General features: G+C 35.5%; 3 protein-coding genes and 1 pseudogene across 3 annotated transcripts; 2 read left to right on the forward strand and 2 right to left on the reverse strand.

Annotated features, from left to right (window-relative positions):
- Window positions 1-14,635: 14,635 nt before the first annotated feature.
- LOC126688823 (calmodulin-binding transcription activator 2-like) lies at window positions 14,636-25,550 on the forward strand (annotated as a pseudogene).
- A 274-nt stretch (window positions 25,551-25,824) lies between these two features.
- Window positions 25,825-42,599, reverse strand: LOC126688822 (kinesin-like protein KIN-12C). Its single transcript, XM_050383687.1, has 36 exons — window positions 41,852-42,599; window positions 41,598-41,753; window positions 40,594-40,677; window positions 40,386-40,505; window positions 40,160-40,273; window positions 39,983-40,075; window positions 39,729-39,889; window positions 39,582-39,656; window positions 39,068-39,155; window positions 38,902-38,960; window positions 38,755-38,818; window positions 38,594-38,659; window positions 38,340-38,507; window positions 38,136-38,240; window positions 37,605-37,840; window positions 37,454-37,523; window positions 37,293-37,346; window positions 37,162-37,220; window positions 35,301-35,367; window positions 35,148-35,207; window positions 32,255-34,220; window positions 32,091-32,161; window positions 30,618-31,925; window positions 30,389-30,496; window positions 29,723-29,886; window positions 29,543-29,615; window positions 29,350-29,424; window positions 28,836-29,075; window positions 28,515-28,613; window positions 28,357-28,431; window positions 28,221-28,279; window positions 27,296-27,407; window positions 27,061-27,174; window positions 26,766-26,840; window positions 26,499-26,628; window positions 25,825-26,137 (listed from the first exon to the last, which is right to left on the reverse strand). The coding sequence occupies exons 1-35, from the start codon at window positions 42,434-42,436 to the stop codon at window positions 26,566-26,568; spliced, it is 7,086 nt and encodes a 2,361-aa protein (XP_050239644.1). The 5' UTR covers window positions 42,437-42,599; the 3' UTR covers window positions 25,825-26,137; window positions 26,499-26,565.
- Window positions 42,600-47,665: 5,066 nt separating this feature from the next.
- Window positions 47,666-50,483, reverse strand: LOC126688824 (uncharacterized). Its single transcript, XM_050383688.1, has 2 exons — window positions 49,560-50,483; window positions 47,666-48,067 (listed from the first exon to the last, which is right to left on the reverse strand). Exons 1-2 carry the CDS (start codon window positions 50,347-50,349, stop codon window positions 47,967-47,969), a joined length of 891 nt encoding a protein of 296 aa, XP_050239645.1. The 5' UTR covers window positions 50,350-50,483; the 3' UTR covers window positions 47,666-47,966.
- Window positions 50,484-58,334: 7,851 nt separating this feature from the next.
- On the forward strand, window positions 58,335-61,141 carry LOC126690209 (uncharacterized). The gene is made up of 6 exons (XM_050385333.1): window positions 58,335-58,538; window positions 58,651-58,744; window positions 58,874-59,049; window positions 60,161-60,262; window positions 60,354-60,900; window positions 60,990-61,141. Exons 1-6 carry the CDS (start codon window positions 58,335-58,337, stop codon window positions 61,007-61,009), a joined length of 1,143 nt encoding a protein of 380 aa, XP_050241290.1. The 3' UTR covers window positions 61,010-61,141.
- The last annotated feature ends 10,948 nt before the right edge of the window (window positions 61,142-72,089 follow it).

Consider the following 72,089-nt stretch of genomic DNA (forward strand, 5'->3'; position numbering starts at 1 on the left):
TCCCTTCTATCTCTTCCTTCACTTTGGTTGAACTTGCTTTCTCTCTTTGCTCTTCTTACTCTTTCCAATGTTGGATCTATGGATATTTGCAAGTGGATTTTAGAATGGTGACAATAATGTTTTGGGTGATTTGGAATAAGGAGTCACAGGAAACTTATACATGTTTTCCTTCATTTGCTAGTTCCCTTTGGAGTCTATTTGTCATTTACCATTGTAAAGTTGTGATTTACAACTAATTTGTGTTGGCTTTAATTTTGTGCCAAATTTTATTGTAATTTTGTACCCTGTATTTTATGTGGGATTTCATTGTAAGGGTTATGTGTGAGAGAGAGTGTGAAGACTCAAGACTCTTTGAAGATCCAAGATGTTTTCGCGGGTAACTCGCGAGAAGCCTTCCCGCGAAGTGAAGTATGTGCCCAACATATGACTGGAATGCGAAGAGTCATGACAGATGGTGACAGCTGGTTTTCGCGAGTGTCTAGCAGGTAAGGCCTTTCAGCAAGATACCTGCGAAACATTCTGTTTTGCCAATTTGTCATATCTAATACACTTAGTCTCTACCCACACTATATATACCCACATTACCCACATATTGAAAGGATTGCTTTTCAGAAAGAAAACCCTAGTCATTACCCTTGAGAGTGAGAGATTATCATACCCACAATTCTCTACACAATCCATTGTGGTTTTTCTTAACTCCTACCTCTCCATATCCAAATCCTTGAGAGGTTGATAGCCCAAACACTTACCACACCCATCCTAAGTGTAAAGTGAGGTTTTGATGCTGTTGGGAAGTATTGGAAGAAGCCATTTGTTTGGTGGATGAAATCGGGTTGAATTGTGTGATCTGGAGAGCTAGAGAAGACAAGGCTTCATTAAGTCAGTTGATAGCAGGAGCTTGAAGGGCTCAAGTACATGAGGTAGATTAGGCTTGGAAGGTCTTTTGTTATTCGTGTACTCCAACTCATTCTCTAGTGGATCAATTTACCGCTTAGAGGGCGGTGGAGAGGTTTTTCGCTGAGTTCTTCGGTTTCCTCTTCAATAACACATCGGCGTATTATCTTGTGTTTGCATTCTTCTTCCCTACTCTTTTAGCTTTCATTTTGCTACTATGATTTGATGAATATGGCTTAGAGTAGTTATATTGTTTATCCACTCACATTTACTCTATTTTGCACTTAGTTTAAGTTAGAGTAAAATCAACCGAGCCATAATTTTAATTTGGGGGTCTAAATAGCTTTTGTGTTTTCACACAAATTCAAGCTTTCAACCACAATACTTTAAGGCTAAATTATAAGTTGCTCCCTCTAATTTTGACCAAAATTCAATTCAATGATGTATCTTCAATTTCATTCAATTCAGTTCTTTAACTTTTAATTTTATTCAATTCAGTCACTCCATCTACTTTCATCAGAGGAGTTGCCATTAAAAGTGTCCTGAAACCGTTTTGGTATTTTTGAATATTTAAAATTCAAAAAACTTTTTCTGAATTTTTTTTTTCAAAATTAAAAAAAAATGTAGAAAATGAAAGAAAAAAAAGAGTAAATTCTCAAAGATCTTTCCCATCGAGTTTTTCTTGAGATTATATATAAATTCTAGTCGAGTCTATTTGATTTTTTTTAATTTACCTTTTGGTTTCAAAACTCCATAAAATTTTAGGGTTTCGAACTAAAACTCTATACATAAAACATTGAATTGTCCTAAACTATCTACCAATGGCCACCTCTTACACCTTGAACTGTAACACCACCACCCAATTATCTGCAACCCACCACACCTTCTCTACAACCAGCACCAACAAAGCCACACATCAACAACAAAGCCATAAGTTCTTGGGCCTAGGGCCTTCATCAGTAGTTGTTGGCACTCCAAGGACCACTTATGCAATGCCATAAGTCACTAACCACAGTTGTACATGTCTTGTTGGATCTCAAAGGACAAAACTTAGGTACAGTACCTTAAGTGTTGTTCCTTAGGTTCTTTTCTTAAGATTCAGCCATGTGACTACTTAACAAAAAAAATACACTTACATCCCATAAGAAAAAATTCACATGACGAAATCTTAAAATGGAAACCTAAGAAACAACACCTAAATACTATACCTAAGTCTTGCTCGATCTCAAAAATTAGCCACTCATTTTCCCTAAGGTCATTGTCATACGCCACAAAACTTTCTACCATTAGTGGGAGAAGTAGAAGCTTAATTAAATGGACAGAGCTTTTTGTTAAGACGGGTAAAACAAAGACATTTTTGCAACTACTTTTAATGTTAATCTCGTTCATGTAGGGCTTGACACACTGACGATGGAACAAGAAGTAGTTTTCTTCTTGCTCCTTATTGCTGGATCAATCCATGACATTTAGATCTATCATGAATACACTAGGCTCTATTTGTTTCCATGCATCAGAGATTGTTTTATGTGGTTTTGTGAGCTATTTGGTCATGTTCTAGTGTTTTGTATACTTGATTCGGCATGGGATACTTCGGTGCAAGTTTTTTTTTTTTTTGTTGATTTTTTGGGTTGTAATCTCTTGTTCTTATTAGATTTGGTTTGCATCGAAAGAAAAAGGAAATGAAAGAATAAAAAGGTCCAAGAAAGGTTGATGCTGATGGAGGAGGAGGCTATGAAAACCATTTTTGAGAGAGGCAAAGGGATTTGGAAAAGAAAACTACAAATCCATCTTCCTCCATTTGCTTGAAACTTTCTCGTGCCTCTTTATTCTTTCATTTCCTTTTCCTTTCGAGGCAAATAGACCGAATCTAATAAGAGAGAGATTACCATACAAAAATCCTTAAAAACAAAGAAATGTTCTAAATTATCCTATATCCGATCAAGTACATTAAACACCGGAACATGACCAAAAATCTCACAAAGCCACATAAAGCAATCTCCGACTCCCAAGAGCAAATAGAGCTAAAATGGTACTAATTCGTGACCAACCCGAATGCCATAGACTTATCCAACAACGAGGAGTAAGTAGAAAACTATGCTTCTTTCACCATTAGCGCGTGAAGCACTACGTGAATAAGATCAACATGGAAACTAGTTGCAAACATCATTTCAAATCCCATAAAATGATCTATCGCGAAGTCCTTCGCCAGTCCTTATAAAAAGTTTCATCCACTTAATAAAGCTTCTACTTCTCCCACCAACAAAAAAAGTTTTATGGCGTAAGACAATGACCTTGGGAAAGTGGACATTTGAGATTTGACATCTAGCAAGCCGTGTATAGGGTTGGGAACTTACAACATTGCAAAAGAGATTCTCAAAGTGCCACTAGCTACTGGTGAAGGCGTAGGCCCAAGAACTTGTGGCTTAGTTGGTGATGCATGGTTTCGGTGGTAAAGAAGGTGCGGAGGGTGACCATTGGGGTAGAGGGTTTGGGGCAATTTGGGGTTTTTTGTGCATAGAGTTTGGGTTTAAGAATCTAAAAATCTATGGAGTTTTCAACACAAAAGCTAAATAAAAAATAAAAAATAAAAAAATTAAATACAACCAAAATTTAGGAAAAATTATTGGGTGCCTGCAAACACCTCATTTTGTACCCGGTTAATAAACTTTAGTCTCCAATCCCAATGATGAGCTTGACATGTCTACAAAAGGTAATTGAAGTTATTTTGATATTTTGGAAGTAATCACAACTCAAAAGTGTTCAAATTGCTTTGAAAATGATGCTGAAAAATGACATTTGCTCATTATTTTGACCATAACTTTTGATCCACAAAGAATTTTTGAGTGAGATTTATTTCATAGGAAAGTAGACATCCTGAGATTCAATTTGAACACAAATTTTACCTAATTTGGACTTAAATTGAGTGAGTTATGAGCTTTTGAAGTCGGACCATCAGAGTTGTTAGAATTAGGGTTTCTAGGATCTCAGAACTTTAGTTATTAGGGGCCAAAGCCTCCCTCTTTGATGGGACCGGACTCATAGATCCTTTGGAACGTCCAAAACCCTCTAAATGAGCCTGAAAATCCTAGTTTAAACATATAAATACAACCTTATGCCTCCAAACTCAGATCCTAGCAAGAGAGAGTTGATTTTTCACCTAAAATCTTCCAAAACTCTTTTCTAAATCTGATTTTCTAGACACATAGCCACCAAGCACCTTTTTTGGTTTTTCAAAACCTCTTTCTATTATTCATTAAGATAGAAACTATTGATCTCATTCCAAGAAACGTTTTTCAAACATTTTTTCTAAAGCTTTTTCAAGAATATCTTTTTATATTTTTGAGTTGTGATTACTAATGGACCATTGAAGACTTTGAATCCCTTGATTATCTCATTGAATCTTGTTGTGTAGGCACCGAGAGGCCGGTTAAATATCAATTAAGTTGTATTCCATAAGTAAGGTGAGTCTCTTTTTATGGCTTTTCCATGATTTAGATTATTTTTGTGTTCTTGTTGTTCTTAATTTTATTTATGTGTTATATATTATTAGAAATATGATTTGATTTGTTTGGGTTCGATTTGTTGTGTCTCATTATGTTTTGATTAATGAATTGAAAGATTGAATATATTGATGAACATGTTTTGATGTGTTAAATGTTATTCTTATTTCTTATTTGTTGTTAGATCCAATGTATATTTAGGAATAAATTTTCTTTTGTTTATCTTTAGTTTTTATTTATTTATTATCTTTGTTGCTAGTTTAGGTTGTTTGGTTATATATTAGAACCATGCTAGGTTTTGTTTGATTGTTGTTTGTTGCTTGCTTTAAAATTGTGTTTCTAGGTGGTATGCATGCGCATACTTATGTATGCGTATGCATTCTCGTGCCCAAAAATGCATATTTAGGGTTCTTGATTTTTTTTATTTGTTTTGTTTTTTTTTAATCATATGTTTAGGCCTTGTTGAATCTAGTTTTCACATGTTTAACGTTAGGGTTAGTAGAATAACATGTTTCACATGCTTTGATTGTTGAATTGATGATTAGGATTTATAACTTTGATGAACCACATGAACATGTATTGATGCATTGGTACCGAGGTGTTATGGTGCAGTGAAGTAAGTGAAGGTACGTCATGCATATGAATATGAACATGCATCTTTGAATATGATGATTGGTCTCCTTGATTGATGAATACCATGATACTAGGTTTGAATGATTGAATATGCTTAATTAAATGCCTTGTTGATGCTACTACCTTGTGATGTGTTTGTTGCCTTTGGATATATATTGCTAGATGAATATTTGGGTTTTATGCTATGGATGAGTGTGGGATAGATGCCATGTTGATTGCTAGATGTATGTTAGTGTGTGTGTGTGTGAGTATAGAATGCAATTTTGAATGTGCATTTAACGAAATTAAGACATAAGACTTAATGAGTGGAAGCCAACACATGGGTCGGGCGGTTTTGGGTGCCTAACACCTTCCCAAAATTGTATCTAAACTCCGAACCCATACTCTGGTAGTAAGATCAGTCCTACCATGTAAGGGCACTATATACATGGTTTCTAAACCATAAAACTAAGTAGTGACTCCTTTTATCCGCCCTGGTCCACTCAGCCAAGGCGTACTCCCCAAGGCCAACCACGCGTTGCGCCCACAATGCCCTTGGAGCAAAGTGACTTGGTACCTCTATGAATCCAGATCCTCTTTATTTCTATTTGAAATTAAGAGTGTCCTGTTAAGGGACAAGATCTTTTTAAAATAAATCTATGGTAAAAAGCATGATAGCTCATAACTTAACCCAATATCAATCTTAACTGTAGTTAAACACTTAAACTAGAGCACTCTTTAACTCAACCAGACAAAGCCTACTGAAAAACAAAAAGAAAGAAGAGAGAGAGTCATAGTTGTTTTAGGAGGGAAAAGTGAAAACCAAAGAGTCAATGTTTGATTATTTGAAGAGAACACATTCAAAGGTTTAGATTTTTTATTATTTTGGAGGGACATATTTCAAAGGTTGTTTTCCTTTTGTACAACAAAGCACGTCTCTGTTTCTATCTTGCTAAAACAAAGGTATAACAATAAAAGTTGTTTATGGTTATCTTATTTGATATATGATCATTTTTCTACGTTTATATTGTTGTCTTGGTGGTTGGATGCCAGTTGGAGTCTATCTGAACTTTTATTTTTAATTTTTTGAGATAAAGATTGAATCTTTATAATGGCTGGATAATTCTTGGAGTTTATCTATATTTTTTTTGAGATAAAAATTGAATCTTTATTAAACGCAAATGTGGGTTGGTGAGTGATGCTTGTGTTTATTAGTCATTATTAATATATGACATATAACATATTAGAGGACATGTTTATTGCTCACATATTGTTCAAAATGATGCAATGTAGCTTTATTTTCGGTTTTTAAAATTTTAGTGAAACCCATATTTTGTTTAAAAAAAAAAATACAATATCATGTTTGTTCAACTGGATTTTTTTAACATCATCTCTGTTTTGAAAACTAAAATGATAGAAGAAATTTATAATAAATTTATGGTCATTTTTTTTCTAGGGATGATGATGGATGTTTTAATGGGAGTACATGTTCCTTCTAATGTGCCCATGGAATTTATCCCATTTAAAGGGATGGAGTTTGAAGCAGATAGGATTTCATATGATTTTTATAATGAATATGGCAGAAAAGCAGGTTTTAGTATTAAAAAAGAGTATCTAAATAAATGTAAAAAGATTGGAGTGATTACTTCAAGGAGATTTGTATACGCGAAGGAGGGAGTTTGAGGCAAAGACAAACGAGATCAGAATATAAAGAAGCCATGAGCAAAAACAAGATGTGGTTGCAAAACACGTTTGATTATTGTACTTAATCGAGATAATAAAAAATATGTGAAAAAATTTATTACTGGACATAACCACTATCTCCACCTCCCATCAACTATACCCATGATGCAATCACAACGGAAAATGGCTGCAACTCATGCTATTGAAATTGATTTGGCATATGAATGAGGATTAAGATTAAAGAAATCTTATGAGCTTCTTAGTAAGCAAGTTAGTGCATATGATAATCTTGGTTTTACCAAGCAAGATCGTAAAAACTATTTATGCACTAGGCGACAAAGAGACATGAAGCATGAGGAAACTGCTAGCTTGGGAAGATATTTTAGTCAATAACTTAAGGAAAATCATTCATATTATTTCGCTACTCAATTGGATTATGAAGAGTTGATTACTAATATCTTTTGGGCTGATGCAAGAATGATTATTGACTATAGTCACTTTGGTGATGTAAAAACGTTTGATACAACATATAATAGAAATAGAGATGCAAGACCACTTGGAGTATTTTTAGGACTCAATCACCATAGAGAAACTGTTGTATTTGGAGGTGCACTTGTATATGATGAAACAATTGAATCTTTTGTACGGTTATTTGAGACATTCTTTGAAACAATGTCTGAAAAGAAACCAATTACTATTTTCATAGATTAAGATGCAGCAATGTCAGTTGTAATAAAAGTAGTCATGCCTAAGACATATCATGCATTGTGTAGTTGGCATATGTGACAGAATGTTGAGAGGCATTTGGGTCATTTACTTAAAAATTAGTCTCAATTTAATGATGATATCTTAGCATATATCTATAAGTATGATAGTGAAGATGAGTTTCTTATAGCTTGGAATGAAATGTTGGATAAGTACGATGTTTATGAAAATAAATGGCTAGTTAATCTATTTAAATTGAAGGAAAAATGGGCCCAAGCATATGTTAAGAGAACTTTGACTACAGGAATGAAGACAACCCAACTTAATGAGAGTTTCAATGCTGACTTGAAGGATTGGTTGTGTACTGATCTCAATATAGTAGATTTTTTCACTCATTTTGAAAGAGTTGTCAATCAAAAATGATATAAGGAGTTAGATGCAAAATACAACTCTAAACATAAATTTCCAAGATTGAAGCTCAAAAGCTCTACTATGCTTAACCGAGTAGCAACAATGTACACGCCTACGTTGTTTGATTTATTTTAGACAGAAGTTGAAGAGGTAATGACACTTTCCATCCTAGAATGCAATGTGAGTCAAATACATAGTTATATGGTTGGAATTTTCAATCGATATGCAAAATATGAAGTCATGTGGAATCCATTAGATGAGACTCTATCTCGTAATTGCAAAAAGTTTGAGACATTTGGTATTTTATGTAGGCATGGTTTGAAAGTTCTTGATGTATTGGATATCAAGTTGATTCCTAATAGGTATATCATGAAGAGATGGAGAAGAGATGTAAAAGATGGAAGTGAAAAAGATTGCACTAGGCATAATAGTTAGTCGGATACTTGACTTGAATATGTAGATTAGTATCAAGATTTATGTCCAAAACATATTCAATTGGTGAATGAGGCATGTGAAACTAAAGAAGGCCATAATATTCTAAGCTTAGCAATTGTTGATTTGAAAAAAAAAAAAAAAAAAAAACCTTTATAACCTCAGGAATTGCAAAGCTAATGTAGAAGAAAACATCATTAGGCCTTCCACCGATTTTGTAGACAAAGAAGATCAATCATGTGCTTCGATTACGATTGTACCAAAACAGATAAAGAAAATAGAGATTTATCGTAATAAAAAGTATAAGACAAAATCATAGATAGAGAAGATGCCGAAACCAAAAGAAGACACATCAAAGAAGCAAACAAAGAAAAGAAAAGTGCAAGAGGTAATCTTCTAAATTATCCTTATTTTCATCATTCTATTATATTTTTGCACATTAATATAATATACTATTATTGTTGATAAACAAGTACAATTTTTACAAGAAATATATGCACATGACATCATGACATAAACGAAAACTAAGGATATCACTTCTGGAAATATTACTAGTTTTACATAACTTTTAATGGTAAAGATATTTAAAATTATATATTTTACCTTGATATTAATAATAATTTAGATGCATGATTTGATAATTTTAATGCTAAGTTTGTGATATGTGTAGTGTGTAATTGGTTTTTTATTTTTTATTTTTTATTTGTAGTCAGCTTCTACAAGTTATACATCACATCAAGAAGGCTCACCAGCAAGTATTGCTTTTGCATCACACCTAGAGAGTATATCAAGTGATGTAGGCTCCAACGACAAAATTGATAGTGCGGGAGGTCTCTTGACTCAAGGAAGTGTTGCAAGTGGAGGTCCTTTGACTGAAGGAAGTGTTGCAAGTGGATCGAATGAGATGGTTCATAAAGTTGAGCCATTTTTCTAGTTTAGGATTATGTTTTAGGGATAATTACAGTAAACCCACCTGAGGTTAGGCCCGTTTACACTAAACCTACCCGTGGTTCAAAACTTATCACTTTGCCCACCTGAGGTGCCTTCCGTTAGGGATCTGTTACCCACCTCTCCGTTTGCCGTTAGAAAAACACATTTTTAAAGAAACATAACAAAGATAAAAAAGTTAGGACTTTTTATTACTTAAGAACTTGTTTGAGAACAAAACACAGGAATAGCACAGATCAAATGCTATTCCTGATTAAAAGTGATATCATTGAGCATTTGTTTTTTTATTCTTGTTTTTTTTTTTTTTTTTATAGATCTCTCCAACTTTTATTCAAACCAAACCAAACCCAAAAAAAAAAAAATTCCAAATCCTAGAAAACACAAGCCTCAAATCCAGAAAAAAATCATATCTCACCGGCGCGATCTCGCGAAGGCGATCAACGTCGCGATCTCGCCTTCGCGAGATCGCGCCGGCGAGATATCTCGCGACGTCGATTGCGATCTCGATCCGGCGCGATCTCGCGAAGGCGAGATCGCGATCAACGTCGCGATCTCGCAACGGCGCGATCTCGCATTCGCGAGATCGCGCCGTCGATCGTGATCTCGATCCGGCGCGAAGGCGAGATCGCGATCGACGGCGCGATCTTGCGAAGCGTCGCGAGATCGCGATCAACGGCGCGATCTCGCGAAGGCGAGATATGATTTTTTTTCTGGATTTGTGGCTTGTGTTTTCTGGGATTTGGAATTTTTTTTTTGGGTTTGGTTTGGTTTGAATAAAAGTTGGAGAGATCTATAAAAAAAAAACAAGAATAAAAAAACAAATGCTCAATGATATCACTTTTAATCAGGAATAGCATTTGATCTGTGCTATTCCTGTGTTTTGTTCTCAAACAAGTTCTTAAGCAATAAAAAGTCCTAACTTTTTGATCTTTGTTATGTTTGTTTTTCTTTAAAAATGTGTTTTTCTAACGACAAACGGAGAGGTGGGTAACAGATCCCTAACGGAAGGCACCTCAGGTGGGTAAAGTGATAAGTTTTGAACCACGGGTAGGCTTAGTGTAAACGGGCCTAACCTCAGGTGGGTTTACTGTAATTATCCCTATGTTTTATAATCTGACACATGTTGAGATTAAGTGCTTTTGTTTTGTAATTTTTCTTGTATAGGATTGAAATTTTCTAGTTTATTACAAAGGAGCACATCTTTGTTTATATCTAGCCAAAACAAGGGTACAAGTTGTGACTAAGCATTCTAGTTTTGTAATTTTCTTACTTTTAAGATTGAAGTTACGATGATCCATAAATTTAAAGCTTATTTTCAATGGATCATAATTTGCATAAATTTGGATTAATGACAACTTAAGGATCATAATTTGCATAAATTGCACAAGCTGTAGAAAATTTTATTAAAAACAAAATTGCTCATGATAACATCACTCAGGAAACACTAGTACAAGCTACAAACCAATTGGCATATAAAGTATATACAACCATTCGAGCACTTAGTCACAACAGGTCCCAAAGATTACAAAACACAATCCTAAACTAGAAAAAATTGCTCAAAACTATGAACAACTATTTATCTCTGCTTGCAACACTTCCTTGAGTTAAGGGATGTCTTGCATCATCAATTTTTGTGGCTGGAGCTTAAAACACTTGTAAATAAATCTTTTTGACCTGATGTAGCACTAGTACAGGACATCTACAAGAAAAGAATTACACATTACACAAAAGAACAACATCAAGTACTTATCATATTTTTCTTATGACTCATCAAGAAATCTAAAAAAGAAATGTAAAGCATCAGTAAAAAATACCGAGGCAAAATTCATAGTCTCTAACTCTATTATCTATATTTCAACATGCAACTAATGTTCTGTTGAAAGTGTATATATCTAGTATAAGGCATCATTAACAATAAACTAATTGTTTCAAGTTGAACAATTTGATGTTGCATTACAATCAAATTTTGATCCCAGAGAGAAGAAGTAGACAAGAAAGAAAATTGATCCAAAAAAGAACAAAATTTTATTAAAATGTGCATTTTGATTACTAGGCTACATACTAACAAGTGTTCTAAATAAAGAGTTTGATTACAAACAAGGTTTTGAGTACAAGGTCATCATAACATGATCGTTCCACACTAGGGTGTGTCTCTTGCTTCTTGACTTTACATCCCTTCCACAGTCTGAAAGTTTCAGTCTTTGCTTGATCACTTTAACTTGTCTCATGATATACAGCTTGTCCCACACTGCCCTGTTTGATGTCTATTCATTATGTAAATTCTTTTGTTATCAAAGCTCTAGAATCCCAGGTTCACAAAATATTAAGCCATTGTTTGAGAAAAGGGAATGGAAATGAATGAAAAAAATAATTTTAGAATATTATTCCTTTCCCTTGTTTGGGAATTTAATGGAGGGAATGGAAAGTCCATTCCCTTATTTGAGAGTTTAATTGAAAGGGAATGGAATGGGTAGGAGGGAACACTCATTCCTCTCTATTCCCTTAAAACCTTAAATTTTTATTCCCCCCCAAATTGGAAGAAATGGGAGGGAATGAAATTAAATTTAATGAATTTTTTACTAAAACTCCCAAAATACCCTTATATATTCATCATTTTATTTTAAAATAGGGGTCTAATTGTAATATTGTCATAACATGATTTAATTCCATTCCTTTTATATTATTCCCAAACAAGATTACTTACATTTCATTCATTTTCATTTCTTTCCATTCCTTTATTTTAAAACATCCAATTAAGGTTACTTAATTCCATTCATTTCCTTTGCTTAAATACATTCCTTTCCTTTCCATCCCCTTATGACCATTCCATTTCATCCTAGTCTCAAGAAACTTGTATAAAAACAACCCATAAATCACATATTTTCCATCTAGTTTCAAGAAACTTGTATAAAAACAACCCATAAATCACATAGCTTTTGGAATAGATTTAAATCAAAACAACCCATAAATCCCACAAAGCTGAAACACCTACCAGTTGATTTCAATCAATCTCGAAGCTCAAAACAAACAACAACAACAACACACACACACACACACACACACACACACACACACAAAAGAAACCAAATTCAGCACCAATAAATCAAAAATAAAATAAAATAGCGGTATTATAATTTATTTTCCTTCGTTTTCCCAGCAACCAAACAGAGCTTATCAAAAAAAAATCGGAGAGAGAAAATGTACCGGGTAGTGGTTGTGCCAACGACACAATTCAGATGGTTATGGCGCAGTAGTGATGGCAAGAAAAAGACTTGAGAGAACGAAGCATAGCATTGAGAGATATTTTGAAATAATGATATCAGATGGATTTGTTGAGTTAACTGAGTGTTTAACCACAATTGAGTTTGTTGAGTTAAGTGTTTTAATTTTTAATTGAGGTGGCAAGTCTTGGACCCTTGATTTATTTTGAATGCATCTTGTCAGTAAAATGGACACGCTCCATTTCAAAGAGAAATGAAGACAATCCAAATCCTTCTTCTCACATTTATGTGAATTTCACTATGAATTTAATTAATGGGCTCCAACAAAAATGTGAAAAGAGGAAGCACCACATCATTGTACTCCAGAAACATTAATAATTACTCAAAATTAAGACTATGAACAAAAATTCATATGGAAAAGATCTTTGAAAAACTCATATGAAAAGGAACGGTGAAGTTACAACTCGATTTGAGGTTGTAAGTCTAGAATGAACGCAATTAAGCTAACGAGTAAACTAAACATAATATTAGTAAACATGTGACATTAGAAGTATAAGGGACAATCAAAGAGCTTTTTAGGTCAATTGATATCTTCTATTATTTTTATCAGAGACTTTATGGTTCAAATCCCCCTCTCCAAACTATTGAATTCTTGGAAAAAAATAAAAGAAAAAGAAGAAGTACAGAGAACAAACCACTAGTAAAATGAAAATGAGGTAAGCTCATAACCTCTTCATCTTCAGAGTATTGTTTACTTTGACATTTTTTTTTTTATTAACGGTATTTACAAACTTACCTTTTTTTGGAAGAAGAATAAAAATTCTCAAAGATCCATTTCTTATCAATACCGAGGGATTTCAACATGATCGGGTAAATTAATGAGGTAAAAGTTGATGATTATCTCTAAGTACTTAATATGGCCTAATTATTTATTTTTTTGAGAAGTTAATATGGCCCTAATGATTGTGACTATTACATGGAGGCTATCACATCTTATGTGTTGTGAAAGGTGAAAACAAATTTAGCTTATCATATCCGAGTGAATTACTATTATTATTTTTGGAGTTGAAATGGTAGTTTTATTGAACTTTAACAGAAATTAATGAAGTACAACAAAAACAAGCCATCCAAATAGAGCAACGGGCAGCAGAAAGGAGGGTCATTTCTCCATCCAAATGGTCATATCATGTTTTGTGGTCATATCATGTTTTGATAAAGTATAAAAAGAAGAGCAATATTTTACGCACATTCTAAAAATATAACTAAAATCGTAATTTCAAGTCATAGTTTCTAACTTGGAAAAAGAATTTTTTGCTACTTTGTTGATTATTGATGAACACCGGTCAACTTTCTAGTCCTCAATAATGTCAGGTTAATATCCAAACACATAAAATCATAAATATTGGTATAAATACAAATAAGAGGAAGTTTTATGTTATTTTATTTTATTAAAAGATAGAAAAATAAGAAGAAGTTTATCAATATGGCGATTAAAACACCATGTTTTAGTCTATTAATAGTTTTAGGATCACAAATTATTCCATAATTGTTTTATCATAATTTTGACGTGATAGATTGTAAGTGGTTAATTATTATTTATCATTTTTTCTTTATTAATCACACTCTACCATTACAGTTGTAGCAAAAAGTTAGAAAAAAATTCGTGATCCTAGACATTTCTATATAATAAGCCGAGTAATTTTTAAGAGAAATGATATGTCTACTATATTTTTACAACAAATCATAAGTGGCAAGTTGTTACTAGTTGTTATTATTGGGGTAAAAAAGTAATCTTAGCGTTCATTTGAAATTTGAACCAATAACAATTAAGTACCTATGATTTGTTGTAAAAATATTGTAAACATAGCATCTCTCAATTTCTAATTATTCCCGAAACACACAGGATAATAACTTTCCTCTCACGTTCGTAATAAAGTTTACTCCTTCCATTCATGATAAAATCCACGTAAGAGGGGGGAAGCACATTATTATTGATTGTAATCTCTAAGAATTTTTCCAATCACCCGGCCCAATCCTATAGCTTACGGCTTGGTCCGAAAGAAAGCGACTTCTTTTTGTTTTTTTTTTTAATGAACGAAAGAAAGCGACATCTGCCACGTCAGACATAATCTGAATCCAGTGTAAACACGAACCAATCTTCATTGACTTAAATCTCTCTCTCTTTCTTTTTCTCTTTATTAACTTTTTTTTTTTTTTTTTTCCCTTCCCTTTAGTGCCTTTCACACGCTTCTCTCTCACAGTTTTTATTTATATTTCTTTCTATACGGTTCGTTTCTTCGAACCCACAAACACCTCCATATCTCTCCCTCGCATTTCTCTCATTTTCACCATTGCTGTTAGGGTTTTCTATCTTCTCCAACCTTCCTAAATCTTTGCCTGTAATTTCTATTTTGCTCATTTCTTTAATTCTTGCGGATTTACTTTTCTTCTTCGTTCTTTAAGCTCTGGTTCTTGATCCTTCTTTTGAGATTTTTGGATTCGTTTGCAGGCTCAGAATCGGTTTTGTGGTTTCGCAATTTGGAGCTTCGCTCATGAAAGCTAGGGTTTATGGCTGAGAGTAAAAGATACGTTCCAAATCAACCATTAGGTATGATTTCTTTTCCCTCTTATTCTCATTTTTGTATGCGTTCTTGAGGTTCAGAAATTTGATATTTCAAATGTGATTTTTGGTTAGAGAATGGTAAATGGTTCAAGGATATGAATCTTTGTTTTCTTGATGGATTTGGTCTCATTTTGGTTCTGTGCGAATGTCATGCTCTAATTTTTGTGTCTCTGTGTGTGTAATGGCGGAATGCTACTCTGTTTGATTTCTTGCATGCATGCACGCTTGTTAAGAACTTCATTGTACATGTTGATGTTGATTCTTTAAAAGAATAAATATACATCATATGCCTTATGCGCTACAAGCGCGAAGAGTTTCGTGGTTATGGCTTTGGTATCAAACAGGTTAGATGTGTACAATGCAGCATACTTGTTATAAAGGTGATTGTTACCTAATTTGGATTTGGGAGTGTTGATCTAGTAGCTTTTCTTTTACTATATTTCAGCTATTGTGTGGTTTGTGATTTTGACATTTTGGTTATACTGCATGTTTTCCATACAAGTAGAATGGCTTTTAATAATGTAGTATTTAACCATCTCCTCCTGGATGTTGGCAGACCTTGACAGGATAGTGACAGAAGCTCAACACCGTTGGCTTCGGCCAAATGAAATCTGTGAAATACTTCGCAACCATCAAAGGTTTCAGCTACGGTCAGATCCACCTGTTAGGCCTCCAGGTTGTAACCAGCATGCTTCTCTGTATCTTATTTCAATTGTTTGTTGGACATTTGGGTGTAATAAACAGATGCATTTACATTTTCTTGTATGAATTTGTATTTACTTTAATATTTTTCCATCTTCTTTTAGTTAGGCTGTGAATTCTTACTAATTTTATTACTTTCCTAAGAATCAGCTTTTGTGCCCACTCCGTTGTGTTCCATCTGCTCAATTTTAAGAGAATACTCCAATTGTAGGCCTGCACAAGTCACACCTCACACCTTGATCTGTTGTGATTTCTTTTCTTTGCACTTTCACCTCAGTACTAGGAAAAGGTGTTTGTAACACATAATACTCATGTTTATCATTTATGAAGAATCTAGTAATCCTTTTCTACTACAGGAGTAAATATGTGGGGATAAGGATTGGCATATGGTATAGTTGATTTTGTTTAAGCCTATTTATAAGATCAGATATTGGAACTTAGGCTTAGTTGAGTTAATTCATGGAAGATTATGTGTTACATTTAGAAGTAGACTAGTCGTTAGTAATGTGCATGATGAAGTGGTTAGTGGTAACTACTTAGAAACAATCAGAGCTTTTGGTCCCAACAAGCTTACATCAGGAGTTGGCAATTTGCCTACTAGTTTTGGGCTTTATACATTTGATATGCATTCAATAGAGGTCTGATGCATGACGTTAGATATATTTTTCCTTGATAAATCTAGTGTGGGAATTAAACTCCATATTTAGATCTGGGCTTAAATGGGTTGCTTTTAGTGCCAATAGGATTGCAGATGACTGAATTACAAAAAAAAAAAAGAAAAAAAAGAAAAAGAAAAAGATGTCTAGAAGATACCTAAAGTGATTCTTTTATCGTTTGGGATAAATTATTTGTAGTTCTATTTTGAGTACAACTTGATGGGGTAGTGTTGGAAAAGATTTCTGGTCAAGAAATATTTATCTAGTTATAGGGAATTAATAATGTGGAAAATATGGTTTGTAATGTTTTATGGCACAAATGTGGGCTGAACTTTGCCACAATAAGAATGCCAAATGTGTGACTTTTAGTATTCAAAATAAGTAAATATTCAAGAGCTAGAGGTCAATGATTTTCATTTTGCGCCTTTCTCTCAATAACCAAATTTTGATGTGGTTATGTGCAATATAGTCTAAAAAGAGTCGTACTAATATGAGGTAGTACCGGGAAGCCAAAGAAAATGTGATTTGAGTTTCCGAGTTGCTGTGTGGCTGTGTGCTACTGTGCTCTTGTTTTAGTAAAAGATTGTTCTTTTCGAGGTTCTTCCTTGTTGTCTGACAGTGTTTTGTAGGCTGTGAACTTTATGTCCGGCTCAGCATGTAGCAATTGGTTTTGCTTATTTGGAGGGTCCATAGTGGGTGTTTTTGGCTCTATGATGCACAGAGTCTCTTTTGTTATTAAAATCTTTAAATGCTTTTAACTGAAGGGTATTTCTAAAATCCTGATAATAACAGTAATATTTGAATAGCCTCTCTTGTTGCTACTTTGTGAGGGTTTTTTTTTTTTTTTAGTTTGTAAGTTTTGGCCCCTGGGCCCTGGGGATATGATATTATAAATGTGCATGTGTGTTTGCATACGTATGTATAAAAAATGTGTATATTTTTTTATTTAGAAAAGTACCATTTCCCTCTTGCTCCTTTCTCTGTGCAGAATCATCCAACACTATTTTGTTTACCAGTGCATGTACTATTGTCTGTTCAAACATCACAAGCTACTCTTCTTATAGAGATGGAATGTTTTCATTCTTTGTTAGCATTCAAATAGCAACTAAATATTTTTATTTTTCAGCTGGTTCTCTGTTTCTGTTTGATCGAAAAGTTATTCGGTATTTTCGTAAAGATGGTTACCGGTGGAGGAAGAAGAAAGATGGGAAAACTGTTAAAGAAGCTCATGAAAAGTTGAAGGTGTGCTGTTCAATTTATTATTTGTAAGTTCACTATTTTTTTTTTTTTGTTTTGGGTGGGGGGTAGGGTTGGTAGTAATTTTTTTATGACGAGGAGCCCCCTTAAGGTATGGTCCAGGGGGACCACCCCTGAAGGGAAAAACCTCAGATGCCTACACACCCCCACTGAGCAGGCATTGGGTAAATCACAAAATGCCTCAGCTAAGAGTCAAACTAGAGACTTCTGGTTTACAGTTAGTCAGGCACTCTCCCTTTGCCTGGGCATTACCTTCTGTAGCTAGACATTCTTTCTCTGGATGATAGTTCTTGCCAGGCAACACCAAATAATAGATCAATAGGGCTCCTTTGTATTTGAATCAATTTGTTCTTTGTCTAAATGGATCTATTATTTGTAAGCACTCGCACCTATAAAAAAAAAATTTATAAGCACTCACAATGGAACAATTAAGATATTTACTACACTTTTTACTAGTGGGTGTGTGTCTAGCATCAACCCCAGGAAAGAAATTTTGGGTCTTATGATTCACTACTAATTTCTAAATACAATTTAAAACATCTAATACAACAGCCACCACAAAGCCTTAGTCTCAATTTTTTTGGGGTCAGCTATGGCCTATGGATCCTCAACAAATTTAAGACATCTAATGCTATCCACCCAAAAAAATATTAAAAAAAAAAAAAAATCCATTTGCATGTCTCTTAGTTGGGATCATTAGGCCTTGTTTGTGCTTTATCCATTGTATAGGATGGAACTCATGTATAACATCATTTTTATCCACACTAGCAGCTGATGAATGTCTAAGACATGTATCCCTTAACATGTTTCATTGCATGTGTAATATTGGTAGTTTCAACAAGTATTTAGTATTTACTAATACTGCTACTTCACATTTTTTGATAATTTTATTAATACATTAAGCTTGGTGATTAAATGTATTTTGTTTGTGTTCATGCTTTTTTAATGAAGCTAGGCTTTGTCTAGGGAGGCCAATCATTGTTACTATTGTTTTAGTTAAGTTATTTACTTTTCCAAATGTCAATGTAAATCTCTTCACTTTGGATTATAGTTGATTGCATTGGTATTGAGCTTTGGGCTGCTTAATTAATTAGTTTCACTGGTTTTTGTGTAGGCTAACAGTGTGGATGTTCTCCATTGTTATTATGCCCATGGTGAGGAAAATGAGAACTTCCAGCGAAGAAGCTATTGGATGCTTGACGCGTAAGTGTTGCTTAGATTAAAATTTTTAAAGCCTTTCAAGTTTCAAATTTTGTTTTCAGTGTACTGTGTTTGAACGCTATGTAAAAATTATTAAATGAATTCTATGTAAAAATTATCCATTCATCAAAAAGGTTCTCTACCTTAGAAAGGATAGGTGGTGGAGGTTAAAGGTTTTGGCCATTGGGGCAAAGTTACACAAATTAAAAACCACTTAGCACAAACTCGTAAGGATTTTAAACCATGCTTGAAGGTGCCAGATGATATTATTTTGCCAAAATTTTGGAAAAATTAAAAAAATAAACAAGGAGCTCTGTAACTTGATAATGATTTTGATGTTGAATGTCTTCAAGAAGAAGATTTACAGAATGTTTCAAGTTTATAATAAATATACCATTATTCCATTAATATATTTATATCAATAATTTTTTCATCAATTTTATAAAGTATTTATGCATTACAATACACAATATGATACGATACATGATACATAAAAATTAAAAAAATGATTCATGATACGATTCAGGTTTTGACAACTGTAGTTACCCTTTCTATATAAGGAATAAATAGTAAGAGGACTGAGATCAAGAATTTTTGGCTCTTCTGTATTCTGTGCAATATCATTTTTCATTTCATCAACAATTATTTTAGTACATGTATTTTGTTCTCATTTTTTACTTATATTTTCCTTCTCTTCAGGTGCTTAGAACACATTGTTCTTGTTCATTACAGAGAAGTAAAAGAGGTCTGCTCTGCTTTTATGCTCATCTATGGCCTTTAATTTAATTCTGTAGTTTTTTTTTTTAAATGAGTTTTTCAAATATTGCTGTTAAAATTTTAAAAGCTCCCTAATGGGTAAATTGGTGTATTTAAAATGCTTTTGTGAAAATTAGTGTTTTGTTATTGGTAATTTACACAGATCCCCAATGGGTTTTAAATGAACTCGTCCTCTATCCTATTCTTATGGGGGGGAGGAGGTGGCATTTGAGCTTGAGCTTAGTGGCTCGTGTAATTGAGTTTGTTGGTCATGTGAAGACTTGCTATCACTGATTAAAATTGAATGTAGATTAGTTGATTTTACTGGAATTCTTATATTTTACTTTCCTTTCCTTTATGTGGCTTAGGTGTTCTGTTATACTTTGTGATGCTATGTAGGGGTACAAGTCAGGTATCTCTCGCTTGATGGCAGATCCGGGATCACAGGCTGGAAGCCCTCAAAGTTGTTCTGTACCATGCCCTGCAAACTCACCTGCCTCAACAGTTCAGACCTCTTATCCATCAAGTCCAAACAGATTTGACAGAAATGGACGAAGATTATCATCAGAATTTGAGGATGTGGATTCAGGGCGTGGTCCTCGAGCATCTTCGCTTGCTCAACCTATTTTTGGTTCTACATCGCACAGCACTTCTATGCTTGCACATGAAGTTGCAGGTAAATTGTGTTACAAACTTACAATGAATTCATGCTTGACTTTTACTAATATGGTTGAATTGTATTATATTAAGAATTAGGTTTTTATCTTTTCTCCTTCTGCTATGGCTTTTGAATTTACTTAGAGAATCTTTTCTTTTTGATGAGTATAAACCATGAGAAACTTTTAATTTCTAAGATAATGTTAATATGTTATTATTTTTTTCTGACCTTGTGAAGTATCACTACAATTGGTTATAGTCGGTACAATTATTTGATCTGGTCAAACATATTTTGCTGGAAACTGTCACTTAATAGCAATTCCCGCATTGTGAATTGTTCCCTTTACTCGTTATTAGACACTTATTCTTGGCTACATTTTATGTAAACTGTCATTTTAATTTTTGGGAAAAATACACAATACCCCCCCCCCCCCCCCCCCTTGGGGTTTTTAATGTAAAACTTAACCCCTTTGTGGTATTGTTTTATGTGGGAACCGTTAATTATGTAACATTTAGCCTCCCCTGGGATTTTTTGAGTGTAACACAAAACCCCCTGTGGTATTGTTTTATGTGAAAATGCAGCTCTAAATATAAACACGTGTTATCACAGGAGCAACTCACTGTTTATTTTAATGGATATTTAATGGCTTACAAATAAAACAAAAAAATACCACATAGTAGTTAAGTGTTACATCCAAAACTTCAGGGGGGTTCTGTATTTTACGGAGAAATTACAGCAGGTTGTGTACTTATCCCTTAATTTTTTATTTTAAAATTTTTGATAATATGTTTTGGGAATTTACTAGATGTGATCAGGTTGTTGTGCTGCTTTCAGGGTTTCCAGAATTAACAAGGAATTCCCCCGATATATGGTTTTCTGGATCTAAATATCATGGTTCCGAATCAACCACCTGGGCTGAAATTAACAGCTTGAACGTCACAGATGGTGTGCATGGCCAGAAATTTTTTAAACATCCTACTGGAGCTGACTTTATAACCCGTAGGTTAACGGATGCTAGATTGGATACTGATAGCTCTGTTCAAGATGTTGTAACTTGTGGAAATAGATTGATCACAGACAAAGACAACCAGACATTGATGGCTGCTTCTCAGGGAGTAGTTCAGGTTTGTTTCGTGCAGTCAACAGCCTTTACATATCTTCTATTTATTCCTATTTGATTTCTTACTTGACTACAACTGAGTATAAAATTTATTAAAAAGGTGTCAAGCCACACATGCATGTAAAATATGTCATGGTTCAATTCTGTACAAGTGCAGTAGTTGTATTTACCTATTAAAAAAGAAGAAAACAATAAGAGAAATAGTGACAGAGAGTACTCTGCAACAGTGTTGATGTATGATGTTTCATGCATTTTAATGTTTATATATCATGTGATTTTAATTGTACTGATCTGCGTGTTCCTACTGGTTTCTCTGTTAAAAATGTAATATCAAATTGAATGTTAATTTTCCTGTCAGTTATTTGTCTGTCGCAATTTCTTTTCATGGATTTTAGATGAATGCTTGCCTTGGTAGAATTTCCCCAAGTGAGACTTTCACCTTGTTCCAGGTGCCGCAAGAGCGTGGTTCCAATTTAGTTCGTCCTCAGGTTCAGAATTGTTCAGATCCTCATGTGGTAGTAACTTCAACCATTCATGTCGAAAAGAAATCTGAAGATGGTGGCAAAGATAATAATGAAACTGTTGGGCTGAAGAAACTTGACAGCTTTGGGAGATGGATGGATAAAGAAATTGGTGGGGATTGTGATGATTCCTTGATGGGTTCGGACTCTGGCAATTATTGGAATACGAATACACTTGATGCTGAAAACGACGAGAAGGAAGTATCCAGTTTATCACACCATATGCAGCTGGAGATCAATTCTTTGGGCCCTTCTCTTTCCCAACAACAGGTGTTTACAATTCATGATTTTGCACCAGATTGGACCTATTCTGGGGATACAACAGAGGATACAACAAAGGATAGAACAAAGGTGCGTATACTTCAGTTAGAGGCTATTTTTCCTGCATATTTTAAAAATCATGGGGAAATCAGGACATGCTTATTTCCTTTAGTTGTTGATGCTAGAGGATGTAATATATTAAATTATGCCTTTTTTTTCTTCCCCATTCTTTGTCTCAGGTTTTAATTGTTGGTAATTTTTTGGTAAGCAAGGAGCTATCTAGCAAGATTAAGTGGGGATGTATGTTTGGTGAGGTTGAGGTTTCTGCTGAAGTTCTGTCTGATACTGTCATCAGATGCCAAACTCCTAAACATGCTCCTGGACGTGTTCCATTTTATGTCACCTGCAGCAATAGGTTAGCCTGCAGTGAGGTGAGGGAGTTTGAATATCGTGAAAAACCTTCAGGAAATGTGTTTCCTATGGCTATTAAAAATGCACCAGAAGATGAAGCGCGCATTCAAATGCGCCTAGCAAAACTTTTAAATTTGGCCCAGGTGAGGAAATGGCTGGACTGTTCTATTCAGGATTGTGATAAATGTAAGCTTAAAAGTACCATATATTCAATGAGATGTGACAGTGGGAAAGATTGGGGAAGGGTTGATGAGACTTCTTTGGCCTTCAATAGTGATCACATGAACCCTAGAGATAGATTGATTCAAAGTTTGTTTAAGGATAGACTTTATGAGTGGCTAATCTGTAAAGTTCATGAAGGAGGTAGAGGAACACATGTTTTGGACAATGAAGGCCAAGGTGTTATACATTTGGCAGCTGCTCTTGGTTATGAGTGGGCCATGCGCCCCATAGTTGCTGCTGGTGTCGGTCCCAATTTCAGAGATGCACATGGAAGAACTGGGCTTCACTGGGCATCATATTTTGGGAGGTCAGATTGCTTTCTTAGATTCTATTCCAAGTATTTTGTCGCCTTCTGATGTATACTTGGGGAATTAAGTAATGGTTTCAAATGCTTTCATATGGCTTATTTCCTTTCATCTGGCTGTCTGGTATATCAATTTGAACTATTCATGTATTACTGAATTACCAATGTCAAATGTGAAGTATAAAAATTATCAATCAAGTTATCTATCTTTATCAAATGCCTCAGTTTTAGTTTTTAAAAGAATGAAATCAAACTGAGAACAATGTGGATAAAATGTTTATTAGGGACATAAACTCCCTTATCATTTTACCCTTCCTATACATTAGCCAGATCTTGAGTTTCTTTTAGCATGAAAAGAAGAACATTTATGCCCCTATTAAATATTTTATGCACTACTCATGAATCTGTATATTGATACAATTCATTATAATTCTTTTTCTTCTTTCTGTAGAGAGGAAACAGTCATTACCCTACTTAGATTGGGTGCTGCTCCGGGTGCTGTTGAGGACCCAACATCAACATCTCCAGGAGGAAAAACAGCTGCTGATCTAGCATCAAGTAGAGGACATAAAGGGATTGCTGGATATTTGGCAGAAGCAGATCTAACCACTCACCTTTCTTCACTGACTTTCAATGAAAATGTAATGGACAGTGTTGCTGCAACTATTGCAGCTGAAAAGGCTATTGAGACTGCAGCACAAATTGTTCCATCAGACATGTTAACAAATGAGGATCCTTCTTTGAAAGGATCTCTTGATGCTGTTAGGAAATCAGCTCATGCAGCTGCTCTGATACATGCTGAATTCCGGCTTCGATCATTCAATCACAGACAATTAACTAAAAGCAACAATGATATTTCTGAAGCTTCTTCACTTGACCTAGTTGCACTTGGTTCTTTGACCAAGGTCCGAAAATTTAGCAACTATGAGGATTATTTGCATACTGCTGCAGCTATAAAGATCCAACAAAGATATCGTGGTTGGAAGGGAAGAAAAGAGTTTCTGAAGATACGCAATCGTATTGTGAAAATTCAGGTACTCCCATATTTATGGCATTTTCTAGTGTTTTATGCATAAAGTTAACATGTTTGCTTACCAGATAACTTTCTGGACAATCGAAAGTTACCATAAGTTGTTCTGTCTTCTATTCACAGCCACAGAGTTTTAGCTTCGATTATTATGTCCCTCCGAAGTAGATATATCCTGGTCCATTACTGTTTTTTTCACTAGTTGGAGTATTTTCTTTCAAATAAACTGTCCCTGAAGCACCAGGTTTGGTTTTTCATTTTTGGCTGATGCTAAATTTCCTTTTATTCTGCTTATTGATCTCAGGCTCATGTTAGGGGACATCAAGTTCGGAAGCAGTATAAAAAGGTTGTTTGGTCTGTTAGTATTGTGGAAAAGGCAATACTGCGCTGGAGGCGGAAACGGTCTGGTTTGCGAGGATTCCGAGTGGAAAAGGCAAAGATTGAGAAAACTGATGAGTATGAATTCTTACGAATTGGCCGGAAACAGAAATTTGCCGGAGTTGAGAAAGCTCTTGCTAGAGTCAGGTCCATGGTTCGTTATCCAGAAGCACGTGATCAGTATATGAGGCTATCTACCAAGTTTGAGAATCTAAAGGTCAGTTAGTATTTTATTGTTTCATCAAATATTAACTTTCATAATTTTTGTGTTTATTGAATTATCTTATCAACCAGCTTACGGTTTGAGTTGTCGCAATCATGTACAATTTTGTAAATTGAAAGATGAAGAGGTCATAGTATGATAGTGAATAGCAGCAACAAATAAGTGTTACTTGTGTGTTACTTCTCACAAGAAGGTTCTTAGTTACTGAAAACAGTTTTCAATCTAATGTATTATTGTTATGATTCCTTCTGATTGTTGTATTCTACATATTTGCAACTCAACAGATGGGTGATGGAGGGAGTGGTGCAATACCACAAGGTGAAATTTCACAAAAGGGCAGTACAGTGGAAGATTTGGCTGTGCATTCTCAAAGGAACTTGCATTTACAGCAGATTGGTGATTGAAGTTGTCAGGGCATTTGATTTGTCCACTGGTCGTCCTTTTTTTTACCTGTAAGTAATGTCTAACACGTTTTACTCGGAGGTTTTGTTGGAGAAAGAGTGTTGGGGAAGTTGTATATGCCCTTTTCTTTTCTTTTCTTTCCTTTTCCCTCTCTCCTTTTCTTTTTCTCCGCATGTAAACAGTATTTAGTTACCTGGAATATGGTTAAGGAAGCAGGCAGCTTTTAACTGTAATATGGGATATGCAAAATGGCAACATTGACAAGTATTGATTACTGAATACTGATTATGATTTTTACAAAACACCTATTAGAAGTTGAAAATGGTGTTGGTGATTTTTATTCAGCACATGGTAGGTGCATATGTAGTTAAACCTTTGACACAATATCAACTTTGATTTAATATATTCTTTAATAGTGTGATACTCTTTGCCTGAATGATGGATACGTTTGCTTTTGACTAATTCTTACAGGGATTTTTGTGTCTGACTTAACATTGTCAGTTTTTGCTCATTAGTTTGAACTTATGCAGCCTGGAAGCTGTTGGCGTTTGTTGAGCTAAATGCATTCATAATCTGCATTTGTTGTTTTTTGAAAGGGTGAAGGCTTGAGAAAGATAATCTGGTTGCTTGCTGCCAACTCGCTTAATCTTCTAATTCAGAAATTTGAATCCTCTATCACACACAACATTACAGGTCATTTGCAGGTGGTAAACAGTTGAAACTTTGTTGCCAGGCTTTAAATATTCAAATACAAAGATTATAATATTTACATTCAATGGCGTGTATAGTAGAAAATCAAGAGTTTCAATTGAAGAGCACATGCTTTCCCCCCGTCCTAGTTAGGATAATCAACAATGAACTCGCAAATCACACTTATGATGAAAAGAACCACCAAATTAATCCAATTCACTCATCCAAAAATTAAATTAAAAAGAGGAAATAACATTTACAACTTAAACGTTGAGAGCCTGCCTTCTAGTTCGCATGGAAATGTACCGCTCACTGATTATCTGCACAGAAATGGAACTCTTAAAGGAAGATATATGTTTTGTAACCTGCTCAGCGTGCAGTGTTGATATTTTATTCCGGTTATCTTGAGAATGGATTTTCATTTTACATCAGATAAATTATGAAATTTTACAGATAAAAAGCAACGGAGCATCCAGTCCAAGGTTGGATCGATTGGATTCTTTCATTTTATTTTATTTTTTTCTTTTTTAATTTGTAAACCTAACTTGCAGGGATGGTGAATTTTATATACCAAAGAACAAAAAACCAAAGTTATCAAATGAAGAAGTGTGTAATGATCAAAGATAATTAGGGGTAGTAAGCTGCTTCCGTGAAGATTATGCATTATCGTACAGTTATTACCTTTCAATCAATCAAACCGGGCCAGGTCTTAGATACCACCTTCCTTTGGTAGACAATGTATATCAGTCTACGCACCTGTTCTATGGCCGTCCACACAAGCCCTGTGCGTCCTGGTCAACATCATGAGTTCCTGAGATTGATAGAATGTACCGAAGGAAGATAAAAAGACGTAATTACATTAGCAACTGGGGTTATATGAATCGCCTATCTTTTGTTTCTAATTCCATGTCCACTGGACCGGCGATACTGAGCAATTTCATCATTTACATGAGAAAGAAGCTTTTCAGAATGAGCCAGCCTTTTAGTGAAATCACCATCACCCGGTTTCAATGAGCTGTTGTCCTGTAAGATTTAAAAAAAAAAACTTCAATGCATTAGTTGTTAGTCCGTTATGGTGAAAATGGTCGGAAAGATGGCCAGGAGTTTAACAACTTTAATGTATTAACCAGTCTCCTCTACAAGGAAAACCAAAGTTCAAATCTCCATTTTCTCAGATGTTGTAACAATTGAATTATCAAAAAAATAAACAAATAAACAAACCGTCATTAACAGATAATCTTACACGGTGGCTCTTTGAGGACAGTTGAGTTTGCTGTTGCATACTAGGTGCTTCAAGAAGTGATTTTACCATCTCATCCAGTTCTGCTACCCTCCTCTTAAGATTGTTCTTGTCCATCTACAAAATAAAGTAGCAGAAAGAATGGGATAATCATAAACTTCATCTACAGAAACTAAACTATCAGCTAAATCTATCAATTCAAGGTTACAAGTTAAGTGGTTTACAGTAATTATCCTACCTTTAACATCTCATTCTGTGCAGAGAGCAATTGATCCCGCTCTTGGAGTTGCTCTACATTCAGCTGGAAAGTAAATATATCTGCTTCTTTCTTATTTATCTCCGATATGCAACTACAGCAACAAGACATACATTGAAACCAACTAAGAAGATGGTGCAAGATAATGAAATCATTAGACTTTCTACTGAAAAGAAAAATGTCAGCTTTGGTGTCACGTAGGAAGTCTAAAATGATAAGAGCAACAATTGTAAACCCTAGGGACTATTAACATCAGTTGTGTTTCATTGACACCTCAAAGGAGTCAAGTAACACAATTGTGCCAAACACAGGTGTCACTATGATATGTGTCCAGAGAGGTGTCAGTATGAAATGCACCCTTAGCTTCGTCTTTACTCATGTCTGACAGGCAATGCTCCATGGAAATATCTTACTCTTCGGTAATTGGTAGCATATATAAGCGTGCCTTTGACGACAAGAGTAATCTATTGCCTAGAAACATGTCTACCAAGTTCCTGTAACATATACCAAGTATATAACACGAAGGGAAAGACCTAGTAAAACAACGATTTAGAAATGGGCAAAAGATAATTAAAGCTAAACATTGCACTGGCCATTATATGACATGACTAGATCATTTATATCGCCCTTCATAAAAACATGGGAGATTCCAGTTGATAGTCACAGACCCGGCACGGTTTCCTTTGACAATTAATTCAAAACTTTAACCAACAAAAAAGGGTGCACTAGTAAGTGACAAGGTTTTCTAAATATGGAGTTAGATCAAACATAATTCCTTGTCATTGACCTTTTTTTTTCTCTAAGATGAACTTTGAGTTATTAGATAATCTGCTTCTGGATTCCCATTTTGATATTATAGGCAGCATATGTAATACAATTATATACGAGTGGACTTTCAGAGTCTAACCTCTCTCTTTCCTCAAGTAGATCATTAATCTGCTTTCTCAAATTGAGATTTTCTTGCTCCTAACACAGCGAGCACATATATTAGGACTACGACTAAACCAAATGAGTGATAAATCAAAGGTTTTTCCTATAACCACCTTTGCCAGGAATTCTTCTGTTTGCTGATGAGCCTCCTCCACTAACTTTTGAACCTGACACTGGTCTATTAAGTTCTACAATGCACCAAACAGAAAGCAAACAAATGAGAAATGCAGCTATTAACATTCACACTTCAAAATACAAGACTAAAACTTACTGCATAGTTAGTCATGTCCAATTTCACACCAAGTAAATCCCGAATGACATCATGTGTCATGCTTTCTGCTGCAGCCAGCCTTGTATTCAGCATGCATATCTGCTTCCAGCATAGATATAATTAACACTCTTTTAAAGGGAACATATATAAATGCATGATATGGTTAAGTGCACTACAGGGGTGAGAGTGTGAGAGAGGATCTTTGTTATAAGGATGAATTGCTAAATAGAATAAAACCACCTAAGAAAATGGCCCTGCCAATACCAGCAGGTTATTGCGGTGGTGTTAACAAATCTATAGAAAGGAGAAAGATTATCAAACCTCTTTCTGCCGACTTGCCACCAATGCCTCTAACTCCTCTATACGAAGCCTGGCCACTGACAATTCCTGATCCTTTTCCAAATTCATCTGCTGAACCAAATTTGAAATGCATCTGAATGGTGAGCTGGAGCCCCTTGTCCTAGTTGTGTTTCTCTCACTTTTATCTATTGTTGCAGCAATTGATGTTGAACATGACATATCAGTTTTTACTTCATGAACCATGGCCTCCAGAGTCTTGTACTGTAGAATTTGTGCATAGAGATAGTCAGTCAAGATAAACATGTAAAACATTCATTTACAATGAACAGATTATTGAAAGTCAACATCTAATTTAAACACTAAGATATATGCTCAAGGATGTCAGTAATTGGAAAATGGCTGTTTTCTGACTAACAAGTATACGAGATATTGGCACAGGGCGATTAACTTTGGAATCCTAAGATATATACCCAAGGATATAAATCAAACCGATTCCATGCTATTTTAAATTTAGTGCGAGTGTCCAGTATAGTACCTTTTGTTGGTACTGGGATGCCTGGGCTTCAGCATGCAATACAAGTTCAGCGATGTACTCTTTGTATTGTTTGATCTTCACAATAGTCAAAATCTCAGTGTTAGAGCAGAGAAAGCAGATGATGTAATATAGTGTTCTACAATTCAAAAGACTTCTAGTGACAATTAAAAATACTAGCAAGTTAGAAAAGCACCTCTTTGTCCCGTTCTCCTTTTTCCTCTTCAAGAAGTTTTATCCTTTTCTGTGCCTCATGAATTTCTAGTAACCTACAATACAGCTGTCTACATCAGAATATTTTCTTTCTTTCAATCCAAGGGAAAGTAAACGCAAATAAGAAATATTCCAAATCAAGGAAGAAAGCAGCATTACTGACCTAGATATATGCTCTTCAGTGTGTTCAACATTACTGTTTCCTGAATCCACATTCTCGGTGAAGTTCTCAACAGATGCCAATCTCTGTCTCAAAGCTTGGAGTTCCAGTTCCAGCGAATCTCTGATCAATCGATGCCTTTCCACCTCCTCATCCATTTCATATACCTAAGGGGGGAAACATTCCACACCAGTTGCATAAGAAAATTTTACTAGAAATCAGTAGCCAAGACAGCCAAAAGTGAGCACACACACATATATCGTAAGTGACGTACACAACTGAGACTATGCCAGTTTGCATGCAGCCAAATGTACTTCTAATACAACTTTTAATAGCTGTTCATCAAAGCTCTGGGATAGATAATAAGACTTTTTTTTTTTTTTTTTTAATAAAGAAAATGGACGAACCTGAGTACATGGGAAGTAAACAATGCAACAAATTAAGAGTAAAAACACAAATATTTAGGAACTCTAAAAATGAAGAACAACAATCCCCAATATCCCTCAACCGCTCAAACAAAGATCTAAAAAAGAAGAGTTTCAAATGAAGCTAAGATGCTTAAATCCCATCAAACTATCTAGCATGGATTCCCTCCAAATAGACCACATTAAACATAGAGGAATAGCATTTACACATTAGATGAAAAGAAAATAATGCATTGGAACAAACCTTTTTCTCCAATACATTTATGGTACACTCGAGCTCCTCAACAGAATGTTCTAAAATCTTAACTTCCTCTTCCTTTTGTTCAGCATATACTTTACTTGCCTCTGACTCCTACAAAATTAAATTCCAGATCAACCCAAGAGAAAATCCACATGCATATTCTTAATAAATAAATTTTAAAAAGAGTGTGTGTGTGAGAGAGAGAGAGAGAGAGAAGTCCCTAAACACAAACCTGGCGAGCTTCAACAGCAATAGCTTCCTTTTCATCAGCAAATGCATAAGCCATCTCAAGCTTATCATTCAACGATTGGACTTCTTCATAAAGTTGGTCTCTTTCACTAATAACCCTCCTCAAATCATCTTCAATGCCTTTAACCAAAGAGATTGATTTTTGTTCAGCTGAAGAAGTTAAATGAAGAATTTCTTTTTCCAAACCTTTGACCACCTGCTTTTGTTCATCCAATAGCTCTTCGGTTTCAGATTTTTTCAAATAGAAATCTTTTAAAAGCACCTTCAACTCAGCATTTTGATCTGAATAACTGCCTATCATTTCTTTAGCCTGCTCAAGATCAGAATTTGATATAAACAAAGCCTTTTCAGTATCAGCTAGATGACCTTCAAGTTTCCTATATTCAACCAGCAACTCATCAAGCTGACTAGTTTTCATCTCTAGCTCATGTCGAACTTGACTTAAAGAAAATATTAGCTTTTCAGTTTCATCTTTGATATCCATTGTAGTGGAGGCTGATTCCTGCAACAATGTAAAATCAAAAAGCAAACCTTCTAATAAAACTTTTTTCCGTTTCAATTCTTCTTTTAGTGCCAAGTTCTCATAAATGAGATTGTCATCAGATAATCCCAGTTCTTCCTCTTCCAACTTCCTGACTATTTCACTTCCATCTCTTTGATCCATGATTCTCTCACTGGCAATGTCATCCTTATCACTAGAGCAAATAGTTTGCAGATTTCTTGCTGGACAGCATTCTTGATGTTTGAATGGATACAAACCACGATGTGCATTAAAATGTGGGAGTTTGCTGACAAAGTCCCCTACATGGCACTGGTACAGCACAAACAAAGTTAGTTCTTTCTCCATTATCTTAGTGCAAATATCTTCTAGCGATGAACTGGAGTTTCTAACTAAGTACAGCATCTCCTGTCCCATAGATAAGGCATCAGAATACATCATGTTGAACCTCTCATCCACAGTCTTTTGCATTTGCGAAAGACACTCTTCAAGCAAAGAAAATGAGTTTGTCATCTCTGCCAAACCATAACTGATTTGATCCTTCAGTAATTCGTTCTCTCCTTCTTTCAAACGTATTGATGACTTAAGTTGTGCAACTTCTTCAATCAAGCTTGCTCTCTCTACCATCAGCTCCTCACCAGCTTGCTTCCACATGCCAGCCAATTGGTTTGCACTCTCATTTGCCTTCAGCAAAGCATTTAACATCAAATCAGCTTCTCTCATTGTAGCACGGGCTTCCTCAAATTTGGTTAAGAAGCTACTAGAATTGTTAATTTTCTCATCAGCAACTACCTGCACGTCAAGAAACATTGCACCGAGTAAGAGGTCAATGATCTTACCAATGAAAGTTTGATGAATTTGAGTAACAAAAATTTTGTTATTGGCCCTTGAAACATCTACTTTGATCTTATTTATGCAAATAATTTCATAAAGTAGCAGTTAGAAATTGATCTGTACCTCCCTTGTATTATAGCGACCTGCTTCAGCTTTCTCCATTCCCAACTTAATATATGGAACATGTATCAACTCTGCCATCCATCAGGAGTTTAATTAAGTCCCTTCCAAAATGTTTATTTCTAATAAAATATGTACAAATTCAAGTGGTTCAAGGAAAAATGTACCTTGTCGGATAGAACAATCTCCAACATCTGACTCACTGAGTAGTGTGGCTAACTGAACGTATAGTTTACTAAAAGCACAGAATGCCAACTCTAATTCCTTTCTCAGGCAGAATCGTGTTGCGTCATTCTGAACATTTGAAGACTTTGGTAGCTTCTTTGACTTTTCAGATTCTTGATCATCATACTGAACCACTGAGCCTCTGTCAACACTCAGGTCTGTCATATTTATCCCTGCAGGAACCCTAGAGTGGCAGGTGTATAAGATGTCATCCAATTGGATTCCTGAAGCAACACTTTCAGTTGAAAACTCTGAGCCAGAGACAGAACAATCAGCACTCCATGCTTCTGCTTCTATCAAATCTTCATCCACTGAGATACACTCAAACACATTTTCTTTTTTTTTGACGCAATCTTTAATAAGGTTCAGTACATCATTTGTTTCAGTAAGTTTATCCCTTATCTGATTCAGCATGTCATCCTGTTTCTCAAACTTCAGATATTTATCTGGTTTCATTGAGAGTGATTCAACTCTGCAAAACTGAGAATTTTTATGATTCTCTCTCAATTCCATATATATCTTCCTCATCTCATGAATCTCTTTCACCAAGTCTTGAACTGACTCGCTGTATGCAGTAGAAACTTCACAGACATCAATTTGAAGGGTAGCTATATGCATTTCTAGATCAGTATAAAATTCACAAATAGCATTCTCAGACTCCAATACTCCTAATCTGGCCAACTTCAGTTGATCCTTAACCTCCTCCAGTGCTAAAACATTAGTGTCAACCTTCATCCCTGAAAGCTTATGATTGCCCACATCAGTGGGATTAGCCAAATTTGATATTGTAATATCTTTCTCAATGTCATTTCTCTGACCATGAAGCAAAGCAGCACTAGCAGATTTTTCTGCTTCAGTAACATGATCCTTCTTGATTTTGTACTTTCTTTCTTGCATCTCTACCATGCTGGTGTTCTTATTTAACAGAATGCTTGAATGGATTTCCTGTTCAGTGCTCTCATCAGTATCCAGTTGCTGGAATTCATTTAAAGCCATTGTTGCTTCCTTCAAGGAATTCAACTTCAGCTCCATTTCAACAACCATTCTTTGTGCATCTTCCAAGCTTTTTTCTAAGAGTAGAATACTTTCTTCCTTCTCCATGCAAACCCTGGCAGCCCTCTCTACATGTTCACTAATGCAACAACTAGCCTGGGGAAATGAACTTGCAATACCTTCTATCTGACCAGAGGCATCTTTGAGGGATTTAGAACCATCCACAAGGAAGCTTGTTAGTTCCAAGGTTGCCCTTTCCCACTCCATACAAAGTGTCTTGATTTCCTCCTCTTTAGCTGCTATTGTGTTTCTTAGTCTTGTATTTTCTTGAGTCATGAAACATAACCTTTGATGTAGTTCCAACTGTAGAGCAGCAACATCTTCCTGCAAGTGAAGAATTGTTCTGCTAGTCTCCATCTCAACCTGTTCACAGACTTGTTCAATTTCATGCTGCTTAGACAACTGGAATGCCTGATCCTCTTGATATTGATTATTAAGTGATCTGACCTCCTCAAGGTCCCTAGTAATTTTGTCCAACTTGGCTTGCAGGGCCCTTCTGTCAATGTCTTCATTTCCCTCCATCAGCGAGCCCATGTTGCATATTTCTAAATTACCTGATGTCAGGAAATGACTTTGAAGTTCTGGTACAGATTGTTTGTCTACCTTGTCCTTGTTGATTACCATTTCCATAAGTCTTTGATTCTCCTCCTGTGTATGCTGCAGCCCAGTAATTAGATGGACCTGCTCAGACTCCATTGCTTTAATCAACAATCTAGCATCATTCAACTCCTTTTGAGTATAATCAGGCTGTGTTGCTGCATTCTGGTAAATCCTATTTTGTAAAGCCCCATCATCTGTCTGGGTATAAGATGCTGTATCATCTATGGAGTCACTTTGGATGGATATGTTTTCTTCCTGTAAATGTGGTGATTAATCATAAACTACAACAAAGAAGAAAGAATTGAAACATGTCATCCATGTAAGTCCCTCCCTTTAATACATCCCAAACTAGCATGCTTTCTAGCTTGTAAAAATATCTTCTGAGAAGTGAACAAAAAAAAAATTTATTCTGTCAAAACATCCAGGAAATTTATACATGGCATTTTCAGGAGATCATTTTTTTTAGTTTAAGACATAAAAGAATAATTATTGTCAGGAAGATAGAACATTTGTGGTCAGGCATGCGCAGAATTGTCTCCTTGGGCTATGAATCTTCTCTTGTCAACACGACCAAAAAAAAGAAAGAAAGAAAGCCATAGATTTCACGTGATTCATTTGCCAAAGAGTGCTAAGGCAATGTGATGCTATGTAAACAGTATGAAACTGTACATGCACAGAAAATGCAACAGCAAAGATTATGTCATCCATGTAAGTCCCTCCCTTTAATACATCCCAAACTAGCATGCTTTCTAGCTTGTAAAAATATCTTCTGAGAAGTGAACAAAAAAAAAAAAATTATTCTGTCAAAACATCCGGGAAACTTATACATGGCATTTTCAGGAGATCATTTTTTTTAGTTTAAGACATAAAAGAATAATTATTGTCAGGAAGATAGAACATTTGTGGTCAGGCATGCGCAGAATTGTCTCCTTGGGCTATGAATCTTCTCTTGTCAACACGACCAAAAAAAAGAAAGAAAGAAAGCCATAGATTTCACGTGATTCATTTGCCAAAGAGTGCTAAGGCAATGTGATGCTATGTAAATAGTATGAAACTGTACATGCACAGAAAATGCAACAGCAAAGATCATGTATTTTTCCAAAAGTTACCAGTTTCTGCTTGTGGAAATCTTTAAAAATTAATTGAACATCTCACTGAAAACAAGTTGGTATAATTTCTCACCAATGAATAATTATCTGTCTGCATAAATTCCTCATGATCCTTAGAGAAAGAATCTGTTACCTGCAAAAAGTGCAAAAGAAAATAAATCACCAAAATACAAAGGTTAAGCAACCTCAACAACCCTTCTTTCTATAACTCATCAGCTATACTTACAGAATCAGTAGTAGCTTGACTACAGTTCAAATACTTTCTAAGTTCTGTTCGTAAGTCATCTACTTCCCTACAGATATAAGCCAAACAATGTTAGACCTTCACAACTGCTCAAATTACTATCAGGAAGATGAAAAAAGTAATTAATGGAACCAAATGTCCAGATGATCAGCGCACTAAGTTGTCCATGTAAACTACATCAATATCCTAATTTGTTTAAGCCCAGTGTAAGGGCCATGTGTAGACACCCCATTTTGCAACCCTTTTTTTTAAATTTACACCTTTTTTAGCACTATGGGTAAAATGGTAATTTTACATAAGTGGAATTACTTGACCCTAAAATCCATATTTTAAGTGGTCATAGTACAATTAATAGTAAATTGGTCTTTTTGTGTGTTCAAAACAGTGTTAGATCTTTTGTTTTTTGTATGAATGATCCTATTATTATGAATGGTCTTATTTTGTGTTCAAATCACTGGTTATAAAACAACAAAACAACAACAACAAAGCCTTATTCCCAAATATTTTGGAGTAAGCTATGAATCCTCAAGAGATTAATAAGAGTCAGCCACATTTATTCTTTTCTTCCATTCTATTCTATCAAAAGTCATACTCTTTGTCTTTGTTACTTCCTTAATAATTGATGTGTCCTTTTTTACTACTTCTAAAGTTCTTTTTGGTCTTCCCCTACTTTTTTTGGTTCCCTCAACTTGAATCAACTCACTCTCTTTTATTAGTGCATTAGTTGCTCTCCTTTGAACATGACCAAACCATGTGGTCATACTTATTGAAAATGGGACTTTTTACCAATCATCAAACAGTTGACACTCTGGTAACTATAAGAGAGCCAATCTATTGAACCTTAGTGCCAATTGGCACTATAGTTCCAGATTTGCAATTTTTTTTTTTAAATTTCTATATGATTTTCTTTTTTCTGATTTTTGTGAGAGAAAATATGAGATAATACTACCAATTCTACAATTTTTGAGCTGTAAAATGAATTAAAATACTCCTCTCTGTAAATAGGAGAGGTATCCCAACTGAGAAGGGGTCCTAGTTTTCACTTATTGTAGTTTAGAGAATCCCCGGATCCTAGATTACCTACCTGCCCATCACCCGAAGCCATAAATTTTCTTTATTTTCTGCATATTGTTCATCACACACCTTTCCACAGCACACAAATCACCCTAGCATCCATAGGAATCAGCAATAAAGATCCAATTCAATTAGTTTTTTGGGAGTTTACATCAATCAACACTGCCATTGGAACAAAGATCTATCAACAAGCAACCATCTTCAAGAGAAGGTATATAAGAGGTGGAGGTTTCAAGAAAATGATTCAAGATCAAAAGACTGTCATAGGAGCGAGAAAGAGAGACATTCCACCCTGAGTTCGCCAATTGCTTATAAATCAAAAAAGTGCATGCATGTATTTTTCATTCCTTGTTAGTTAATTAGTGCTTTTATAGTTTTATATAATATGTTTGGTTCCTTATTATCATGCTTTGATAGTACCCAAAAAAAAACAAAACAAAAACATGCGTTGGAAATAGATTAGTTTCCACATGTTATTTTAATTTATGGTGATTATCATCTTAGATTTTTTTTTTTTTTTTTTAATGGTTAGTTGCAATTTCATGATCATAAATCATATGTTCATACATCATGTCTTTAGTCATATTAATTTGTTAGAGCTGTAGATACACTTGTTTAGTGGTATTTTCATGTAGGCCTTAGCTTTGGTATTTTGGGGCATTGCTACCCAATTTTAGTGGTACCCCCAATTTCCAAGCCCCCTGGAGAATGTTTTTGCTACAATCACTGATTGGAACATGCCTAAAATGAAGTATATTGATTTAAGTACCTGATCAGTTTGAAATTTGTATTCCTGCAATCTTCCAACTCCTTTATAGTACAATTATTCTGCAGTTGAAAAGCACAAATATTAAGAAACATAACAAATTCTATATGATTAATTCAAAAGTCCGTGTCAACCTGATTATCGTTTCTTACAGAGGATGTAAGCTTTCCTTCTAGCGCTTCAAGAAGCTGCACGTTGAAAATGGTAAAGACAGTTATTAAAGGATCAACAAAGGGTTTTTGCTATTGTAAGAAAGAAGAATAGAAGAAAAGGGAATGAAAAGATCTTCATAGACCTTATTACGTAATTCTGAAACTTCAGCTAGCAATGTTTCTCGCTCTCCTTGTTCATAAAAATTTTGGAACCTGACATGTGAAAGCTACAAGGTGAGTCCTCAGCATCCAAAAAAGAGATGGAGAGAATAATATAATGCACTACAAAATTACAGTTGGAGTTGCTCTTGAAGTCTGATATTCTCCAGCGCAAATCGGGTCAATTCTGGATTCCTATCAGTCCTTGCATGAAGCAACTGAATCTCTTCTAGTAAAGCCTTATTTTCTTCCTCGAGATATGTGTCAAAAGACAGCTTTCCATGCACAAGCAACTCAAGTTGTTTAATTTTCTCCTCGCGAAACCTTAGCATCATTTTAGTATGTTGAGCATCCTCTTCCCTTTGGCAAGCCTACAAAATATGCCACAATAATTTACATAATTGTCCATGAGATTAAGCATGTGACAAACCTGAGAAATATTGTGTGTTTGGGAATAGATTATAAGCCAGCTTTTTGCTTTTTAACTTTTATGTACAGCTTTTTAAAACCTCATTTTTTCTCGCTTTTTCAAAATACAAGTATACTTTAGCATACTTTTAGCAAAAAGCTAAGTAAGATGTTCTCAAACGGACACGAATCATCTAATCATGTCCCATATTTTTCAGAAATAGGAAAATGTAGGACTGCTGAATATAACAGATATACCAAGTGGTTGACTTGTTCAATTTCAGCCTCTAACTTTCGAACTGCAGTCTCTGCCATTTTTTCTCTCCTTAGAGCACCAACTAAAGTAGCTTCCATGCATCTCATCTGCTAGATAGATTTAAGACAGCCGCCCATACTTATATAATACAAATCTTAAGAAAGAGAGAGAGAGAGAGCTAACTATAATGTATACATCAACATTACCTTTTTGCTTTGAAGACTATGTATCTTATGATTATCAGTCGGATTTCTTTCTCCTAAAGAGTCATATTCCTCAGACAGCTCATTCAATCCAGATTCTTCAAAAGGTGGAATACATCTTGACATAGACCTTGTAAGGTTATTATGCTTCATCAGAATGGATAACTGGCCCTGTTTGAGTTTAGAAATGCCTCAGTTCTACTAAATAGTGAACGGCCAAGATAAAACTCTCACAAATCTGCAACTATTATCCATACCTTTAACTGTTGGATTTGCCGCTGCAGTGCTGTTACATCACCTGAAGCATCTTCATTCACTTTAGCCTAGAAAAGGATGAAAAACAGTAAATTCAAAACTCAAATATTCCTAAACTTCATTGGAAACAGTACACAGATGTAATTGCATTTAAATTAAGTACATTGTTCTGAATAAGCTTGGCACGCTGGGCAAACTTCAGAGTGCTTAGTGTTTCATTTGCAGAGCTGCGAGGAAAGCAAAAGTTTTGTTAAGAAAAAAAAATACTACAGATAAAAAGAATACACTGAGTTCAAGGAAGGAAACATACCAAATAGATGGGCTGACATTTGCAATAATTGTTGTTTTTGAGTTTCCTCCCAGAGAATCCTGCATTCACAGTTGTAGACAATATGAGCTTCTAATATAAGGTAGCAACTAGCAAGATAAAAGAGTACACATAATTAGTAGGTTCATTTTCAGTTTTAGAGCTTAACCTGAAGTAGAAATGTGAGCCTTGAATCTCTGTAGGGAACATGTCTATGCTTCCCGTGCGCTAAATCCACTAAAGACATTATCACCAAGCTAAAAGTACAGAACAAAAATAATTCAGGTTAACCAATTATAGAATGAAACTCTTACACATTAGCATTAAAGACTTCTTAAGACTAGATTCAGCATATATCTTAATTTGATCAATCACAAGAAAGGTTTTGTTTGCAGAGATTCATCCCGGAAAGCTATTGGCTGGCCAGCTCGAAGATTATATTCAGCACTATCTAGCATTTCTTACAAAGTTGAAGGCCAATGTCCCCCACCAAATAAATTACAGCACAAAAACAATAAATTTATTTCCAAGGCAGGCATTTCAGATAAAAATGCTTAGCAACACACTCCAAAAGACTGTATACTATAAAGGTGCTGCATGTGACAATGGAAAGAAATTATTGCAAGACACTGCAATGTATTTAGAGCAAATCAACTGAGACACTTGTTTTTTCAGTTAGTTACCCAAGAGTTGACAAAGATTTATTTATATTTGCTGCTTCTTTCAAACGATCTCCCTCTGCACCAGAGCTTTTCTGCCTGAATCAGTAAGCAAGTCAGCGTAGCTTTGTAGAAAAAAACAATGGTAGAACTGTTGTGGAATGTAGTTACCTTTCAGAACCAGCTAGATCTACTAAATTTAACCTTGCAAATCTGAAGTGAGTCATGGAATCTTTCTCCCAGCAGCTTTCAATAATACAGGTAAAAACACTGTGGGAGCGGCTGCTCTCACTGTTCATATGAGTCGCTGCCATTTTCCTGTTTGCAGCACCCTGTATTTGATATAATTATGCCAATCACGTTTGTGACATAAAATGTGATAGAATAACAACATTTAAGCAACAAATTTCACCAGAAATTCCCACCTGTAACAGAAGTTTGACAACATCATTAACAGTCCTCACATTATGCTCTGTGAGGTTTTCAACATATACCCCTTTTTTCAAGTCTTCTCTGAGCTGTAACAGGAGAATGAGTTTGATAATGCCCATTGAATGAAAATGTAATGAAAAACATCAAACATGTGGACAGATATACATTACTTGCAGATTAGTTGATGAAGGCTCCAAAAGATCTGTTATCTGCTCATTATATATCTCTAGAAAGGAACATTTGCAGCTATACTTCAGCTTTTCATCCCTTCTGCTTTCTTCTTCCTAAATGAGTTCTAGTTAGATATTATACCATAACTAAAAGAACACCATAATCCACATTAAACAAGCATGAATGGTCAAATCATGAAAAACAGTAGAAATGTGAATATCGCACCTCTCTAATTCTAGAAAATAAATATTCAAAAATGCGTGGAGTTATCCCGCAATCTTCATTGAGATTTCCCTCCATCTCATATATCTCGCCCATCATGGTATATGTTTTGCCACTTCCTGTCTGCAGAAAAACACTGCGAGCTTCAACATCTTGTTCTATGATAAGTTGATAACAACACAAACAATCAGGAAAACCCATCATCACATACCTGACCATATGCAAACATGCAGCTATTATAACCAGACATGCAATTCTCCACCATGGGCAGTCCAGCAACCACAAACAGGTTTTCCTACACCAAAATTCATGCCAGACAGCACATAAGCATCCAAATAAACTTTCACTCATGTTCCTTTTAGTTGCTAAGAAAATAAAGGAAAAGAAACTAACAAACAAAAAAATATGAAGCTCAAGTCTATCTGATATAGGAAAAAGAAACAAAACAAACAATATCCTCCACTTGATTGATCTTAATACAACTACAGCTAAGTTGAGCCCAATTTGCCATATTTTAGAAATCCAAAACAAAATAAAGCCGAAGAACTAAACAGCTTCCTTTCCACTTCATACATTGGTACAAACTTCAGTTAATATTTCTGGAACCCAAAACAACTTCACACCAAAGAATTAAAATACTTTCCCTTTAAAATACATTATACACACAAGCAAACAGATAAATTTTCAAACAATACCTATATTGTTAGAATACTATAGGAAAACTATAGATACTGTGGACCATTATTTTGTACAGAACCACAGGCATGGAACCCTCTGGTTTTGCGTATTCCTAGTGACACAACATTATGCACAATTTTCTAACAACTCGCTAAGGTGACAAGTTGTGATTAAAACAACATCACTTTCATATGGACCCGGAACCACTAACACCACTTTATTATGCATCAATCATAACATGCCACCTCATCAATTGTGAAAGTCATGAAATTTTTTGTCTAACTAAACTTTTTTCTTAAGTGTTGTGCCTTAAGCTCTTCAATTAAATTCAACCACGTGGTAGCATTGACCAACGAACCACGTGGTTGAATATAACTATCTTTTAAAAAGATGACATCGTTTTTACTGCATTGATCAATACAACCATGCACTTGAATTCAATTGAAGAACCTAAGCGTCCACAATATATATAGTATTCCTTTAGCATTTAAACATAGATTTTACAATTCTATATATAAACATGGATTATAAGAGCACCTGTGATATGGTCTCGCACGCTATGTGATCAAAGGTAAATCTGGTTTCAGGATGACCAAGCCACACCAAAGTCTGCGCACTCTCTTGCCTTAAGCACTGACCGAAACCTTGCGAAACTCTCTCCATAGCACTCAATGGTCGAATTCGTATCAGCACCTGAATCCAACAAACCACACATCACAATCACAATCACAATCACATCCACACCAACCTCTACAACACATAGAATTTAGTTCAGAATTCATTTCACAAACCTGTACATTGTGATCTGTCCAAAACGAGGGGTCTTGAACGAGCTCGAAATGTTGAACTTCCACTGGAAATTCATAATTAGAAACCGAAGTGTTTGAAATTGAAACCCTTCTAGAAACCCTAGAGGAACTCCCTGCTCTACCTCCATTGTACAAATTCCAAGCTCTGCTGCTCAAATTACAAGCTCCGTTAGCTCCACCAATCGAAGGCCTCGAAACGCTCTTCGCCGGAGTACTCTGCGTTGAGTTCGGCTCCGACTGTGACTTCGTTCCGGCCCGAGCCGAAACCCTAGGAGTCACGTAACTGTGACTCGCATTTCCGACTCTATCTGAAGCTTCAAGCTTCTTATCCAAAGCCCGAGTTGATCGAACCGCTTCGAGCTTGTGATGAGAATCGAAATCGGAGTCGTGGAAATCCTTTTGGGACTGAGATTGCGATGGATCCTGAATCGTGTTCAGAGGAGATCGTGGAGGTGGAAAGTGAATCGGATTCAACGAAGTTTCGAATTCGTTCTCGTTTGACTCGGGGTGTGTGTTCTTCGAAACGTTTCGAGCTACGAATCGAGAAGTGGAGGGTTCTTTGGACATGTTGGAGCTCGAAAATTTTTGGCTAAAAAGAAAAAGAGTGGCTGAGTGGTTTTGAAATTGAAGCTCGAACTAGATCCATGAAGAAGAAGGAAATGGAGGATTGAGAATGGGACAGTGTCAGCGTGTTAAAAGGTGAAAGCTCAGTGAGTGACAAATAAATGAGAGAAATAGTATAAGCCCGCTCGTATTTCAAATTTAAAGTGATGGTTTTTTGTAAGTTAGCCGCTGGACTATTGAGAATACTGAATTGACCCCCAGACGGATTTTTTTTTTTTTATTGGACAGATTTTGTAGGTTAAAGTTATTTTATTTATTTATTTTTTTAAGAAGAAATACTAGAAACTTTATTGAAAAAAAAACTTAGCCATTATTGGCTAGAAGAACATCATAAAGGTGTGGAGAAATATCCTCCATCCACATCGATAAACCTCTAACATGTCTAGCATGTTTAGTTAAATTGTGAGCTGCAAAATTGCCTAGTTTACAGGTATGTAAAAAACAAACATGCGTAAAAGTATCTAAGGATGGTTTCACTGAATCAATAAAGTTAAATTAAACCGTTAAAGTTTTATATATATATATATATATATATATATATATATATATATATAAATGCAATATAATTTTAGCTTATGAAGACTACTTTATAATTATTATTCTTTATTATCAAGTCAAAGATACCAATTGTTTTTTAGCATAAGCAAAGTTTAAACCCTAAATCTCTTATTTGACAACGAAAAAATTTATCGGACTAACTGAAACCCACCTTTAAAGTTACATTCAAATCTTTTTATTTTATTTTTATAATCTAATAATTACAATGTGAGAAGAGGGATTTAAAATTTGAACCCTTACCCTTAGACATTTCCGTTGAAAATACTAACAAGTACTAATTAAGTTAGAAAGCTCATGATTATTTAAATCATTTGTTAAACAATGGTTGTTTTTAGCTCTTTTTTGAAAAATAAAATGCAACACACAAATGTGAATATCAAATTTAGCCTACATCAAAATAAAATTCCTTTATTAAAAATCCATTGGCATCTTACACATGATAATACATAACAATTATTATCGAACAAAACATAAGTTCATTTAATATATATATATATATATATATCAAACCATACAATTACGTTTAAGCACGTGCCAATGATTGAGATATATATATATATATATATATATTTTTTTTTTTTTCAAATAATATACTTTATAACTCATAATTAAATATTTAATATTTCATAACCTTGTTCAGATTAAAGAATGATTAAAATCATCTACAAGTCCATGAGTAACTCTAATGTTAAGTTCTTAAAATTTTATTCATTAATTGTGAAATCCACTCAATTAGTGGATTAGATTTTGCTATACCATGAATAATTTCAACATGTACAAAAATATTGCCAGTTAATATTGGTTTTCAGTATACTCCCCTCAAAAACATAGCAATTTTCAATCTACTTATTTCCCAAATGATACACAGAAACTATCCTATAAACTCAATAGGCATTTTACAAGACCCTTTTAACAATATGGTGTGTGGTAGTGGTTGCAATTTCTTACACTGGCATGACACTCTGACAAGGGTGAAAATCTCAACGTTAATTAGTGTCACAAAAAGATTAAAATAGTAAAAGATGTTAAATGAGAATAATTACTTCAATCATAAGTGTAATAGTGCCCCCTCAAAAAAAAAAAAGTGTAATAGTGGGCCATTGATGAATTCAAAGTAAGCTATGATTACAACACTAATAATCTAATACTAATAAGTTGTAACGTTATGGACTGATTTTGAAAGAGTTTTGCAAAAGGAATAAAGAGGATGGGGGATTTGAATTCAAATGTTTGCTTATGGGTCCAGCATACATAAAGAACGCAGGCGCATTTGGCCAGCAAAACTGGGAAAGAGCAATTATAAAGATTAGAAAGTATAGAATAGCAATTCAATTTGATGATAATTAAAGAGTGGAGCAAGTGGGACTTACAGAAAAGTTAGTGGAATCTCGGACTGAAAGAAAAACAAATCATCGAGTACAAAATTTGTGAAAGTAAATAAGCTGACAGTTTCAACTTACTTTATCACTAACATTTGCAAGAGATCATTATTATAATGTCTAACTAAAATGAAAGGCAATAGGCTCCATTAATCTTTTGCTTTTTCTGCTGAATTGCATGGACTTCCACAAGAATCCCTAATGTTGTATTCGGCGGCTTGAAAAAAAGATATTAAAGATGGACTTTTATTCATTTCAAGTAAAATAGAGAAGATCTTTGAGGATTACCATTCATAGGCTGAGGCCCTAAACAAAGTAACTCGCAACTAAATGTCATATGGTTGTAGTGCAAAGATTTGCAAATAATTAAGTATCGTTTAAAAAGGAATCCAGAGAATATCCTATGAGCTTTGTTAAATTCCAAAAGTATGTGAATTATTCAATGCATTTGGTGTACTATATTATCTTCACACATGTAAGTATATCTCATACATGAGATTCATATTTATATGAGAATATGTAGTACTTCGAGTGTACCAAATAATTTCTCACAGTTTAGGCTAATCAATCTTGGCATGGCTGTCATTTGACATTGAGAAGTTGGAAAAGATCTTCTAGGTGCATATTACCCTTATGGGTCTTATCTATGCCCCCTCAAACTAATACATGGTGGTAACAAACCATTATGGTCTTAGTTAGCATAGATATGCCAAACCCACAAAGCTATATACATCATATGGAAATTGTCTATATACATGATTAGGATGTTTTAGGGTAGGTTTATCATAGAGTTTCCAAAATCTTACATGTACATTTTGAAATGAGTGAAATGTATTTGTTGTATTTTTCAATGTTTAAATAAATACCAAAACAATGATAATCATGTTTTTAAGTACCAAGATGAATAGAAAAGATTTAAAAAAAATCTACGATGGAGTACTTTGAGAATTCTTTTTTTTATCATTTAGAAAAGAGTGCTTTAAGAATTCTAAAGGATCTTAATGTCATCAATAATGAAATATAACAGTGTAGTTCCATGAAACTTGTAGTTTCAGTATGACACTCTTGAATAAGTGACTGTTTACATAATCCAAAGAACTACTGATCCACTTAATTAAAAGAGGAGAAGTATAAGATGCAGGACGTTTCATTCTCACAACTGATATATTCTGAATGCAGAGCTAAGATGTATATAAGACGTTTTCTGTTTTTTTTCCCCCTTTCAAAAAAATATTGAACTGATCGAAAATAGTTTTTAAAAACCCTTTAAAAAAGCCCTTAAGTTCGTGAAGGCTAATTTTATGACATAGAATTTACAAGAATCATCACGACTATCTGATTTTTAGATTCTTGAATCGTCACTACTGTACCATTGTATATTTGTATGTGTCCTTATAAATAAGATGAACTTTTACTGTTTAAAATCTAGCCGTTATTGTTTATTGACTTTATTCTGTTAGAGTCTACTACTTTTAACTTTTAAGTTTTAACTTACTAGAGAGTTAACGCTTCAAAGTCTACTGCTCAGAATAGGGGAAGAAAAAAAGCTACGTGTGGGTCATGGGTGGCAGTGACATGGTTAGTTCAAGAAAAAATTTATATAGATGTAGAAGTGTCAAGTGTGTAATGTTCAAGTATCAAGTATGAAATCAGTGAGCTGTATACTTCAAACTTGGTGTATGATTGAAGACCTGGAAAGAAGGGAAAAACATTATTGGAGTATACCAGTGTGGTGCCAGGCAAGGACTCTCTGATAGTCAAGGGTGGCCCAACATTATTTGGGCTCTAAGGTGAAAAATTTATGTGGGACTTTTAACATGTAAATATTAATTAAACAAAATTATTTAATACTAATTAAATCTAGATTAATTTGATACATTAAATACATAATTTTTTTTTCAAAATACTAAGCATTTTTAATACATACACACGGGAAGAGGGGAGAATGTTTTTTTTTTAAAAACTTACAGTAGTATATATCCAAAAAGGTCTAACTCTTGGATACACAACATAAATTTTAAATCTCTTTTACTCACACTTGACTAAACTAATGTCAATTTCATATAGAGAATTTAATATCAAAGTTGAACCATAAATATTAAGAAAAAAAATAAAAATATATTACAATTAAAAAAACACTTTATTTTGGATATACAGCAATACATAGTTAAGTAAAGTTAAAATCTAATTTTTAATTTTATATCTTGTTTTTAAGAGAGGGAGATAGATATTATTTGGTGTGCGTTTTTGTAGGATACCAATTTATAAAAATTAAAGTCTCAAACTATTAAGGGAGATTAATCCATAATTGATAATTTAACACATTTGCAACATTTATTTGAAACATTTTAGAGTTTCAATTGGGTTAGGGTTCTATTGGTCTCGTACATTAAGAGTCCTAATAGAAATGAAAAGGAAAAATGCACTTAAATCACTATAAAATCTTCACAATATGATGTGACATTGACTCTCATTAATGAAATTCATCAATCTAACTAATGAGTGTTTAACCACTTTTTTTTTTATTAGCAACATAGCAATTTGTAAGTTAATAGTAAAATTTGTAGTATCTTTAACATCACTAATATAAAAAATGCACAACATTTATATATAAAAAAAAATTATAAAAATTTGGGTCTTTAATCATTGGAAGTGGATGGAGCCTTTTCTCTAAGGAGATTTTTTTTTTTTTTTTTTTGGGGGGGGGGGGGGGGGTGTGGGGCCTGAGGCATAGGCCTAACTTGCCTAAGCCATGGGCCGGCCCTTCTGATAGTTAAGTTAGAATTCCCTCAAAATCTTCATGTATTCTCAAAGTGCAAGAGTTGGTAAATTTCTCACTTACCTTTGATTTGATAAAGTCTAATCTTTTATATAGAGGATCATGAGTAGGTCTCATTGTTTTGTGTCACTCTCCTCAAGAGAAAAGTGTGGACTTAGTGAGGTGAATGAGAGTGAGTTTTGGAGAATTCATTTCCACGTTCTAAAGTAGTAGACTTGTGTGATAAATTCCAAAACTGATGAATTAATGTAGCTAAAAATTACTAAGTGATAGAGATAAATTACTATGGATGATGTCATTACTTAGACAAGTACTTTGGACGATGGCTCATTTTTATTCTCCATCAAATCCAATACAAGTTTTCTTATAACTTAAAACCCATTTTTGTTCTATTGCTTGAATATGGTAATAAAGATTGATCATATTACATGATTCAAATATTCTAATTGAGACAACTTCTGAAGCGCAAATTTCAACACAGTTATTTATGACATTTTGGTGATGAGTTTCTCCCACAGAGTTCCCAGCCTTGTATGAGAAACAACATAAAAATGTACAAATCGAGTAGGGAAGTCATAGTAAATTCATGCGAATTCCCTTCTGCTAGCTACCTTTGCTATTTGGAAAGATTGCAAAACCCAAGCAAAGCATGTTCTCAATAGGTCCAAAAAGATATTACAAATTGTTTGCGCCCAAGCCCAACTCTCTCTCCCCACAACCCAAAAAAAAATCAAAATCAAATAACAGCGAGACATCATTATAAATTCATGCACAGAAATGTCCCCAGAATCAAAACAAATGCTTGGAATAATAACATCGGAGCATGACCGTGTCCCTCATCTGTAACACTGCCTGCATCTGAAATACAAAGTGTTGATAAATTAGCGAATATTCATAATAGAATCCTGTTAATGAGTGTCTTAAGTGCACATATTAAGAAATAATCAATATTCAATTACGAGCTGTAATACATATTTATCTAGAAAATAAACAAACTTTTCAATAATTCATTAGTTTGCACCTTGCACATACAAAATTACTAAGTTCACACAAGTGTATGTGTTTTTTTAATGATTGTACACAATATTGACTTTATTTTTAAAGAAAAAATATAAAAAATATTATTTAACAAAATATTAAATACCCTTGTGCTCTTAGTCACTTAATTAGTACAATTTTACAACCTAAAAACTATTTGGATTTGGGATGGGGAGCTAGTTAGCTTGAGCTGCAAAGGAAAATTGGCAAGTTACTGTTTACGTGTTGTGAAAATACGTATGGATGAAAAAGTATTGTGAAAATACGTGTTATGTTATTTAATCGAATTAAGATGTTTGTCAAAATAAAAGAAAAAATGGTTAAATTCGTAGTTTGAAACTTTACTTTGTACAAGTACAACTACTTTAAATTTCACTATTTTTTAGGACAATTTTTTCAAACTCTCTCATTTTTTAAAAACTAAAAAAAAAAAGTTATAACAAATATTCAACTTATTTTACTTTTTGTTGAAAGTGTATTAAAATATAATTGTACCTTGAAAAAATTTGAAAAAGTAATAAAATGTGAGGTTTTAAAAAGTTGTACATAAAAACTAAAAGGTAAGCTTATAAACTGATAAATGTCAATTGGACACTAAGTGTGCGTTTGGATATCGCTTATTTTGCTGAAAACTGAAAATAATAAAAAAATAATTTTTGGTTACTGTTCATTTGCCTTAATGCACTGTTCATATCCCATGAACAGTACAAGAGGCGTTGGTCAAAAAAGAAAAAAAAAAAAAAGCCAAAAACGCAGGCTCCTTGGACACAGACACCAATCCAAACGGAGCCTAAATGTTGAGTATGAGTAATACTATAGCTACAAATTATTTTACGAACTATTGATGTGACAAATTCTTATTGGTTCTAATATAGACCCATCACTGACATCATTTTTTTACTTACTAATAATCATTCACCATATTAGCAATTTGTAAAAAAACTGTAAAATAGTTTGTAACTTTAGCATTTTTCGTACACTAAGTACTAGAGTAGTTGGTCTCTTTGTTATGTGCAAGTGCAATCAGTAACTTTGTTTTAATAAAAATTCTTGTTCATAATAATAATAATTTAAGAAAATGACAATATATGTTTACATTGTACTATTAATATAAAATTTGCAAAAAATATATAATATTATATACATTTGCATAAAAGTGTACAATACTGTACGCATTTATTTAAAAATAATGTAAACTTATGTAAATTAAGAATTTTTCTTAACCTTCTCAAAAAAAAAAAAAAAAAATTCTTAAGAAAATACTAATTGTTCTATTTTTTTTTTTCTTTCAAATAGTTCCAACAGGCCTTACCACATTCTCTAGTAGCGTTCATAGAAGTTGAGCAAAGGCAGGAGAACCCCACGGTCTCAGTATCAAACCCACAAGTGCCACCAGAGTCTGCACACCTTTCACACCCAGTTTCCGCAACAGTGAACGAAAGCTTGATCCCATATACCCAATCCAAAGGTCCTATTCCCTTCAAATTATCACTATTAATCACCGTAGTATAATGCGTGCAATCCAAGATATTCATGCTCATGTACTTCACAGTATCATACCCAGTAAAACAACATGGTGGAGTACTATTAGTCAACAAATGGAACAATCTGAAAGCATTGCATGAACCATAAAGCTCGTCGCAAGAGTGACCCGAAAAGTTGAAACAAAGATTCTTGTAATGGTTAAGTACAGGAGAGTCAATGGAGCAATTGAGGAGTACAAAAATGGTGTCTGGTGAAGGAGGTATTATGACAGATTGAATGTCCGTCATAAGAAAGTCGTGGTGAGGTTGTAGAATGGAACATGTAGACATTGCTGGGTCATATACTACCATAGTTTTTTTGTCGTAGTCGATGGATTGGACTTTGTAGGCACCAGAAGGTGTTGTGAAGAACAAGTCAGTGGTGCAGTTAAACATGTGCCTGAACTGTGGTGCGCCGCAACCATCGTCGAGACCAAATGGGTACTTTATAGCAACGTTGCCACAGGAGGTACGGCAAGGGGAGAGAGAGAGAGTAGGGAGGATTTGAAGTTGTAATAATAGTAGTGTTAAGATTCGAAGCTTGAAGAATGGGGTGTAGGGTGTTAGTGTAGATTGCATTTTGATGCAATTTTATTTAATTTTCATGTAATGTAGGTAGAGTGTAGTAGAACAAAGAAGAGCAAAACGAGTTCAATCTGATGAGTAGGTTAGTGACTTTGGCACCAATGTGAGTGACTGTGAGTGTACAGAAAAAGGTAGTATCAACAGTCTCCGGAATTTACTCCATAATTGAAGACACTTTTTGACCGTTGGACAGGCTGGTGCTGGGATCCACGAGAAGAAAATTTGAGAAAAGTGATCAGATTTTACATTATTGATCGCATTTCATCGGGGCCTGTGACAAGCTTGCCATTTCTTTCAACTCAAAACAGGTTGGAGTCCAGGCTCCCAGGCTCCGTGTCCCCATGAGGCTGAAAAAGAGGATCTCCACCTCTCCCCTTTCAACTTTTAGTGGGGTGTTTGGTTTGTCAATTTCCATAACTCATATCTCCGTTTCCATAACTTATAACTCAAAAATGGTGGGACCCATAGCAAAAAGGTTATTTGGGAAGTCCATAACTCTGTTTCCATCACTCAATTTTCTGATTTTTGAGTTATGAGTTATGGAAACTGAAAATACATTTTGGCTGTTTTCAATTTCCATAACTCATAACTCATTGGCAATATTATAATTAAACACACATAGGGGACCCACAAACATTACCCTGCCGTAACTTTTGACCACTTTTGACTTTTTTTTTTCCTTTCTCCTGGGTTGGTTGTTCGGTTTTTTTTTTTTTTCTTCTTCTTCTTCTTTCTTTCACTGGTTCGGTCTATTCTGGGTTTTTTTTTTTTTTTTTTTTTTTTTTTTTCACTGGGTTCGGTGATACTAAAAAAAAAAAAAAAAAAAAAAAAAAAAAAAAAAAAAACTTACACTATGTGACAGGTATGAGACCCACAAATAGTGTGAAAAATATTGAGTGATGACAAGTAAGTGATGGTGCCAAACAGGTAGGGTATTTTGAGTGATGAGTGATGAGTGATGGAAATTAAGTGATGAGAAAAAGTAAACCAAACATGGCCTAGCTTCCGGTTCTAAATTAAAAAAATCAGTTTGTTTTACTATTCAATTTATTTTTGTTATTATTTATGAGTCTTATTATACTTTTTAATACTATCCAAGAGTCTCATTGTACTATTTTAGCTAACTTTCACCTTTATTTATCTACAGTACTTTTAGCAAAAAAATTTCACTTTTAACAAAATAAGCGGATCTTAAACAAACTCTCAGTGGGATTTTAAGCATTGTGAATCTTCAAATTAATGAACTTTGTACGAACTTTTTTTTTTTTTGGAGATAAAACTTTGTACAAACTTATCAAATAGTGTCACAAATGGTATATATAGAGAAAATGTTAAAAATATTGTAAATTTTACTACAAAACTTTTATAAACTGACCAAACAATTGATGTATTTGGTTATGATAATTCAATTCGGCATAAACTTAGCAGCCGAACTCATAGAAAATATCCAATACTAAAAAAATAAAAACATTTCTCTCATAGTAATGATCCCTCATTTCAAATAAATAATAAACCCTACACATAATGATCCCTACATGACTAATAAACCCCACACAAAATGATCTACCCTCTCGTGTAATCAATGTAATTCACATAGAAAATGACATGAATCTAAAATATGATGTGAAATGAAATTGTAGTGTGTCACTAGAGACTAGTGGGAGCCAGCGAAGTTAAAAGAAAGATTGTGATAACAAAGATTACAAAAGATAGAGGGGTGGTCTAGTTGTCTAGGCTCCAGCACCCTAAATTTTTATAAGCTTTAGTAGCCGAAACTAGAAGGCTCTTGCTTCGGAGTACTGACAATTTAGGAATAGCAATGGTACCAGACACAAGAAGGAATCGGATCATGGGTGTCTCGTTTTTGTTGTTAGAGATATATTAGACATATTAGCCCAATGTAATAGGCCCAAGCCCACTCCTGCTTGTACTAGTAGTCTAGGGTTTAGTCGTTTATATATACTCATATTAGGGTTCATTGTAATACAGGTTTTGTACTACACTCTTATACAATAAAAATATAGCCTTTAAGGGATTCCTCTGTGGATGTAGGCTGACAAGACTGAACCATGTAACCCTCGTGTTCTCGGTATTCCCATTCTATGCTTCCTTTTCCACATCCACTCTAACATATACAACATGGTATAATACATTGCGTTGCTAATAATTTATTTAATATGGTATCAAAGCCAAATTTGGTTCTTGGCATCAAACAAAACATCTCTAGCAAGTAAAGAAGAATATTACATGCACACCACCATCAAAAGTCACACATGCGTCTCTATTGGATCTAGACTCCACGGCATCTCGCAGCCACCATGGCTCTGTGTTGTGTCAAAATCCAACAACCAAGCAAGCCGTGACTTAACTTTTTAAATCTGTGCAAATCCAAACTTCGCCTAATGAAACCAACACCACAAAAGTGCTCCATGACCTCCCGCGACCAAAACCCAAGAACTCGGCCCCCAAAGGAAGCCTCACGCACCACCACGCGCCTACAGCTCCGGAACCTCACCACATGCCACCACGATTTACTCATGTGCAACTCATCCATCGGCCACACGCGCCACCATATCGGCCTTGTCGTTCGCCGATCTATGTTGCACAAAAATCTGGTCCTCATCCGAGACTGCATGCGCTCTCACGCACCTCCTAGATCCTTGCCGTCGATCCCACACATTTGTAATAGAAGCACACGTCGAAGACTCCCTGCTAACGTCATCACTCCACATCAACCACAGCCACATCAGCACCACGTCATAGGATGATGTCAGCTTCTCTGCAACCTGATCCGTGGACCAACCTGGAAACCTGGAACGTGAGCCGTTGACTTTCACTGAATGTTGACTTTGACCTTTTGGGTTTGACTTTTGCGTTCACCTTTGACCAAAAGTCAAAATTTCTGAATGGACTTGTCTTGCCTAGTTTTTCATGTAGATTCCAACTTTGGACTCCATTTCTTCATTTGAAACTCCGAAATTGGTCAATTGGCATATTCTTCATTATGGTTTCTTCAAGGCATCTCCAAAGGATCTTCTCATTCTTATCCAACCTCAAGCCTTCATTGAGCTTCTGTCTTGAGTTTGAGGGAGGGTGTTAGAGATATATTAGACATATTAGCCCAATGTAATAGGCTCAAGTCCACTCTTGCTTGTACTAGTAGTCTAGGGTTTAGTCGCCTATATATACTCATGTTAGGATTTATTGTAACACAGGTTTTGTACTACACTCTTATACAATAAAGATGTAGCATTTAAGGGATTCCTCTGTGGACGTAGGCCGACAAGACTAAACCATGTAACCCTTGTATTCTCGGTGTTCCTATTCTATACTTCCTCTTCTATATCCACTCTAGTATATACAACATGGTATAACACATCACGTTACTAATAATTTATTTAACACCTGTATAGGAGTGAGAAACTCATGTGGAGCGGGGACATTTTGGAGATGTTTTATTAGAATTGGGCTTCTATTAATTGAATTTTTGGTTTCATAAATATGAGAGCCCATTAATTTGTTGTGATCATATTCAGTATTGGGCCTTTAAACAACTTGTTTTATTAGGCTTGTACCTAGTCTAATGTTTGATCCATCAAGGATAGATATTTCCAAAATATATTATAAGGTTAGGTTCCTTCTCTACTCTTAATGTTAGACAAAACCTTAAATCTCATTCTTTCTATGGACTAAGGTGGCTCCATTGAAAGCTGTCATGAAGGAGAAGTATGGAGAGGAAGAACCGCCTAATTTCAATGAAGTATGTAGCTAAACTCTCATAGATATATTGATTATATGCGTTCTAGTATCTATAGATATGCTTTTAAATCTTGCATAGGGATGCTAGGGTTAGAACTATATTATTATTTTAGATATCCTTTTTCTTGGGGGAGGGTTGAACAAAGTATAAACTTCTAATTACCGCAAAACAGGCAGAACACAAATTACGGGTCTTTTCTTCCCCTCTGATCAGGCTTTAAAGAGACGCCAAAACTATGCTCCAGCCTTTCTAAGGAGAAAGACGCGATAGGATAAAATGAACGGGGTGTAAAGTGTAATAAATTTGAAATTTGAAATTTCAAAATTCTGAAACATTTTGAGTTGAAATCCATCTAAATCACCCATGTATGCTGAAATCCCTCAATCTTTGGTAGCATAGAAATTTAAGCTATAGGCCTGATTTTAAAGATTCCTCCATGATGACCAGAACAGGCTGCTAGCCTACAACTCATTAAAGCCGACCATAGAAAAAGACGTAACAGATGAGTTAAATCGTAGTTTTTGGCGTTTCGTTTCAATGGCTATGAGAGAAAATACAATTACTATCAAAATTACGATTTTTAAGTAATTATGATTGGAAAAAAAAAAAAAAAACAAAAACAAAGGTTTCAAATAATAAGGATTGGATGAAACAATTTTGATCAATTAAGAAGTTTTGTGGGACCCAATTTAACTCATTCAAATCGAACAAATCTCCCCTTTAAATATATATATATATATATATATATATATATAAAAGAAAGAAACTTATCATTGATTTGACGAAATGATCCATGAAATTGAAAACACATTTTCAATCCAAAAGTGGAATTATAAAGATTTTAGTATCGTGAAATTCCAGCGAAGCCTCAACAATATTCAAGTAATGCTATCCAAAATGATTTAAACAAGACTGTTACTGCCACAGTAAGAATGTAAGATCAATGTTGGAGAATGATAACAGATCTTACAAGCACCAAAAATGATAATTCAAAGAGATGATTATGGTTGTGAGGTTCTAATCCCGTGCCACACATAATGGAATGAAACAAGAGTAGGCAAACACTACAAAACGCGGGGGCCTTGGGCCGCGTTTTTTAAGCCGCGGCCATAAAAAACGCGGCCCAAGGTAAGCCTAAAGCCCCGTTTTTAAAAACGCGGCCCAAGGCAGAACCTTAAGGTCGCGTTTTGCTCGCGGGGCCATAGGCAGGTTCTGAGGCCGTGTTTTTTAGAGAAAAAAATGCGGCCTAAGGACTGCCGCATTTTACTTTTCCTCAAACTCTTTTTTTTTTTTTTTTGGATTTCTTTTACTGTGGCCGCATTTTTAAAATGCGGCCCAAGGTTAGCCTAAAGCCCCGTTTTGAAAAACGCGGCCCAAGACCGAACCTTAAGGTCGCGTTTTTCTCGCGGGGCCATAGGCAGGTTCTGAGGCCGCGTTTTTTAGAGAAAAAAACGCGGCCTAAGGACTTCCTCACTGTACTTTTCCTCAAACTCTTTTTTTTTTTTTTTTTTTTTGGATTTCTTTTACTGTGGCCGCATTTTTAAAATGCGGCCCAAGGTTAGCCTAAAGCCCCGTTTTGAAAAACGCGGCCCAAGACCGAACCTTAAGGTCGCGTTTTTCTCGCGGGGCCATAGGCAGGTTCTGAGGCCGCGTTTTTTAGAGAAAAAAACGCGGCCTAAGGACTGCCGCATTTTACTTTTCCTCAAACTCTTTTTTTTTTTTTTTGGATTTCTTTTACTGTGGCCGCATTTTTAAAATGCGGCCCAAGGTTAGCCTAAAGCCCCGTTTTGAAAAACGCGGCCCAAGACCGAACCTTAAGGTCGCGTTTTTCTCGCGGGGCCATAGGCAGGTTCTGAGGCCGCGTTTTTTAAACGCGGCCTAAGGACTTCCGCATTTTACTTTTCCTCAAACTCTTTTTTTTTTTTTTTTTTTGGATTTCTTTTACTGTGGCCGCATTTTTAAAATGCGGCCCAAGGTTAGCCTAAAGCCCCGTTTTGAAAAACGCGGCCCAAGACCGAACCTTAAGGTCGCGTTTTGCTCGCGGGGCCATAGGCCCGTTCTGAGGCCGCATTTTTTGAACGCAGCCCCAGGTTTTTCCTATAGCCGCAGGTCGATACCGCGGCTTTAGGGTTTGTATCAGCCTAAACCTTTCAACCCAATCTGATATCAGCCTAAAAATACTTTTCCACCCATCTCATTTCAACCCGATCTGTTTTCAAATGGGTTTTTTGGTTGGTTTGTATGAAGGGATTTTTCTTGGTATCTGATGGAGTTTTCAGTGTTGGGTTTACAGTGGCTATTTTTGGGTCTTCCTGAGAATTGTTAAGGGTTTGACAGTGGGGTTTTGGCTGTAGTTCCAGTGGGATTTTTCTTGGCTTATTCTAGGATATTTGTAGTGAGAGTTTTGGAGGATTTGCTGGGTTATTTTCAGTGGGGGTTGAGATTGTCGATTTTGGGGTTGATTTTATGGGTTAAAACAGGGATATTTATGGTTCTATTTGGGTTTGCAAGGGCATTGTTTTTGGGTATTTTTGGTGGTGTTCTTGGCTGGGAATTTGGGTGTTTCTCTATAAAGTTTGTAGGGGTTTAGAGCTGGGTTTTTGGTTGGATTTCTATATGATTGAGGGATTCTTGCAAGTTTTGTTTGTGAGAAGGTTTTTTTGTGTATTTTCTGGGTTTTGATAGTTTTTGTAGTGTGTCTGGGAGTTTGGGTGTTTCTCTGTGGAGAGGGTAGAGACGTGTGTGAAAATTATTGAGGAAACTTGATTTGCATGGGAGGCGTTACTTATTTTTTAGTAAAAGATGGTGAGGTCGCGTGGGATGGGAGATCGCTTTTTCTTTGGCATTTGGCCAGCTTGCAATTTGTTGAGGGTATGGAAAATATTTGGTTGTGCATGGAACCAAATTGGCTGTGCAAACTTGGGGGTAAGGACAAAATTTGTTACATCTTCTCCTAGATGGGTTCTAGAAGAAGTGAGATTTAGGGAAATGATCCAATTAAGTACCACCACTTGACATAATTAGGGACCAAATCAATTTCAAATGTGCACTTCTTTAAGCAATTAATAAAAAGCAAGTAATACTAAGGAATTGGACTTGTTCCTCGGAAAAGTAAATGAATTTCTAAGGAACACAAACTCCAATAAAATTGGACTCAATAAATATAGTGTCACACATTTCATGCAAAATCAAGTAATACTAAGAAGGGAAATGGTAATGAGTGTCCTTAAGTAAATTTTACTAAACTTCTTTGGAGTTTGGGTTCATATCAACTAAGTTCAACACTTTTAAAAACAACTAATTCGGTCTCTAAAGGATATTTTTATTCCTAACTCCATTTAGCACAGTTACTTTTATCTCATATTTTGTTCACTGTGGATGTGTAACCTCCTTGTCATCAGAGAAAAAACAAAAAGAAAAGAGGGGGTCAAGTCAGATTTTTAGTTCGCACGTGCCCCCCACCTAACACCACTCCCCATCACTCATTTTCACCCACCTCTCTTCTCTCTTTTGGCTGGCTGTCTCTTTTCTGTGTTTCATTTTCTTTCTTTTATCTTTACTTAAACACACACACACACACACACTCACTTCCACACTCACCCACCGGCCTCCACTCCAAAGCAATCAATCCTCACCATCATTTTTTCGACAAGATCACCAGAAAAATACTTAGGAACCCCAAAGCATCTTCATCACTTTATTTGAGGTAAAAGTTCTAATTTCTTTTGATGGGTATTATGTTCTTGTTTGAGGTTATTTTACCCAAGCTGTAATAATGATATTCATGTGATTTACGAGCTTTGGAAATGATATTCAACTTGGCTGTGCATGTACATGACACTGGCAGTAATGGTATTATGGTTGAATTATATGCAACTTACATATATTTTTTTGATAAAAACAGTTTTTTATTTTTGAAAGGGATAAAAACAGCTTTTAGATAGAGACATCGACTTATTTGTTATTATCAGTTTCTTTAAGTATCAAAATCTCCACATTTACAAAGATCACATATATCATGTTAGTTGAGCACTTGAGCTATATACAGTGACTTCTCTGTAATTGTGAACTTTGAAATTTCATTCTCTCTAATAATGGTTTACTATATGCAGACGATTTGGTCCAACAAACCGCACCATCCAATGATGGGCGTGCAGAAGATTCAGTTCGGGAATCCCCAATATCCAATAATATAAATAAAAAACGTGGAATAACGCTAATGCAGCATATATGGGCTCTTCCACCAAACAAGAAACTTGTATGTGGGTTAAATGGGAGCAAGCAACCGGTTGGGGAAAGCGGGCAAACATTCAAAAGGTGGTTGGGCACCTTATGCATCTGCCGCAACTATTGCCCACTTATGCCTGCTACTTGGACGCATGTCGACCGTAAATGCAAAGAAGACGCTTGGGTAGAGATAGAGGTTGTATCAAATTAAGATACTTTTAATTGTTATGTATAGTCGTGTATGTGCTAAATGGCATTTTCAGTAGGGTGAATTATTGCACTATGCTAACTCAATTTTTGCATTTCAGAAAAAATGGATCATTGACCCAGAGATTATTAGCCCAGCTAATCAAATGAATTGGGCAATGCACTTATTAGGAGAGTTGAGAAGGAACCGAAGAAGTAAGTTAAAAAAAAAAATGCTACCCAAAAGATGCGTTAAAAGAAGATGTTTATAAACACAAACCAGATTGGGCTGACGAGCAGGACTACCGCGCACTAGTTGACTATTGGTTTGATTCTAAAACGAAGGTTGCGCTATTTTCTTGCTCTATACCGAGTACAGTGTTTTAACTGATTTGTTTGTTTTAATTTGTTGGCGGGAATGTGTAAAGGAATTAGTGGATACGAACAAGAGAAGTCGTTCGTTTCAGACGGATATAGCGAGGACAGGGCCTATAAGTTTTGCACAAACTGCTGACAATATGGTAAGAAATGCATTATACAACAACTAGCCAAGTTTTAATGCTCTACTATTTTAATTGAACTTGTGACATATTGGTGGTATCAATAAATTCTAGTTGTATTTATTTATTTATTTTGTTGTTGAAAGAACATGGTCGATTCGAATTCATGGAAATTAAAATAGATTTTGTCGGTGTGAGTTTAGCATTGAGGAAGGGCTTGCATGGAGATGACAGTAATGGTGGCAATGCCCAACGTTGTCGTAGGGTCCAAACTAAGCAATCCACAATTTCATTACTGTAATAATACAAACTTCTTGGTTTAGAATTAATCAATATTAAAAAATCACAAAAGAGTTTCCGTACATATTGTTTGGTTGAATTAAAATTATTATGTGTGATGAATCTGAAGAGTTTGAAGAAACTAGTTTACTGATCATATGCACAGTGTTGGGGTAAGGAATACTTGGCTTTTTTCCATGTTTATGACTGTTAATAGACATTTCTTGTGATGTTTCCTGTTTTTGATTAGTGATTTCATTAATATTTATGTTTGCCACTTTGTTAGCAAGAGTTTGGTTTGGTATATAGCAATTGGGATGCATATAGGCAGGGGGTTGTAGCTGCGTTTAAAACGTGGCTATGGAGTAATTGTAAAAATATTTAGGGGGTTGTAGCTGCGTTTAAAACGTGGCTATAGACAAATTCAAAAAATAGTTAGGGGGTTATAACCGCGTTTTAAACGTGGCTATAGACAAATTCAAAAAATAGTTAGGGGGTTATAGCCGCGTTTTAAACGTGGCTATAGGTAACAGATATAACCACATTTAAGAAACGTGGCTATAGTTGTGGCATATAGTTATGGCCACACTTTTTCAAACGTTACCTCTTATAAAATGGCTATTTTATTAAATCTAATATTATAAAGAGTGTTGGTACCAAAAACCGCTTGATACAAAGCATTCACATGAAGAAAACAACTCGTCTTTTTGAACGTAATAAACTACATGTTTACGGAATTTGTTTTATGGTTATATTGCATGTTATGTTCCAAATTCCATTTGCTATGTTTGGTTGTCGCTTCATACCGACATAAATTTTCACTATTGTAATGAGACTGTTGAATATGATGTAGGCAAAAGAAAACGGCCAAGCAGTGGAGCGTGCAGATGTTTTCATAAAAGCATACTGCACGAAAGATGGGACTCCTATTAGTAATGAAGTGCGAGACAAGATTGTAAGCCTATATCATAACCTATTTATTTTCTAATTTGTGCGTGAAATGTTTATAGCAAATAATATGTTATTTGGTTCTTATATGAAAACAGGATAAAATGAAAGAAATTTTAAACAACGGGGGCAAGCTAGTAGGAGACCATCCCGATGGAATTCTCTGGGCAAAAGATGATGCGTTCGCTCAAGTGATGGGCAAAGAATGTTCTGGACGTGTCCGTGGGGTCGGTTTTGGACCAACCCCATCAGGAAGAAGTGGGTCCAACCTTCCATGTGTGCCTGGGCCGTCGTCCACTGAAACGGTCCAACGAATGATTGCATTGGAAAATTCAATGAGGGACCAACTTGCTGACTCAGAGCAAAGGCATCAGCAGCAACTGGCCAAAGCACTGGCCGAAGCAAAGCGGGAGTCAGATGCACGGCATGAGCAGCAACTAGCCGAAGCACTGGCCGAAGCAAAGCGGGAGTCAGATGCACGGCATGAGCAGCAACTGGCCGAAGCAATGCGCGAATCAGAAACACGGCATCAGCAGCAGCTGGACGAAACAAAGCGGGAAATGGCCGATACAAAGCGGAGAATGGATGAAATAGTAGCCTTCTTCCAAAAGAACATGCCACCAACCAGTTTAACCGATTATTCAGGTAATACAAACTTTGCGTTTTAGTTAATGAAACTTGCGTGTTTATTGCAATATTATGTGCTACTAATTTTGCGTATATAATATTTTCAGGATATAGCGCAACATCATAGTATAATATCTTCGTGGACTCTTCATGTATAATTGTTTGGATATTCGGAATATTGTAACTTCGTGGATATTGAAAATATTGTGAACATAATTGTAATATTGTTTGGACTCTTCGTGGACCCTTCATGTATAGTTGTTTGGATATTTATTTAGAGAAAATTAATGCTTGAGAAAATTCTTACTTGATATTTTGTTGGAATTCTAGGTTGTTATTAGAGATATTTTGGGTTGTTATTGGAATTCTGGGTTGTTTGACAGGTTTCTAAAAATCTGCCCAGCAAAAGGAAATAAAAAGAAAAAAAAAAAAAAATACTATAGCCACGTTTTTAAAACGATAAAAACGTGGCTATAGACCAAATTCATAATAAGAATTCGAGGGGCTTAGGCCGCACTTAAAACGCGGCCTAACGTTGTAATCTTGGGCCGCGTTTAAAACGCGACCTAAGAGCAGAACCTTAGGCCGCGTTTTAAGTGCAGCCTAAGACTGAACCTTAGGCCACGGTTAAAACGCGGCTTAAATGAGTGTAACAGGCCGTCACAATGGGAGGTATGGCTGCACTTTTTAAACGCGGCATAAGGTTGAACCTTGGGCTGCGTTTTTAACGCGGCCTAAGGTTCACCCTTGGGCTGCGTTTAAAACGCGGCCTAAGGTTCAACCTTGGGCTGCGTTTTAAACGCGGCCTAAGGTTCAACCTTGGGCTGCGTTTTAAACGCGGCCTAATGTTCAACCTTAGGTTGCGTTCAAAACGCGGCCTAAGGTAAAGGCTTAGGCCGCGTTTTAAACGGGGCTATAGGGCCCGGGCTTGGGCCGCGGTTAAAAAGTGCGGCCATAGGACCATCAGTCCTATAGTCACGGGTTTTAGGCCACATTAGAAACCGTGGCCTAAAAAAACGTGGCTATAGGCTATAGCCACGTTTTTTTGGCATGTAGCCGCATTTTAAAAATGCGGCCAGAGGTCCTTTTTTTTGTAGTGAAATCTCATACGTTCATAAATATAATAATAATGAATAATCACATTTTCATTGATAGCAACATTTGAATCCTGGATTATAGCAATATTACCATTGCTATAAGTAAATCCATAGGGCAAGAGGCCTAGCTACCTTAGATTAGTCACAAATGAGGCCTGGCTACCTCGAATAAGCCATGGATTATGTTCTTTCCCTAGTTTGTTTTTGTGATAGTTGTGTTTTGTGGTCTTTTTTGATTCCGTTATGGGAGGCTCTACATTTTTTTTCATTGAATCAAAGACTTTTGAGTTTGCAATTGAGGAAGGGGGTTCGTTTTTCTTATTACGTATTTATGAAAGAGGTCAGAATTCCTTACGCTCTGTCTGTATGGGTAAGGAGAGTGCTAAGAGAATTTTCTTTCATGTTGAGGAGTTGATATCTAAGCAAAATTCAGGTCAGTTTGCGAGAATGGTTAGGGAGGGAGATAGAATTCTTATTCTTCAGTTAGGGTCCAATGCCCATGGCACTTTTTTGTTCTTCTCTGAATGAGATAAAGGCCGCTGAAGGGGATCCATTGTCATATCGGAAGGGAAATTGGGGGGGTGGTTGGAGAGGTTTTGGAATACATTTGAGAAAGACAATCCATCCGATTTAACAGAATATCAGTGTTAAGCATATGAGTGCCCCCATAAAACCAGTGGTGGTGATGGAGAAATTCCTGCAAAACTCTGGAGGTTTTAGAAGTAAAGGAAAGGAGATAATTACGGGTTTTCAAAATTTGAAATCGAATATTTCATGTGGAGATAATTCCAGGATTGACAAGGATCATGTTGGGGTGGATATCATGTCGATCATCAATGGTGCTGTGAATAAAAGTTATAATGCAATGCTGACCTTGGATATTTCCTTGCGTGTGGAACGTGGGAATGAAGGGAAGTGGAATGTGCTATTTTCTAAGATTAATGAGGCGGGCCCGGTTGCTATTAAGCCCAGTGGAGAGAATAAGACACACAACTTTAAAACTATGTTGACTAATGGAAGAGGGCCAAGGCCTAATGCTGGGTGGAAGCCCAAAGCCCAAGCTGGGCCTCAAAAAGTTATGTTTCATAAGTCTAATTTACAACATATCACTACAAAATCCACTCTCACTAAATTGGTTGAAATCCAGCCAAGTGTCTCAGTCTCTAACAATACAGTGATACAGTTACCTGGGGTTGCATCTTCAAAAGTTCTCTCCTCTCTCGCCTGCAACACTGTTGTACTATCGTCGAGTGTGGCTTCATCTCAACCGAGTGTCTCGGGTTGTCATGATTCTAGGATCGGGTCTTCACTTCTCATTTGTGATAACACTGCAATAGCTAGCACTTCTCTTTCCATGCCTAATCAAGTGGTTCCTGGGTTTGGGTCTTTGGCATCTCCTCCTTTCACTACATGTGACACAACTATTGGGCTTCCTCCAGTGCTCTCAAGTAAGTTGCCAGATCAACTGCCACTCTACACACAAAAGGTGGGTATTAGCAATCCGAGGAGTGATGCGGTAGGAATGGGGTTGGAAAAGGGGAATTTTGAGACTAATTTGGTAGTGTCATCTCAGCATGTAGAGGGATTGGAGAAAACAGAACCGATTTTCACCGAAGCGACATAGGATTTTGGTCCTAGAATCAGTGATTATGTTGGAGATTTTAGCAAAACATGGGGTAGTTTCAAAGATTGGATGCTTGAACTTTAGGATGGAAGGAAAATAGTTATTCCGCTTTCCGCATATCGTTCTCCTAAGTCTGTGTCGGATCAGCATGCATTGGAGGGTGTAGTTAATCTAGATATGGCTTCTCTTATTAACGAGGGACAAATTATTAGTTGGGCTTCTGAGTGTAATGGTGTTGTGGGCTCTGTTGCCATTGAGATAGGGTCGGAGGGTAAGGCTTGGGACTCTAATGAGGGGTTGTTGAATTGGGAACATTTAAGTGAACCGTTAGTAATGGCACCTTTGGCGATGGATAATTCAGTGGTTACAGAGATTCCTCTAATTGAGGATATAGGGTGTACGACGGATGTAGATAACACCAAGTTGTCACAATGGGTAACTAATAGAATTAAAGCTTTCTAGAAATCTGTTGGGACCTCTCTGGAGGGTTTCGAAGAACAACTTACAGGTTTGCTTTTAGCTTTAGAAGCTCGAAGAAAAAAGTGGATGCTTGATGTAGCTTCTCAGAGAAAGATGGTTAAGGCTAGGCACAAAGGGCATCGTGAATTAAAGAGTTTAATGAGTTCTTGGGACAATGATAATGTGTTAGAAAGGAGCAAAAGTGCTAGTAGGGATCGGGCTGTTGTAATGCATTAATGAATTTGAGAATTGTTTCATGGAATGTGAGAGGGTTGAATGAGCTAGATAAGTGGCTACGGGTTAGAAATTTGATCCGAAATTGGAAAGCAGATATTGTTTGTCTGCAAGAAACTAAGTTGGAGTTAATTAATAGAGGTGTCATTTGTAGTTTGTGGGGAGGTCAACATGTGGATTGGCTCTACTTAGACTTTGTGGGTGCTTCAAGTGGGGTGTTATTGATGTGGGACAATAGGGTTGTGGATAAGGTGGAGGAAGCGGTGGGTTGTTTCTCAATCTCTTGTAAATTCAAAAATGTGGTGGATCATTTTGTTTGGGCATTCATTGGTGTTTATGGACCTAATTGTGATAGAGACAGAAGTTTCTTATGGAAGGAGTTATCTGGCTTATGTAGTTGGTGGGATGTGCCTTGGTGTGTGGGAGGCGATTTTAATGTGGTGTGGTTTCCTTCTAAATGTTCTGGTTCTGCAAATTTCACTACAACTATACATCAGGGTTTTTTTTTTTTTTTTTTTTTTCTAGAGCAAAGCCTTATTGATCTGCCTCTGGTTAGGGGGAATTTCACTTGGTCTAATTCTAGAGAGGTTGCTTCAAGATCTAGATTTGATAGGTTTCTTTTGTCAGCGGATTGGGAGGAGAAATTTCCATCTATTTGTCAACGTCGATTATCTAGGTTGCTATCGGATTATTTTCCAATCATACTTGAGGGTAGGAATTTACAAGGAGGCAAAAAACCTTTTAGGTTTGAGAACATGTGGTTAATGGATAAGGGCTTTGTGGAAAGGATGTGATCATGGTGGGAGTCCTATCATTTCCAAGGAACTCTTAGTTATACTTTGCCAAACAAACTAAAGATGTTGAAATTGGATTTGAAGAGATGGAACGTGGAGGAGTTCGGTAATGTAGGACTTAGGGTGCAGAATTTGTGGAAGGATTTTAATGTATTGGAAGTTATCGAGGGTGATCGTGTTCTTACAGCGAAGGACAGTATGGAAAAGGAACGTATTTGTGGAGAGTTAGAAAAAACAACTTTGTTGGAAGAAATCTACTGGAGGCAGAAATCTAGGGCTCTCTTTCTTTAAGAGGGAGATAGGAACACAAAAAATTTTCATCGTATTGCAAATTCTCATAGAAGATGTAATATTATTAATAGGCTTATGGTGGATGGGGAGTTATCTATAGATCAGGGGATCATTGAGGGGTGTGTTACTCATTTCTATAGGTAGTTATACTCAGAGAATAAGGTCCACAGACCTCTTTTGGGTGGACCTCTTTTGGATGAGGTTGTTTTTTCTAGAATTTCTAAGGAAGATGCTACTTGGTTGGATAGACCTTTTGATGAGGATGAAGTATTTGGAGTGGTCCATGATTTCAATGGTGATAAAGCCCCAGGTCCAGATAGTTTTGTGATGGCATTTTTTCAGTCTTGTTGGAGCGTGGTGAAAATAGATATTATGAATGTGTTTCATAATTTCCATGCCCATGCTGTGTTTGAAAAGAGACTTAATGCTACTTTTCTTGCACTCATTCCTAAGAAAAATGATGTTGTGAATGTCAAGGACTTTCGGCCTATTAGTTTGGTAGGAAGGTTGTACAAGATTATTGTTAAGGTGTTAGCCAATCGAATTTGAAGGGTGGCACACGATCTTATTTCAAATTCTCAAAATGCCTTTGTGAAAGGTCAAAAGAGTTTAGGTTTTGTCCTTATTGCTTATGAGTGTTTAGACAGTAGATTGAAGGCAGGGGTTCCGGGGGTGTTGTGCAAACTGGATATTGAGAAAGCGTACGATCATGTGCATTGGGAGTTTCTCATGTTTTTGTTACAGCAGTGTGGATTTTTTGAAAAGTGGAGAAGGTGGATTAGGTGTTGTATATCAACTGTTAAATTCTCCATTTTGATCAATGGTTCCCCATCTGATTTTTTTGGTAGTTCTAGAGGACTTCGGCAGGGTGATCTTTTATCCCCTTTTCTCTTTGATATTGTCATGGAGGCCTTGAGCTGTATGTTGGTTGCAGCTACTGCAGTAGGACAGTTTTTGGGCTTCATAGTTGGGAATATGACTAGTTCCTTGATGATAATGTCACATTTGTTATTTGCGGATGATACCCTTGTTTTCTGTGATGCTGACATCAATCATATAACAGCTCTGTGTGGGATTCTCTCCAGATTTGAGGTGGTGTCAGGGTTAAAAATTAATCTAGGAAAGTCTAAATTGGTTCCAGTTGGGGATGTGCCTAATCTATATGAGTTAGTGGAGATTTTGGGTTGTAGGGAGTCTGCTCTTCTGCTGAAATATTTAGGCCTTCCGTTGGGTGCTACCTTTAAAGATAAGACGATTTGGAATCCTATTTTGGAGAAGATGGAGCGAAGGCTAGTCGGATGGAAGAGGTTGTATTTATTTAAGGGGGGTAAGGTTACCCTTATTATGAGTACTCTTTTTAGCTTGCCTACTTATTTTCTTTCTCTTCTTTCCAACTAAGGTGGCTAAGCGGATAGAGAAATTACAGAGAGATTTTCTTTGGACTGGTATTGGTGACGAATGTAAACTTCATTTAGTAAATTGGTCTAAAGTATGTAGCCCAGTGAAGAATGGAGGGTTAGGCATTTGGTGTTTAAGAAGGTTTAATTTTGTCTTATTAGGCAAATGGTTGTGGCGTATGGTGTGGAGAATGATGCCCTTTAGAGAAGGGTCATTGGGGCGAAGTATGGGAATCAATGGGGTGGTTGGTGTACAAAATCTTTGTCTGGGGCATATGGTGTTTGTATGTGGAAGTTCATTAGAAGTGGCTGGTTGAATTTTTCCAAGTTCCTTCGGTATGATGTGGGTGATGGTACTCAAGTGAATTTTTGGGATGATGTGTGGTGTAGGGATCGTCCTCTTAAGGAGGCGTTTCCAGATTTATATAATATTAGTAAGACAAGGGATGCTTCAATCTCTGAGGTTATGCGCTATGCATATGGGAGAATATTTTGGGACTTACAGTATTGTCATTTAGTGAATGATCAAGAGTCACAATCTTTAGATTCGTTTATGGTTTTGATTTATTCCACAAAGGTGTGGGGTGTTGGTTCTGACAAACTTTGTTGGAAGTTAGCCAGTGGTCAAGGTTTAGAGGTGAGTGGGTATTATCGTTCTCTATCCCCTTCTACTGTCATTTCTTTCCCATGGAAAATGGTGTCGCAATCGAAGGTTCCTCCTCAGGTAGCTTTTTTCTCTTGGATTGCTCTTTACTACAGATAATCTCCAAAAGAGGCATTGTTGTTCTTGAGTGGTGTTATATGTGCAAAAGGTGTGGGGAATCTATAGATCATCTCATCCTTCACTATTCTATAGCATATGAGATGTGGAGTATGGTCTTTTGCTTGTTTGGTATTTGTTGGGTGATGTCGCAAAGGGTAGTGGATTTGTTGGATTATTGGTCATGCAATTTTAGGCAACATCGCAATATAGCTATATGGAGGATTGTGCTACAATGTTTGATGTGGTGTATCTGGTGGGAACGGAATACTAGAAGTTTTGAGGGATAAAAACGGTCTATTCTTGTGTTTAAGTCTTTTTTCTTTTTTATTCTTCTCGAATGGTGTTTAGTTTTACCTTCTTTTTCTTGTCTTTCCCTTCCTGTTTTGCTTGATCATTGTAATTTGGTTTCTTGATGTTTTTGCCTCTTTAGTACATTTCCTATGTACTAGGTTGTGTTCTTTTTAATAAAATTTTTATGTTACATATTAAAAAAAAAAAAAGATTTTAACATCAACAAATCCATGTATGAGAGAATTAACACAGTAATTTACCATTTTAACAAGACTAAATAATTTAAAAAGTCGTATCCAAGTGGATTTCCATAGATTTAAAAACATGTGACTTCTATAAATAAATAAAACATGCGACTTATGAAATTATTTGTTTACTCATGCAAGATTTAAAGGGCATGTACATGTTAAATACTATAAGTCTAGAACACATATAAGTAATACGTCTATGAGGTTTAGGAACGTAAATCTAAACACTTTGAGCAAATCTTGATATGTAACTTGGTGAAATCGCATGCACACGCATTACTCATATAAGTAATACGTCCATGTTCTTCCTTTCAAGATGGCTCTCCATGGGATAAGTCACCATAGTCTCTAGAAAGAATAAGATCTAAGGCTTTGTCTAATGAGAGGAATGGAGTGGGCACCTAATTAATTACCTTATATATTTATTATTTAGTGAATATCCATCCATCATAGACCAAACTTTAAACCTTATACTCTACCTCAACATCAAACTAGTGCACGAGCCCAATAAAAATAAGGTGCACCAAAGCTCAATACTGAATATGACCACAACAAATTGATGAGCCCTTAGGTATAGTGACTAACATTCAACCAGCTGCAGTTTTATGAAACCAAAAATCTAATTAATGGAAACCTAATTTTAACATTCTCCTACTTGCACGACATTAATTGGTGTTTTGTAATTTTAAAAATAAATTTGAAAACGACTCTCAAGTTGAGCAATAACTATTATGGTGGCCACCTGAATTATCAACTCAATTACGAACAAATCCAACATGATTTGGTCCAACAAAAACACATTAACATGAACCAGGGTTGACATTATGCAATTATTCTCATAAATTCATCTATGATTACAACGTCAATAATTCCTTTAACATGATAATTATTTGATGTGATACATGTAGATAGACTTAATAGCAGTCCTTCATGTTTCTCAAAAAAAAAAAAAAAAAAAAAAAATAGCAGTCCTTCATGTCGTCAATTCTGCTAAATCTATATATTGGTTTCTCATTAAACGCTCATACTACGAATTTGAAACGTGTAAACTCTTCCTTAACAAAGACAAACAATATGTACTCTTCCCACAATAGTATGAACAATAGAATATCACTCTCTAAAAGCAGAACAGGCATTATCCCCAATGATCACAAAGTCATTATATGTTTAATCAGGTGATATATTGTAATATCTGTTACTTAATGGCAACAAAACCACCAATGCATCTCGATATCTTTAATAACGCAAATCCATATAATAAACATGGTTGATAAAAGCACTTATTATAAGGATTAATGTCAATAAAGTTCTCGAGATGTATTGAAAATTGTATTACCATTGAGTGACAGATGTTACATTATATTATTAAATAAAATATATGATGGCTTCACGACCATTGAGAAGCATACTTGTTAGTCTTCTAGCGATATTATATTGAGCATCCGCACTAGATGTGGTAAATGTGCCAAATGCCAAATATTTGGCACATTTGGCACATCAAACACCAAAAAACCTCATTTATCAAACATTCCAAATCTCATAAATTATACAACACTGAACAGTATCCTCACAAATTTGCCACGGTACGGACGAAATGTGGCATATGATTTATTTATTTTTTATTCGGCTTTTCTCTCTCCTCTCACTTCTTTAATTGATTTTTTTTCTCTCCTCACAATCTGTCTCTCTCTCCCAACCGGTGTTCTTTCCTCAAATCAAACCCAAAAATCTTCTTTCTTCTCTCTTTGCACCTCAAATCAAACTCCAATTCTCAGTTCAAAACAAAACTCAGAAATAGAATCATCACAAACCCAGAAAGAACAAAGGAATCGACGATGGAGACGAGGTAGAGCTTGGTGCCAGGGACGGCAAAGCCATGAAGATCGACGTGCAAGCAGTAAGCGAGGTTCATGAGGGCGAGGTCCGCCACCGAAGTGTTCATCACGATCATGGGATAAGAATCGACATGGGCATCGACGTTGAGGTGAGATCGAAATCAACGTTGAGGTGAGATCAGAGTGTTCGTCACAATCGTGGGCATCAACATTGAGGTGAGATCGGAATCGTGGGTTGCCAGTGCTAGTGGGTTTTGGTTGCTGGTGCAAGTGGATTCGTGGCTTTGGGTTGGCGGTGCTAGTAGTTTTATGGGTTTGGGTTGTCGGTGTTAGTGGGTTTTGGTTGTGTTTTCTGGGTTTGAGTTGCTGTGTTTTCTGGGTTTGGTTAAGTGTGTTTTAATGGGTTTTGTGGTGGGTTGTTGATGACGGTGGTTGTGGTGGTGGTTTTGTTTTCAGTTTTTTGTTTTTCAATGGATTGTGGCTACCACGGTGGTGGTGGTGGTGGCGGCGGCCGTGTTTTGGTTGTTATTTATTGTGTTAGATATATTATTTTATTGTGTTGTTTATATTATTTTAATGTGTAGTAAATATTATTTTAATGTATAGAATTGAATGATAAAACATCTAATAAATGGGATATTGTAAAATGATGTGATAAAATGATAAAGTAGGTCTTTGGTGTGGCAAAATGGCATAAATTATGCCACAGCTACTGTGGATGCTTGTTCATGCTACTGTGGGAAGACATATTGTTTATTTTTGTTAAGGAAAAGTTTACATGTTTCAAATTCATAATATGAGCATTTAAGGAGAAACCAATTCAGATGACCAATATAGAGTTAGTACAATTGACCACATAAAGGAGTGCTCTTAAGTCCACACTAAACGCATCATATCGAATAATGACCATATTAATGAAATTACTAACACTATGATCATGGATGAATTTATGAGAATAATTGCATAATGTCGAGTAACTATTGAATATTCTCGGAGTACCATAAATGAGTACTCCCCCCTCTCATATAACTGTAGGTCTCACTAATTAAATTTATGGTGGGACCCACAATTCATGTGAAAGGGGAGATTAGTACGCATTTATGGTACTCCCGGATTATTAAATAATTTTCCCATAATGCCATACCTATTCCATGTTTGTGGCTTTGTTGGACCGGATCATGTTGGAGGTCGTTTGCAAAATTAATTTTAAAATTATAAAATATGCAATAATGTTGCTGATAACGCCTTAAAATGTATACTTGTTATATATTTATGAGAGTGTTATCTCCTTATTACTATGCTTAATTTGTATAATTAAGCCATGATTTACATTAGTCCCTATTATTTATCTTTACATTATTTCTTGAATAAAATGCTATTCATTGTATGTAATTTTCTACTTTCAAAAAATCATGTAAGAAAGATGAGTTTACAGGAATTTGTGAGAGAATGGAGGCCAAACTAGAATTAAAGTGGAGTTAAAGGACCATACTTAAATGTCTAAGGAGGTGCAACTGGAGTGCTTGGATCGTCTACCATGATTGGAAGCTTCAAATAAGGAAAGAAATCAAAGAGGTAGAATCTAAAAAGGAAAAATCTGATTTGAGCACTAATCAGTATTTTGGGCGTATCTCTCTCCTCAAAAATCCAATTAACACAAGACTAGATGGGTTGTAACCATGACTTAAATGTCTACAACTTTCCAGTTTTGAGTTTTTCGAAATTCTCAATTTTTGAAGGCCGAAATTAACTCACAAGCTATTGCTGTAAACCTGGACGGAAATTAAAATAGTAAAAGTTTTATTTTCTTTGGACACTTAGCATCCATTTGGATACAACTTATTTTTGCTGAAACTGAAAACTGAAAATATTGTAGCAAAATAATTTTTAAATGTGTGAATAGTGTCGTGGGACCCATGAACAGTGCATGAACAGTGCACTTGTCTCCTGCACAGTGAATCCATGTGATGTTACTGTTCATATGCGCTGGGGAAAAAAAAAAAAAAAAAACGCAGAAAACACAAACGTGTGAATTATAAGTTGTATCCAAACACTCACTTAGACATTAGGGTTTTGAAAGGAGGCTAGTAGAACGAATTTTGCAGAGAAAACCTTGTATTTTTCTTTCTTTAATGGCAGCCTAAACTCTTTGTTAGGGCTAAGGGTTATGTTTC

This window comes from Quercus robur, chromosome 6, assembly GCF_932294415.1.
Source record: "Quercus robur chromosome 6, dhQueRobu3.1, whole genome shotgun sequence".
NCBI classification, from domain to species: Eukaryota; Viridiplantae; Streptophyta; class Magnoliopsida; order Fagales; family Fagaceae; genus Quercus; species Quercus robur.

Coding starts and splice junctions, on each gene's coding strand:
- LOC126688822 (XM_050383687.1), bottom strand. CDS start 42,436: ATGTCCAAAGAACCCTCCACTTCTCGATTCGTAGCTCGAAACGTTTCG. Junction 34,221..35,147: donor AGACAGATAATTATTCATTG/GTGAGAAATTAT, acceptor CCACATTTACAG/GAAGAAAACATATCCATCCA. Junction 28,432..28,514: donor TGGACATGACTAACTATGCA/GTAAGTTTTAGT, acceptor GGTGCATTGTAG/AACTTAATAGACCAGTGTCA.
- LOC126688824 (XM_050383688.1), bottom strand. CDS start 50,349: ATGCAATCTACACTAACACCCTACACCCCATTCTTCAAGCTTCGAATC. Junction 48,068..49,559: donor GAACGCTACTAGAGAATGTG/GTAAGGCCTGTT, acceptor TTTGTATTTCAG/ATGCAGGCAGTGTTACAGAT.
- LOC126690209 (XM_050385333.1), top strand. CDS start 58,335: ATGCAGCATATATGGGCTCTTCCACCAAACAAGAAACTTGTATGTGGG. Junction 58,539..58,650: donor ACGCTTGGGTAGAGATAGAG/GTTGTATCAAAT, acceptor TTTGCATTTCAG/AAAAAATGGATCATTGACCC. Junction 59,050..60,160: donor CACAAACTGCTGACAATATG/GTAAGAAATGCA, acceptor AATATGATGTAG/GCAAAAGAAAACGGCCAAGC.